Source organism: Miscanthus floridulus, chromosome 18 (genome assembly GCF_019320115.1).
Source record: "Miscanthus floridulus cultivar M001 chromosome 18, ASM1932011v1, whole genome shotgun sequence".
NCBI lineage: Eukaryota > Viridiplantae > Streptophyta > Magnoliopsida > Poales > Poaceae > Miscanthus > Miscanthus floridulus.
This window is the reverse complement of record NC_089597.1, coordinates 129,462,446-129,532,238: the sequence shown is the minus strand read 5'-3', so window position 1 is coordinate 129,532,238 and position 69,793 is coordinate 129,462,446. Positions and strand designations below refer to the sequence as shown.

The following is a 69,793-nucleotide window of genomic DNA, read 5'->3' as shown; positions in this document are numbered from 1 at the left end:
GAACTAATAGAAAGAGTTTCCAGATTTGGCACAACGGAAGGAAGCTTGACACAAGCATAAGAGATGGCACACTCCATGCTCAGTGTTATGTACTTCACATGCAATGATCCTGCAAGTGAGACTTGTACTCGGCCATATGATGAAAAGTGAAAAGTGGAGATATTTGGAGCTTCGATCTCTATCACTTGCAGTTTGTCACATTCACACACACTGAGACAGCTGAGCCGCTTCATAAGAAAAGGTATATTCAGGCAACCTATCTTGTTGCAATAAAGTAAATTCAAGTCCTCCAAAGCAGTGGAATTCAAAAGGAGGCATCCTAACTCATCCCCTGTGATTCGCACCTGATGGAGACTCGAAGTTGTCAGTTTTTTCAAGCAATCAAGTCCAGCAGTGCTACTGAAGGTGCACCAAGAAAGGTGTAGATGCCGAATTGAGTTTCCACTTCCATTAGATAAAAGTGAGGATGGGAAACAGTATTTTGAGTTGTAACGAGGTGGCACTAGGGTGAGTTCTTCAAGCTCTGGGGTAACAACATTCTTGAGCCAACTATTGAGATAACAATGGGTGTCGGCGTTGTAACCAAAGAATTCAGGGCGTGTTTGGTTCATGCCTTCACCTTGCCACAGCTCGCCACGCCTGACTTCCGCTCGTGTTTGGTTCATGCCGAACCTGCGCCGAACTTGCGGCACGCCGCAACTGCCCAGGCGCTCTCCAGTTCATTTGGGATGCCAACACACGCCGCAGTTCGGGCGGCCGATTTCAGCGCCGCAGTTGCGGCACGGCCAAACGTTCGGTGCGGCAGTTTCTGGACACTGTCCAAACGCGCCCTCAATCTTCAGACTCTTCAAGCCAACACCAGAATGTTTTTTCAGGATGTGGTCAACTGTGCTGTTAAAATCCCTTGTTATGTCATCCTTGCCATCCAAGCCCAGTGATGTTTTGCTGAATGTAATGTTGGGACGGCATCTCCAAGAATCTAAAAAGGCACGAGACACAAGGGCAGCACGGGCAGCGTCTCAGAGTGGCATTAGGGAATGAATATGACGCCATATATCCTGCATGCACAAGCACGGGCTAAAAGTTAAATTTTGGTAACGATAAACAAGTTTAGACTGCAGTGGTGATTTATTCACACTATAGGGGCCACACAACCCCACAACTAAAATCAAATAAAACTGACCTCTAACAAAATCCCGTGAAAAAAATGCTACCTCCATCCCTTAATATTTGATGTTGGTTAGTTGAACATCAAAAATCAATGAGGGAGGGGGTATACCTACTACTAATGCCTGCTGCTTAAAACACTGCTCTGCTACCCAGAAACAATATAATGACCTCTAAAAATATTGTCTTATTAGGTTCAAAAAAACAAAATGTGTCTTACAACAACCTGTCAACCTCCTGTTCTCCTACAGGGAAATTTCGGTAACACCCAACCCTCATTGTCTTAGTTCTATCGATCACCAAGGCCAAATGAAGCTGCACCACATGTTATATTTGTCAGACACCTGGGGGCTAATTTGGTCACGAGCACAAAGTTGGAAAAAGTAATGTTGGAGAAACATTAAGCTTGGTGACAGAGAAAGCTGCAGAGGAGCTCGTGTGAACATACTGATGCAGCCACGGCAAATGTGTAGGCTTAGAAAAGGGGAGGGGGTCGCATCAGAGGTTGTCGACAGTGGCTCGATCTGCCACTAAAGAATCCCTTCTAATCCACAGGTAGTTAACTAGTCGTAGCAAAAGAAGCACATCTGATAAGAAAAACTGCAACAAGACGCCTACAGGCTCTACTCCTTATGACATACTAATGGCAGTTTTCTGCTAGAGGGTAAACTGGTAAAGGCTGGACAAAGTAGAGGTGTGATGTAGTATAGCACAGCTAACAAAGATGACATTCATCGGTTCATGAGATTTTACAAGCTAGCACAGATCCACGAGTTTATACAGTTAGAGCAGCCATGGTGATGTTTCTTTACTGCTTCAAATATATCAGTTGATAGTCAAATCCTTGATTCCCCACCCAGTCAACTTAAATGTAGTATAAACACTCATGTATATCCAGTAAAGTTATCCAACATGTTCCACTGTAAAGAAATTGTTTGCAATGCACTAGTGTCCTCTAGTTATCTGCATATATGGCTTCCATTATCAGCATTACCGTACATCTGGGAGGTCTGGTCCTGAATATCTCGTTTTGTTTCCACCTTTTGGACTGCCATTAGCCTTGTGGCTAGATCTCTTCCCATTACCAAATGAAGAAACCAACCCATCTGCAATTAAACACATCTTGGTTATGACAATAAAGGGCGTACCCAGTGCAGAGAGCTCCCGCTCTGTGCGGGGTCTGGGGAAGGGTGTCAGTGGCAAGCCTTACCCTCGCCTGTGCAATGCGAGGAGACCGCGACTCGAACCCGGGACCTTCCGGTCACAGGCGGTAAGACTCTACCGCTTGCACCAGGCCTGCCCTTCATCTTGGTTATGACAATAGAACAAGAAAAGCACACCGATGCATATGCAGGTGCAATTTGTTTGTCAACCAAATGTTGTGCAACTAAACAGGCTTCATAACCCATCACTTGTGTCAGCATATGTATGCGTTCTTGGAAGAGATTACAATGTTTCCCAAGTTTTATCAGTTATGTACAGTCCAAATGAACACTGGAGTGGAGTGCACCAACCAGGGAGATAGTGAACCCTAGCCCCAGCCCCAGCCACCATTGCCCTCCTCCCAATTCCCAGCACCAACCTTATACTGAGCCAAACAAGGTATTGGCATACATGCTACTTTCTCCGCATGGCCACAAATCTAATGCAATGCTTACTCGCTGTAGTGTTTGGTTGGATACTGAAGAGCACTCTATAAAAAGTTACTATTAATACTGGATGCATGTTTTTTTCCCTCTTGAAATCTCCAGGGAACCAAAGTTTCCAATGGAGCCTCCTTGTGGTATTTAGAGTCAAATGAAAACATTAGCTAGCCAGCTTATAGAAGAATATAGAGGAAAGGGGCAGTCTTTCTATGTATCAGCAAAATAATGTTTTGCTGGGCTCGGATATATAGATGTAAAAAAATGTGCTTGGTCTCCTAGTAGGGAAAAAAAAGGAGTCTAACTTTGTATGTGGGGGGGGGGGGGGGGGGGGGGGGGGGGGGGGGGGGGGGCGGTTGGGGGCGGTTGGATTAATTGGAACCATGTCATTACAATTTGTTTGGAGATAGTACGCCACTACAATTCATGCATTTGGAAGCATGCCACTGTAATTTTGGTTTTGTTGAAAATGTGCCGTTACCATTTGAACTATAATGGAAGGAGGGTTTAATAGAGGTGGAGAGGCCTTACTAGGGTCTCGAATCTGGCCAGGCCGCCGACGCCTCTCCCATTACTGCCGCCGCCGCCGAAAGGAAATGAGGTGATTTAGAGCCAGCAGCCCCATGAAAGGACGATGGCTGGGATTGAGACGGCGGGCGGGCCGGCTTCCTGGCTCGCGCGTGCTCAGAATCCTGTCCTCGCCCAGCAAGGCAGCGCGGGTAGATGACGAAGAGTCGAAGACCCCAAAATATTCGTGGGGTGCATATGAGAGGAGAGAGCAGAGCAGCGGGGACGGGAGGTTTCAGGATTTTGCTTGATTTCGTCCCGTAAAACCACCATTAGAGCTGCCCTTAGAAATCAGTCCGGAGACAGTAAATAAGGATTCAAATAGGAGGGCCAGTTTAGTTGCACTTCAAAATGCCAAATTTTTTAAGATTTTCCATCATATCGAATATTTGGATGTATGCATAAAGCATTAAATATAAATAAAAAATAAAACTAATTATACAGTTTAGACGAAATCCACGAAACGAATCTTTTAAGCCTAATTAGACTATGATCGGACACTAATTACTAAATAACAACGAAAAGCTACAGTAGCGTTTTGCTAAAAAATTTGGCATCCAAACTGGCCCTAAATAAAGATCCATATAGCACTTCAGTTTTTTTTTTTTTTTTGGCGATTAATAGCACCTCAGGGTTAGCTCCAGTGGATTCAAACAGGTCATTACCTGTTCAAGTTAAAGAAAACAGCCGTTGGCAGGCCTATTTCCTACCCGTCTGTGCTTATTGAGGTTTTACATCAAACTTGAAATGGTTTAACTTTGAACAAACTAAAACATCACTTATTTTGGGAGGGATGGATTATTTCCGTCCCTTATGCCTTGTGCTTATGAGGTAATCCCAGTCACTTGTCAGTGAAGGAAATACTCGAGCTTGTACATTGAGTTCAGCCTGAAAAAAGGAAACCCGTTTGCTATAATACATTTGCTGACTTTGCAATAACGTTTGAGATAATCGACTTGCTGGTTTCGACGCAACCATTCCAAGCGATGGAGAACAAGCACAAGGATAACGCACAAAACAATTTCAGCTTGCCAGCCGGGCTTCGGCTACACAACCCAAAAAAGGGAAATCCTGGGGTGGTCATGACAGAAAAATGTGCGCATAAGATCAGAAATCCCAGCGGCAACAGCATATACCTTTTTTAACAAAATTTTGTTTGAAGAGAAATTCCATGTAAAGTACACAAGGTCGAAAATGGTGTCAACAAAGATGTTCGACCACGAAACTACAGTTTTCAGCACCTCCTTTCGCATCTATCTTTCTGCAAAAGTCGCTTGTGAAGGGCTACCCTCAAATGCCTCATTCTAGATCCTCAAGGATTAACTAGTCTGGAGAGCCTCAGGTCTGCTTCTTCTTGGATTTGCTTCTCTGCGCAAACGAAGTGCCCTGCAAGGTAAAAGAGGGAAGGCGTGTCAACTCGTCACAGTCTCATTTCATGAAAGAAGTTTACCCCAGTTTAGTGAGCAAGAACATACCTCCAGCCACTCATCCATGTTGGCATCAGTTGTTCCGGTTCCGAGCTCCACCTTGGGTGCCTTCTTTGTTTTCTACAAGATATTAGTTAAAAAAAATGACTGAGCGATATACAAATCAGCGCACACAATGAATTTTGGTATTAATCAGCGCCAAAACAAGTTGATGATAACTAAATACGAAAATTATGCACCACACAGCATTAGTGTATGATTTCAGTCTGTGTAGGGGTGTGTAGTCCACCTCTACAGTAATATTCAACATTACCCCTTCAAGTAAACTTTTGACTATTGAATGTACTGGGATTCAGGTAAATCACAAAGAAACAACCTGAATTACCACCTCACTATGGTTTATTGAATGCTGAACAGCTTATATTTACTGAAGAAAGGTACAGATTACCCTAAGAAATTTAGAATACAGGATTACCTTCGAGAGCTGCTGAACCTGGCCATATGCCCACAATCCAAAGAGACCAAGAAGTGCAATTCCAAGGGTGATGAGGAACACAGACTCAACACTGAGTAAGCCTCCAGCCTCAACGACCTCGACAGTGCCATTGTAGAATACATTCTGGTAAGGGTGCTGGTCGATCTCATACACTATGTAACCAACCAGATCATAGGCTCCAGGCTGCAAGGGCACAAAACATTAGATATTCATGGTAACAGAAACTGATGCATTGAAGGTAAAAGACACATGAATATCGTGAAATGAAATGTTTCAAAGGTAAAAGAAAATTTAACACACCTGCAAGAACTTGCTCACAATGAATTTATAGGGGAAGGTTGCTTGCACAGAAACAGGAACTGATGCATTGAAGAAATTCTGTAGAAAAAATAAAACAGGTGATAAAAAGTTGTTAATATCATTTTAAAAAGTGCCACAGTTAATTCAAAAAAAATGGCCAGATGATGTATATATCAAAAAGTGCCACAGTTACTTCCGCAAGAATAAAAGATGACAAACAATAAGGAGACTAAATTTCTTTCCTAACCTGAACAGTAAGGTTCTGGCCATACATACGATGGTCAAAAGGAAGATGGAGAGTTGAATGAACAGCAACAACATTCAAAGTTGATTCACCTGTAAACACAGTGTAAGCAAAGGATGAAAAGCACACACAGGAATTAGCATGTCAACCAAATAGTGAAGGCGATAAAACCATAAGCCCAGAGTACCCAAAAATGTGTGTGTGTGTGTGGGGGGGGGGGGGGGGGGGGGGGGGGGGGGGGGGGGATGTGGTTAACCTAATATGACCAACTAAAAGTGAAAGTATACAATTAAATTTGGGATGAACAGTATAGAAACATCCATCGAACAAAAATCAAACTGGTCTTTTAAGGGCCAACCATGCCTTGCAATCTATGTTCTCCATTTAGTTCAACAACAACCAAGTTTCTTTCAATAGTGACAACAAACATGACTACACAAAACTAGTAATATACAAACTAGCTGGCCAACATTGAATAACCAAATCAATTTTAGAACCACATGCTACCACAAATGGAAATGAACATGAACCTGCACTGAGTTACTACGCATTAACAAAACAATACATAGAACACATAAGCATGCAGTTAACAAATTCTGCATGAACAAACAGATGTAAGCAAAGCCCAAAGCAGCTACAAAGCCTTTTGGTCTCAATCAAGTTGGGGTAGACTAGAGATGGGACTCAACATGAGCAACCAGCAAAAAGGAAAAGTTGTATAGTATATAAATGGGAATTAATGCCAATTTGCTATAGAAAGAGAAAAGAAAGAAAGAAATGGGAGAGAAAATTATGGTTACCGTCATTTTGCAGACCAACTAGTAATTCAGTTTCTTCACCTGCTGGTACAACTGCAACAAAATAAAAAGGTAGGCATTATTGGTTACTGTGATCATGAGATAGACTATATATAATTAAAGGAACATCACATGCTGCAGGTATTCATGGAGTCCAGTTTAGAGTTTATCGCAAGTGATAAATACAGAGACCATGGTGAATTATAAGATAAATAATGGATGCTACTTGAAAGTATACTCACTTTTGCCAGCATTTTTGGGGAAGACAACTACTGTCTCTACACCAGGAGCAGGGCTTAAAGGTCCATCACTGGAAACCTGTGTATCATCACCCACAATACCTAGATCAGCCCCTTCAACAACCTCAGCTGCAGCAGCATCTTCCTCCGATTCAGCTCTAGCAACTGTGCAAAGGGGAGGAAAGCTCAATTCAGTGCAAAAGACATGGTGAGGAAGGAAGGGTGTATGCGGAGTTGTATCAACTGTGGATATGGTCCATATGGACAACATGAGACATTTGTTAAACAAGATACAGAAGATAAAACACATTCTATTTGCCAATTCAATAGTTTTACCAATCTTGGGTTGAGCAACAGGATAAAGCATACTTGCAGAGACAGTAACTTTTAGCATTAGCAACAATATCCACTTTGAGCTTCAGGCATAATAAGACCATTATTGCAAAAGTGAGTCAATGATAGAACACAAAGAGAGAACTTATCCTAGCTGATTAAAAGACATGTGGTGCAAGCAGTTCATCATGATGAATACTTGAAATTTAAACCCATGCTACTCACTTCAATTGTCTAATGTGAACGGTGACTGCAGCTTCTACTTTCATAAGCATTTGTTAGTCGCATGGGATTACTAAAAGGCACTGATGTTGTACTTTAAAAATTTTACCAACTGAAAAATTACAGTCTGCATGACAGCAATGAAACATTATCGAGAAATTCCGGAAAATTCCAATAACAGCCAATCCTCAGACGATTAGCTAGCAACATGCAAGCACAGATTCACCCATTTGAGGAAGTCAGCATCACATAAACTTCGCCCAAAATTCTGCCAACTAACGCTCCCCAAGACCCCCCAACCCGTCGCATCTAGGACCCCACTCTGTACATCCGACCAACGCGTCCCAAACCCCCTCCAAAACCACCGGTCTAACCCCCAACCGAGCACGCCCAAAGTCCCAATCCGCCGCAGCCCAGCCGAGCCCGATCAGCTCCATTTCCGCGCGCCGGAGAAGCGGCGCGCACAGATCTAGCGCGGAATTCACGACTAGCGGGGCGGATCTGCGTGGCGGGAAGCGAAGGAGGAGAGAAGGGAAGGGATGGGTACCTCGGGCGGTGAAGGGGGAGGCGGCGAGGAGGAAGGCGAGGAGGAGGGCGGTGAGCCAAACCCTAGTCGCCATGGCTGGACGGGCGGCGCAGATCGGATCGGATCGGATCGCGCGTGTCTGTGCTTGCGTTGCGTGCGCGAAGGGATGAGCGTGCGCGGCGCGGGTACAAGTAGTTGGAGTTATAGCAGTAGCAGCCTAGCAGGACAGGAGGAGCCAGTCGCCGGGTGAGCACAACGAGGTCCACGCACGCAGTTGGATTAGGAAGCCGTCGCAGGCAGCTGCTGCCTTTGGTTTTTCCTTCTCGTGTTTTGTTTGGCACCACATTCAGGCACTGTTCAGAACACGGAAAAATGTTCTCCGTTCATGTGCTTTTTTTTTTGGAAAATTATACGAATCCCTATATGAAATTCATGCACGATTTATATAAAATCTTGTGTCCAAACAGGAGATTATGTTCCTAATCATGTAACAAGGCCATACTTGCATAAGAGCATCTCCAGCGCTCCCTCTTTTCTAATCATCTGTAGAGACAGTGATGTCTAAGAGGAGATGAATTAGACAACTTAAAAATCTAACTCTAAATTATAGCCCATTTTTCTAACCATAGCAAAAACTATGCAAAAGATAAACTATCTAAATGTGCAACTACGGTTTGCTAGTTTGTTGCTATCTCTACCGCAAAAGGAGTAAAACAACCCATGTAAATGCGAAAGCTAAAGAGCAAGGTAGAGATATGCAAACTCCCGTCGACAACTTCAGTATTTTTACCAAGGTATCGAGAATCACGCAAGCTTCCCCCTAGTCCTCGTTGGATCCCCTCGCAAGGAATCCCTCACAAGGGCCAAGCTCCCGGTCGGGTAACTCCGTGGATAGCCTCGGGCCTTCTCCACACGTAAGTGGGTCTCCGACGTGCCTTCCGATAAGCCTCTCCCGGATGCTCCCGTCGTCTTCACTATCAAGCTTCCGGTCGAAATGCCGCGAGCCTTGTTCCCTCCGGTACACGGTGGCGCCCACACCACAACCGTGGTTGGTGTGATCTCGTAAGACTACAAACTCCTCCGATGTACAACAATGGTGCGTGCAAGCCCCGAGTGGTAAGAGGTATGCAAACCTCACTAAACACTAAGTATAAACCTAGAGCAAGCGCATAAGTGGTGGCCTAATCAACCTAAGCACTTCGTAAAACACCTACGCTAAATCACATAATAAATCACTAAGCATTATGCAAGTAAAGATCACTAAAATGGTATATCAACACCCTTGATATATTTCATCAGCTCCACCGTACTCAAATGGCCTGTTGGGGGTCTATTTATAAGCCCCACTGAGAAAGTAACTGTTGGGGACGAAATTTCGCTTTTCTGCTACTGTCCGAACGCTGATCACGTCCTGACCGGACGCGTCCGGTCGTCCAGACCGTTGGAGCCGCGATCAACTGATTGGACGCTGCTAGCGTCCGGTCGTATTTTCACCGCTCTGGAACCTCTCTATACTCGACCGGACTCTGCTGTACTGCGTTTTGTCGATCTGCCGCCTGCGTTCGGTCCAGCGTCCGGTCACTACTACTGCCGAGCTTCTTGATCGGGGCGTCCAGTCACTATGCTACCAGCGTTTGGTCTAACGTCCGGTCACTTCTATGAGCTCGTTTCTTCGCGATCTTGCGTACGGTTTGGTTCTATCTTCATGCTTGGACTTTGCTTGATATCTTAGGTCTTCTCTTGTACTTCTAAGGTCTTACTTATGGTGTTGATCATCGGATCATCACGTCGTATTCGTCCAAGTCATGTCTTGCACCCTAATGAACTACAAAACAATCACTTGCAAATTCATTAGTCCAATTTAGTTGTGTTGGTCATCAAACACTAAAATCCAAAGTAAATGGACCTAATGTCCATTTTCCTTACAATCTCCCATTTTTGATGATTGATGATAACACGACCAAAGTAAGCAAATTATAAAAATTTGGAATTTTAAAAACTCTCTACTTGCTAGGATGCAATACAAGGGACAAGGTTATATGATGCTAAAAGATACTACTTGTAAGACTAGAAGATACCACTTAAAAACTTATCTTGCCCTTACAAAAATCCTCATGTGGTATTATAGATTTAAGCCTTGCTTCCAACAAATTCTTCCCATTACATAGGCAATCCATAATCCACTATCCTCCCTTTTCTCGGACCATTACCACTTGTAGATCATTACCACTTATAAATTATTATGATCTAGCTTATAGCTCTACAAATTAATGCTTGCTTTTGATCCTCTAAATTCTCCCCCTTTGAAATCAAACACCGAAAAGGAAGACATTAGTAGCATAAGAGAGGGTCAAACTTTGTGGTCCTTTGTGTGTAGAGTGAAATAGGTCACAAAATTTGACTCTCACATTATATAGATTAAGCTCCCCCTAAATATATGCATACATATGGTAGAAAGCAAGGCATATGCATATTTAGAAAATTATTGCTCAAGAGAATTTAATCTATATAATGCATGGAGAAAGCATATAAATATCAATATGAAATCAACATGATGATATCGGTTTAGAAATACCACATATGGAAACCAATTTGATTTCTACCACTTTGCAATAACTGGTGGATATTTGAAGTATGATGCTTAACTCTGGGGGACTCTATTTTTCTTGCAATGAGACTACTACACACATGATAAGCTTGAAAATGTGTTAGTCTCAAAGCATCCAACTTGTAGAGTAACCTCCTCCTAAATTTATACACACAAGTGTGGGATACTTGTAGAAGACATGCACATTGATTTTAGAATCAATAATACCACTTGAAAGATGACATCTCATGAATGTGAGAATCATTTTCGAAGATGATATTCGAGAGAAATTATCTATAATTTGGACTTCGGCACATATTAGATGAACAATCAAAAGACAAGCTATGTGTTGTGCTCCTAAATAATTTTAAACCATGTAGGTTTGCTTCAAGGGTTAAGAATGAGACCGAGCAAGCCTACCATAAGATATACCTAGTGTATGCATGACAAAAAAATATAAGCATGCAAATGCAAATATAGGTATAAAAAAGTAACTAGATGCTTAAAGATATCAATTTGTAAGAAATACCACTTGTAGAAAATGTAAATTGATATTACTTAAAGAAAATTGAATCTGAAACGACCCTAATTTCCGCGAAGGGAAATCCACAGCGTCGAAGTGTAATAAGATTTTGTAGATCATATTACCTAAATTCCAGTCGAATATCACATCCATACAACGATAATATCAGAGTACAAATAGTGCGGAATTACATAATTTATTACATCGCCGCATTGGCGGAATCAAAAGTAGCATTCATTCAGAACAGCTTGAAGATAAGATCGCCAAACTCGAGCGTAGGCACGAACCTCTCATCCGTCAAACTCCTCGGAGCTATACTCCTCAGCAGAACTTGTGTGCCAAAATTTATCAGTACGATTTGTACTAGCCACTCCCATCCCTATGAGCATTGCTTTGTGGAAATTAGATGCAAGTGGGATATAGTCAAAGGAACCTATAAAGCTAGGGTTTCCTATACAATAGCATATCAAGTAAATAGTAATAGTTTGCCAAGTTTTAACATCATTCCCACACACATTCCACTCTATTCTCTTTTCCGATCTAGGTTTCGATCTTGGGATCAACATACCACCATCTCCATATTATCACCATACCCTACCATTGCTCAGTCGAAAGGCCAACTCCCTCTCGGCACTGTCTCAAGGCCCGTAGCCCCTGGCTACGACTGACACTCTCTCACGTGGGAAGAAGAGAAGGACTCATCTCACTATCTAGTTTAAGCAAAACCCAAGAAAGGTCCATAGCCGACAAGTCGGCACATGTATCGATCGATCAACCATACACTCTGTAGAGGTTTTACATAACCACAAGATCCGCCTTCCTCGCTGACCGTCGTCAACTAGGCTGATTCCGGCTGCTTGCTAGCCTAGGATAATGCCACTCTACCATTCAGCCCTGGTTCACCCCAAGTCAAATCTGGGGTGGCTAAAACTGTGAGTCATGAGCCAGGTCCACAAGGTCTCCATAAAGTCTCGAAAGGGTGTGGGGAAAATCCTCCGCGCCCCGTACCTCCTTACACTGTCCGCTATCAACCTAGCAGTAGTGACAATATCCTACCAAGTAGTCCAGCCGTCCCGCACCATATAGGGCGAGTGGTACATAAGGCTTTCCGGTGAATCTGAGTACTAGTAAGTCCTTAGGGATGACCAAGCCAGAATGTCTCCATTAGGGTTCCCATTCATCGTGCCACCACAGCACCTCCATCCCGGGCTCCACCCGTCATAGGTTCACACCCAGGTCCACCTCATATACCATTTACCCACCACAGGTATCCATTTCCAGGGGTGCCTAGGTAGCATCCCATAGCAAGACTTGCCCCAGGCTCATCGTATACTCCAACTTAGTCGACACAACCCTCACCCTCCACACACCCAAGTCACACACGCAGCACTCTTCCCATAGTCCAGGTAACACCAGTTTCCACCACGCACGTAGTAGAAGCGTAGTAGAAGTGTAAGCAATGAAATATATAGCAGTAAGCATGTGTCTAGCCTAATAGCAGGGTATGCAGGGGTAAGGTTGCATCAAGGTAAAGGCTTTTAAGCAAGCATACTATTATGCAAGTTCTAGCATAATATAATTGTAGCAGTAAAGTAAAGCGATAGCAGTTCTATATTATCCATGCGTAATAGGTGCTACGAGATTGGGTGGGATGTGACACCTTCAGTGTAGTCGTCTCCGTTCTCCTCACGGTACTCATGGTCCTCGTTCGTCAGGTTCTCCTCCGAGTCTGCATTGTTCGCATTGTAGTCGCGTTAGCGACGTCTATAGAAATAGAACAAAGAAGCAAGGGAAATTCAAAAGAGCCAAATGCACTCAAACATGGGTTCATTGCGTAGAGCTTGATTTTAGATGAATTTTGGTCCTAGTTTCGTATTTTTTCAAGATCGTATGAATTAGTTATGAATTTCCGAAGTTTAAATCATTTCTGAAATTGGATAAAGGCTGAATTAATCCTAGGCTGACACATGTCATGCTATGGTTGGTCCATGTGGCTTGTTGACGTCAGCATCACAGTTCTGAACTGACAGGTGGGTCCCAGCTGACGTCAGCATGACGTCATCAATGTCGTCCACACCGACGGGTGGGGCCAAAAGCTTTTGGGTCACTGACAGGTGGGTCCGGTCAAGGTCAACGTCAGTCAATGATGAGTCAACGATCAACCATCACGGTCACTGACATGTGGGCCTGGTCTGCTGACGTCAGCAGCTGATGTCAGCGTGATGTCAGCATGACATCACCTCGGCTGTGCTGGCTTCTGACATATGGGTCCCACGTGACATCATCATGATGTCAGCATCTGACGTGTGGGTCTAGGGTGTTTGTGTCACCGACAGGTGGGGCCAGGTCAACGGTCAGTGTTGACCAGTCAACGGTCAATACGGGCTGGGTCCGAACTGGGCCGGTTGGGCTTCGGGTTGGGCCGGTCTGGGCCGGGTCGAACACGTGGCATGCTGTGACGCGGCCACGTCATGGCCGTGGGCTCTTACTGGGCCGTGGTCCATGGCTGCGGTCTACAATGGACTAAGTGGTGCTAGTCCATGGACCACAGACTGGTCTATGGTGGATCGAGTCCACCCGTCGCCTCCTAGGCGTGGTCCAGGTACTCCGGGTGCACGCGTAGGTGGCCGACGAGGGGGGGGGGTGTTCCCCTATTTTTCCCGCGGCGGTGCTCCTGCTAGCGGCGATCTTCACTGATGAGCCTCTATGGCGAGGCTGGTGTCTGATTGGTGTGGGGAAAAGTTTCCCCGGGCCATGGCGACTGCGTCTGCGGGGTCAAGGTGGCGACCAGAGCTCCCCAAGGTGTTGGCCATGGCGAGCGGTGGCTCGGCAGGGCTCGCTGGTGGCAAGGTCGCGCATGTCGGCTCTTCGATGGCTAGTGCTGGGCAGATGGGGCTTCTATGATTGTCCTGTGGGTGCACGACGAAGGCATCTAGGGCTCAAGCGGAGCTTCGGACTCCTAGGTTGCCGTTTGGGGCTCCAGCGGCCATGGCGACGCGATGTCGATGGCGATGCGCACGCTAGTGCGCTACGGGCTCTGGTGGGGTGTCATGGTGGTCTCGGTGTGCGCGTGGGTGCATGTGTTCCAAGTGGCTGAGGCAAGGCACTGGCCTATGCGCTCCAGGCATGGAGCGCCATGGCCGACGGTGAGGTCCAGCGGCAGAGAGAGACCGGAAGGGGGGAAAAAGCTCACCGTGGGTGGCGTGGAAGACTGGATGGCGATGCCGTGTCGATGCGAGGCCGTGCAGCTCCGGTGTGGCTATGCAGTGCCGTGCCAAGCCACGTCAGTGACAAAGCGCCAGCGCCGTCTTCGGCTTCGACAACCTCCTCCTCCGTGGTGGCTTCGGTGCTTTCTTCCTCTCCTTCCTTCCCCTTCTCCCTCCTCTCTCTTGGTTCCGGTGCACAGCGTATGGCCACCAAATGGCGGCGGGTGATGGATGATTGCTAGGGCTCTAGGGCTGGGGCTTCTTATAGCCAGAGCTTCGAGCTCCACGGCGGACGGCTAAGGATCGCGCCGAGCGCATCGAGCGGCTTACGAGGCGTGGGTGGTTGGCATGGCGTTGGCGTGGGCACTGCGCCAAGGGGGGGCAAGGCCATGGCTCAGGCATGACCCCCTGCCCTGCCCTGCCATTGCTGTCGGGGCTCTGTCGCACGATGGTCGTGCGTGGCGTGGAGAAGAGGAATAGTAGGGCTGACTTGCGAGGTCCAGCAGCAGCGGCAGCGAGCAAAGGCGGGGAGACGCGCGGGCGTGGGCGTCGTGCGGCTGACACGCGGGGTCCAGCAGCAGTGGCTGCAAGCGGAGGCAGGGAGACACGCGGGCGTTGCTGGGCCACAAGCTGGGCCACGCGCGCGCTGGGGCTGGCTGGGCCGAGCGGCTAGGCTGTGAGGCCTTCTTCTCCCTTTCTTCTTTTCTTTTTTTTGTTTTTCATTTCCTTTCCATTGTTTAAATTCAAATTTGGTTTAGATTGCGAATTTAAAACTGAGGTAACTTGTTCATTGGAGTTTAGGGAATTTTGTTTAGTAATAAACTTTATAGAATTGTTAGTCATAACATAAAGCAATGAGAATCCAAATCACAATTTAAGTTAATCATGTATGCAACATCTATTTAATAGAAATTGATAATCATAATCAACATATGATACATTATGCTTATGTATTGACTTAGGTTGGGTTACTTCTAATGCAACTCCTGGTTGGGTTACTTTACATGACACTCATCATCACATGGAGGTTTTGAGAAAAATTTTGTAGTTGGTATTTTTGATGTATGGATTTTTGGGTTGTTACAGAATCTAGTTACCTAACATGGGAAGGAAAATTTGGGTCCATAGTATTCACTAACCCACTTGGCAATGTTTTGTCTATCATGATGCACCCCGTGAAATACACTCATACTTTGCTAAGTCTCCAAATTCCCTGAAGTCCATCGGACTTCTTACTTCCCTTTCGGGATCCAAACCTTCTTGGTACTCTTCATGTTAGAAATGATTTCCTTTAGCACCCAAAAGCGTTTGACCTCATTGTTGACTTGCTTGTTCACCTTGATGGCCACCACCTTGTCATTTTTCTTCTTCTTCAAGAGATAAGGTGTGGAGGCCTTTTTATCCACCTTGTTGGTGTAGGTGTTGGAGAGCTTACTTGTTTGCTTCTTCTCTTTCTTCGTAGCTCCTCCCCCATTCTTCACCTTGCACTCATAGGACTTGTGGCCTTCCTTGTGACACACGTAGCAAACAACAGTTTGTCCTTCATCAAGCTTCTTCACTCCCTTGACGGTGTTATCTTGATGAAGTTGGGCTTGCTTCGCCTTGCCTTTCACTTGAGTCAAGTTCTTGATGAGGCAAGCTACTTCTTGCTTGAGTTGCTCATTCTCCTTTGCAACATCTTGTGTGTATGTATCTATAACAACTTTCTCAACACAAACTTAGTTGCACAAAGATGAGTTTAAACATAAATCATTACAAGAAGTAGAGGCATCCTTTTTAGACATGTTAAAGATAGAACTTTTCTTTTTAGATGTCTTGGTAGGGGTTGTACTAACGGCTTCAAGATTAGCAACTTTATTAGTTAGCTCATCATAATATTTGCACATGGTTTCCATTTTACCAAGCAAACTTTTATAAGCATCTTGTGAGCTAGCTAACTTTTCTTTTAATTTTTCATTTTTCTTTACAAGTTGCTCATCATTGATTGTGCATGCATTTGTTGTTGCACTAGCCTTAAGTTGCTCAATTTTAGTAGATAGTTCAATATTGAGATTAGCAAAGTTCTTATATTATTCAAACAAAGTTTTGTATGCTTCTTCTAAACTATCTAGATTTTCTTTTATTTTTCTGAGCTTCTTTTGTTGACTAGTGCAAACTTTAGCATAATTAAGATTTTGTTGCATAATTTTATCATAAGAAGGCATTTCATCATCACTCTCACTCTCACTAGAGGATGAGCTTTCGTTACCTCGTGCCATAAGGCACATATGAGAAGAGCTTGATGATGAGTGCTTGTGGCCCTACCTCTTGTGATGGTATTTTTCTTCACTTGAAGAATCATCCCATAACCTTATTGATGTGAGGGCTTGGTTCTTGCATGCCTTCTTTTTTGTCTTGGGTGTGGGCTTGTTTGGACAAACTTCCACAAAGTGTCCTAACTCGCCGCATCCATAGCATCCTCTTTTTCTTTGCTCATTTCTTTGATTGGTAAAAATGAGATCTTGGATTTGGATGGGCACACCCTTGACATTGAGCCTTTGGATCATCTTCTCCACCTTGTTGATTAGTTTGATTGATTCTTCATCAAGGTCGGAGGTGGAGGAGGAAGATTGATCATCTTCACTAGAATCTTCATCATCATCATCGTCGTCGTTGTCCTCATCTTCTTCGTCATCTTCACTTGAGGAGCTTGAGCTTGAACTTGTCTCAACTTGTTTGCCCTTCATCTTCTTTTTCTCGCTGCATGCGAGAGCTTTGTCTTTGCTCGATGAAGAGGCTTCATCTTGACCCATCTTATGTGACATTTCAAATGTCACTAACTTGCCAATGACTATGCCCAGGGTCATGGTGCTCAAGTTCTCCATGTTGTGAAGGATGATGATGATGCTTGCATATTTCTTTTATGGTAGCACTGAGATGATCTTCCTCACGATATCCGCATCATCTAGCTTTGTTAATCCTATTGAATGGAGCTCATTGATAATTAGATTCAAACGAGAATACATATCACAAACAAGCTCATCATCATTCATTGTAAAGGAATCATAATTTTATTTAGCTAGACAATGTTTTTGCTCATGGACATTAGATGTGCCGTTATGGAGCTTTTGGAGTTTTAACCAAATTTCATATGCCGTATTTAAAGTGAACACTTGGTTAAACACATCCATGCTAAAAGATTCAAACAAGCAATTCTTAGCTCTAGCATTGAAATGTATTTCTTTTTCTTCACACTTTGTGGGTTTATCGAGATTCTTAATGGATTTCATCCCATCACGAGTGACTCTCCAAACTCTTAAATCAACCGCCTCAAGATAGCAAACCATTCTAGCTTTATAATAGAGGAAGTTAGTGCCGTCAAAGTGTGGAGGCCTAGAGATATCCATCCTAATCACTCTAAATATCGTCGGCTCAACGGCGGTTAAGCCAAAGGTCTAAATTGAGCTAACCGGCTCTGATACCACTTGTAGGGGATCATGATGCCTAAGAGGGGGGGGTGAATTAGGCAACTTAAAAACTAACTCTAAACTATGACCTCTTTTTCTAACCTTAGCAAAAACTATACAAAAGATAAACTATCTAAATGTGCAACTACGGTTTTGCTAGTTTGTTGCTATCTCTACCGCAAAAGGAGTAAAATAATCAATGTAAATGCGGAAGTTAAAGAGCAAGGTAGAGATATGCAAACTCCCATCGACGACTCTGGTATTTTTATCGAGGTATCGAGAAGCACACAAGCTTCCCCCTAGTCCTCGTTGGAGCCCCTCGCAAGGGCCAAGCTCCAGGTTGGGTAACTCCATAGATAGCCTTGGGCCTTCCCCACGCGCAAGTGGGTCTCCGACGTGCCTTCCGGCTAGCCTCTCCCGGATGCTCCCCGCCGTCTTCACTATCAAGCTTCTGGCCGAAATACCGCGGGCCTTGTTTCCTCCGGTACATGGTGGCGGCCACACCACAACCGCGGTTGAAAGGTCCTAATATGGCTAGAGAGGGGGTGAATAGCCTATTTAAAAATCTACAAATCAACTAGAGCAATTTGATTAGTATGATAAATAGCAAAATATAAACTTGCTCTAGCTCTACAAGAGGTTACAAGCCACCTATCCAACAATTCTAGTTGCAATAATTACTAGGCACACAACTTGCAATGTTACTACTCGCTAAGAGCTCTCAATCTTGCTACTCTAAAGAGCTCCACTAGATGAACTTAAAAAAACAAAGCAAGCTCTCAAATCTAATTACACTAAATAGCTTGACACAACTAGTTTGCAAGAATATAAATGAGTGAGTAGGGTGATTATACCACCGTATAGAGGAGTGAACCAATTATAAGATGAATACTAAATCAATCACCGAGAGAATACCAAAGGGCAAGAGACAACCAAATTTTCTCCTGAGGTTCACGTGTTTGTCGGCACGCTAGTCCCCGTTGTGTCGACCAACACTTGGTGGTTCGGTGGCTAAGAGGTGTTGCACGAACCTCATCCACACAATTGGACACTACAAGAACCTACCCACAAGTGAGGTAACTCAATAACACAAGCAATCCACTAGAGTTACCTTTTGGCTCTCTACCGGGGAAGGCACAAGACCCCTCACAATCACCACGATTGGAGCCAAAGACAATCACCAACCTCTTCTCAATGATCCTCGCTGCTCCAAGCCGTCTAGGTGGCGGCAACCACTAACAGTAACAAGTGAATCCTGCAGCGAAACATGAATGCCAAGTGCCTCTAAATGCAATCACTCAAGTAATGCACTTGGATTCTCTCCCAATCTCACAATGATGATGAAACAATGATGGAGATGAGTGAGAGGGCTTTGGCTAAGCTCACAAGGTTGCTATGTCAATGCAAATGGCTAAGAGAGTGAGCTTGAGCCATCCATGGGGTTTAAATAGAAGGGCCCCATGAAATAGAGTCATTGGGCTACTCACTGCACTGAACACAGGCCGACCGGATGCTCTGGTTAGATTGACCAAACGCTGGACCTCAGCGTCCGATCGTGCGATGCACACCACGTGTCCCCTCTCTTCAAATACTGAGCGTCCGATCCCAACGGTTAAGTGATGACTGAACGCGCTACTGCGAAGTGACCGAACGCTGGACCTCAGCGTCCGGTCATTTCCAGTAAGGTTCCATTCATGCAAAATCAGCTCGATCAGACTCACCCAGCGTTCGGTCACTCAATGTCTCTTCTGTGTGCCACCACATCAGCGTATGTCAGCATTGACCGGACGCACCCTGTCAGCGTCCGGTCACTCTTCACGCCAGCGTCCGGTCACAAGACCGAGACGTGTGCTTACTGCTGCTACTGACCAGATGCAGGACCCCAGCATCCAGTCACTGCACTACCAGCGTCCGGTCACTCTGTGAACCCCTATCTTTTCTGTATAAGGCACCGGTGGCACCGTCGGACTGTCCGCACTCTACGGGCGGACACTTCGCCGGTGAAGTTTCCAACCCTTGCTCAAAAGTGCCAACCATCAAGTGTCACTGTAACAAAACCGACCAATTATACGAAATTAAGTAAGAAAATCATCCGCCAGAGCAGACGATTTAGCAAACTTAAGCCCGTATAACCCGGTAGTCCGTGAAATCATGAAGGATTTCAAACTAACTTACATACCAGCCAAGATTATAATAAGTTAAGCGGTCACCATCATATATTACATAAAATTTCGCATCACAGATACATCAGAGTGTAAACATAGTTATTACAAAACAAGTTCGAATAAAAGTAGCGAAAGCCATTTGTTCAAAACCACACACACTCACACGGAGTTCAAAGACAGTGCCAGCTAATGATCATCTCCAACAAAAGCATCAGACAAGACATAAGGAATGACCATGCCCATGGTTCTAAGCATCACCCATCATAGGATAAAGGTAGTTGATATAGTAGCCGTAATACATCTGCCCATCTGCAACAAGTGGGAATAAAACCCTGAGTACAAGAAGGTACTCAGCTAGACTTACCCGACATAACCGAAAATAAGGTGACACCAAGGATTATGAAGGGCTTTATAGTAGGGTAGCTGACTCATTTGCAAAAGAGGCATTTTTATTATTTCAAGAACCTTTCCAAAAGCATTATTATCAAGTTAATTATTATTAACCTATCGACTAGATTTGCACCTATACTAGAGCAAACATGTGATTAAGCAAATAATGATAACCAATGATCATTAACAACTTCCATAATGTCATATTCATTATAACTGTCCAAGTGTTCCATCAACATTACTACGATGAAGTCACTCAAGTCAAGTGCTCACTATCCAGGAGCGATGGCGATTCGAATCGATTCCTAACCAGCTGGTGATTTATTCCTTACACAAACCTCACTCACCCGCTAAAGTGAGATATCGGTCACCGAGTCAACTATCCAGGAATCTCGAGTTTACCAGGAACCACATGTACCCGGGGGCCGATCGACTGCACTTTGGTCTTATCATCTCGCCCCCGTGTCCTACCACACCTGCTCCAGCACAGTATGCTGCGGGCAATCTACTCGACCTGAATAATCTCCCAGCTTCGCGGTCGAAAGGTACTTTATTCGGCCAGCTAAATGTAAGGCATGCGTTCAACATGACTCGAGGCCCAACAACGGTCGGTCCTTAATCGACACAGACGGAAAGCACTACAGTCCAAAACTCTATAAGTCTCCGTCTGGTCTCAACTTCATTTAACACTTAGTTATACCATGACTACATAGTTATCCAAGCAGATCCAGGTAACCACCTATAGCTCATAGGTGACAGGAAATCACTCGACTTCTACCGGTCTAAGCCAGCTAAGCATTGACCCAACTGCGGATACCAGGGTAACAAGGATATAGTATAACAAAGGTAGACAAGGTATAATGCAGCAACGGTTGTAAACAACTCCTAAACATAATGCATCAATGAAAGTAAAGCATTTAATTAATAATTGCAAACCGGGGAGAAAAATGCTCTGGGGCTTGCCTCTCTCGAAGGAGCTCGGGCGGTGATCGGGGCACTCCGGAAGTTCCTCAACGTACTCCTCGTCGGCTTCGGTCACTTCCTACGGCTGCACCTCGAGCTATTCCTTGGGCTCCTCGGGTATGACGACTGGGCTCTCGGTTTATGATCCTGTATGATGCATGTGCGTAAGTGCTTATGCAAAAGTGCATTCGGATGAAATGAACACAAGGGATATGCTTGAATGCAAGGTAGTCAACATCATCCAAGAACATATACTACAAGCATATGTCATCTACTGCATTCTCTTCTACTACTAATATGCTAAGTTAACACATCTCATTAAATACTTCAAAGATACACCAAAGCTTCACTAATTCCTTAAGCATACACAAAGTAACATTTGATTAACCCTAGTTAATAATAATAGGTTTGAATAACAATATCTATTTTTAAAGCTCAGAAAAATCTTAGAAAATTATCATAGCTCAGTACTACCCTAAGTAGTCTACCATCATATTTTTATGGCATTTGGATGAGTGGATTAGCCTACACAAAAATAACAAGCTAGGGCTTGATTTTGAACATGAAAATACTTTGTACTGTGAAAAGTGTCAAACAATAGATGAAATATTTTTTCCATGTTCTACACAACAAATAATCATTGTACAAAAATTATCACATGCATGTTTTATACAAATTTTGCTCTCTAGCCAAAATAACAAAAATCAGCCATTAAAGGCACTTGAACTACACCTCATAATTTTTCTACAGTACATGCATGAAACATATTTTTCCTAGGAAGTACATTATGCAAGAAGAGTAACAAACTTGGAATCATATTTTTCTGATACTTATAGGTTTTACTACATATTTTACAAGATATCAGCAATATCAAGAATTAAATAAAGCTCTACAGAGAAGTATCTCAAAAATGACATGAAATATTTTTATCATGTAGATCTGGTAACAATAAGCACAACAAAATTTGTTTCACCATTTTTGGAGCAATATAACTGGAGATATACATTTTTCAAGCTTTTTAAATCAATTTTTGAATTCATTTTCTTTAATACTGAAATTTCCCCCAACTCAAAATCGCTAGGTGCACCCGGTGCAGTGCACCCAGAGGGGCTACCAGGCGGGACCCAGCAGGTCAACCGACCCCACTGGCCAGTCACCCGGAGGCAGGGGACGGCTTTGACCGACCGGATCTCACCGACGGTGAGGTCGCCGGTGGCGTGGTCGGCACCGTCGGACTCCACAAAACGATGTGCACCCGCTGGTACTACTTGCAAGGCCAGAGGACCACTGAAGCAAGGTGGCCAGCGGCCATGGTGTGCGGCGGTGTTGCATGGCGACGACATGGGCTCGTTCCAGTGCAAGGGTGGCCGGATCGGCGACATTGACTCGCAATCGAGCTCCGCCATTGCGAGGCGGGCATGGTGCGCGCGAAAGGAGGAAGAGAGGGAGGCAGAGCAGGGCTAGCCATGGCGGCGTGCGCTACGGCCGAGCTCTGACGAGCGGCAGCGTGGAGGAAAAATGTGTGATTAGGCCTCACCTCCGGTCGATTCACGTGGCGAGCTAGTCGGTAGCGTGGTGCACGAGGTGGCGGTGCTGCGAGCGAGATGGAGGGTTCAATGGCGAGCTAGGATGGCCGGGCGAGCTGGCTCCGGTGAGGCGCGGCGCATGGTGGCGATGGCGAGCGCGCGCTGCTGCTGTCGCTGCTACCGAGCGAGCGAGAGAGTGGAGCGGGGTGCGCAGCAGGGTCAGCAGAAGAAGGCGAGCGCGTGGAGGTGGAGGCAGGTCGTGGCTGCCACGCGGTGGGCATCATCGGCGCATGGCCGCCACGCAGCGGTCGCGCTCTGGCACTAGTCAGGACGCGGCATGCGCGAGCGAGCTGGCCGGCGCGAAGGCAGGCCGGGCCGGCCTGTGCGACTGGGCCAAAAAGGAGGAGGCGGCCCAGTAAAGTAAAAATTGTGATTTTTCCAATTTATTTTCTATGTTGATTTCATTCAATGCAAATTTTGAGCAATTTCAAAACAGTTTCAAAAGTTGGTGTAAAAATGAAAGCTGTTATATTTTTGAAGATCTACAACTTTGCTTTTATGACCAAAGTCAAATTCCAAATAGATTTTGATTACCAAATTAAACTCAATATTAATTCAAAACCCTAATTTTGAAGAATTGTTTTTAAAGCAAAATTTGGCAATAATTTAAATACAAACTTTGCTCCAAAAATCTGATTTTGAGTTGGATGCCTCGAGGTTCTATTCTTTCCTCTGGAACATGCAAACACTTCTTGAGATGTGATACATGGAAACTGGGAAGACGGTACTCATGGTCTCAGGTAACTCTAACTTATAAGCTACTGGACCTCTTCTTTCCAAGATCTTGTATGGTCCTACGAATCTAGCGGCACGCTTTCTTCAGACTTCAAACCTTTTCTTTTTCATTGGCGTGACCTTCAGATAAACATAATCACCAACTTCAAACACAAGGGGTCTCCTTCTTCTGTCTGCATAACTTTTCTGACGCGATTGGGCCGCCTTCATATTTTGTTGAATAATATGAACTTTCTTCTCGGCTTCTTCTACAAAGTCAATGCCATAATACCTTCTATCTCTAGGCTCGACCTAATTCAATGGTGTTCTACATTTTCTGCCATACAAAGCTTCAAATGGAGCCATCTGGATGCTTTTTTGATAACTATTATTGTAAGCAAACTCAGCTAATGGTAACCATGACTCCCATGATCCCTTAAAAGACAACACACAGGCTCTTAACATATCCTCCAAAACAGCATTCACTCGTTCAGTCTGACCATCTGTCTGAGGATGATAAGCGGTACTACGAATCAAACTAGTTCCTAAGCCTTTGTGTAAATGTTCCCAAAAGTGAGCCATGAACTGTGGCCCTCTATCAGATACTATAGTCTTTGGTATACCATGCAACCTCACAATTTCTGCGATATACTTCTCGGCATATTAAGGTGGTCGATAAGTTGTCTTGACAGGTAAGAAATGAGCGGTCTTAGTAAGACGGTCCACAATCACCCAAATCAAATCATGTCCCTTTTGAGTAGTGGGCAAACCCAAGATAAAATCCATACTTATATCATCCCACTTTCAACTAGGTATGGACAAAGGTTGCAACAAACCAGCATGTTTCATATGAATAGCTTTCACTCTACAACACGTGTCACATCTGGCAACATATGCTGTAACTTCTTTCTTCATTTTGGTCCACCAATAACGAGGTCTTAGTTCTTGATACATCTTACTACTTCCCAGATGGATAGATGCTTAGAAAGGTGAGCTTCATCCATGAGTTTATTCCTAAGCTCTCGATCCTTGGGAACCACAAGACGGTCATCAAACCACAACATGCCCTATTCATCCACTTTAAAGTGCTTTGATGGCTTTTCTTTTATTTTCTCTTTGATGTGGAATATCCCTTTGTCAGTTTTCTGGCCTTCTATTGTCTTACTCTCCAAAAAGCAACTAATCTGAATACTATGTAACACAACAGGATGCATCAGATTGAACCCATCTTCAAGTAATGGCTGCACATTCAAGCAATGCGACTTTCTACTCAAAGCATCTGCCACTACATTGGCCTTTCTAGGATGATATTACACATTCAAGTTGTAATCTTTGATCAATTCCAACCATCTTCGCTGTCTCATATTCAGTTCTGGTTGGGTAAATATGTACTTGAGACTCTTGTGATCTATGAAAATGTTGCACACATTACCAAGTAGATAATGTCTCCAAATTTTTAGGGCATGCACAACTGCAGCAAGTTCAAGATCATGTGTCGGATAGTTGACCTCGTGCTTTCTCAATTAACGTGAGGCATAAGCAATGACTCTTCCTTCTTGCATAAGAACACAGCCCAAACCAGTTTTCGATGCGTCACAAAACATATCAAAGGGTTTCTCAATGTCTGGTTGTGCGAGAACAGGAGCAGTGGTCAACAGCTTCCACAAGGTGTGGAAAGCTGCTTCGCACTCCTCTGTCCACATAAACTTGTGATCTTTCTGTAGCAGACTTGTCATTGGCTTGGCAATCTTCGAGAAGTCTGGTATAAAATGACGATAGTAACCGGCTAATCCTAAGAAACTTCTAATCTCAGGAACTATGGTCGGTGCCTTCCAATCCATAACCTCTTGCACCTTACTTGGATCGACTGAAACTCCATTTTCTGATAGAATGTGACCAAGGAAAGGAACTTTCTTCAATCAGAATTCGCATTTGCTAAACTTAGCATATAGCTTATGATCTCTAAGTCTGTTCAAGACGATTCTCAGATGCTCTTCATAATCCTTCTCGTTCTCAGAGTACACCAAAATGTCATCGATGAACACAACCACGAACTTATCCAATTCTGGCATGAAAACTATATTCATAAAAAACATAAAGTATGCAGGAGCATTTGTCAAGCCAAAGGACATGACAAGATACTCATACAACCCATATCTGATGGAAAATGCAATTTTCGGTATATCTTGTGGCCTAATCTTGATCTGATAATAACCAGATCTCCAATCTATCTTTGAGAACACCTTAGCCTTGGCTAACTGGTCAAACAGAACATCAATATAAGGCAAGGGATACTTATTCTTGATGGTTACAGCGTTAAGTGGCCTATAATCTACGCACATTCTCAAAGTGCCCTCTTTCTTTTTCTTCACAAACAAGGCGGGACATCCCCATTCAGACTTGCTTAGCCGGATAAACCCCCTTTTTCAATAACTCTTCTTGTTGCTTCTTCAGCTCGACTAATTCATCCGGAGGCATCCGATAGGGTCTCCTTGAAATCGGAGCTATTTCAATTCCAAACTCAATATTCCTATCTGGCAGAAGACCAGGTAGCTCATCCGGGAATACATCTAGAAACTCACACACTACTGAAATCTGATGAATAGGAATAACTTCAGTAGCACATGTCATACTTATAAGGTCTGTTCTCCGAGGCAATGGTACTTGGAAAGTTCCCTCACCTAGAGGATCCTTAAGGGTAAGTACCTGACTTCCGATATCTATGACTGCTCCCTAATTCTTCATCCAATTCATCCCTATAATAACATCCAAAACTAGTCCAGGTATAACTATCAAGTTCACTCGAAACTTCCTGCTACCTAATTTAAGGGTTGCCCCTCGAACCATCCGGTTGGTCAAAACATCAGCCCCTGCTGAACTTATACGGTAACCATAACCCAATTCTATACATAGTTGTTCATGTTTCTGTGCAAATGCTTGACTCATAAAAGAATGCGATGATCCAGAATCAAATAGAACAACTATAGGGTTTTCGTTGACAAGAAACTTACCAGCGGTTACGGACTCTCCTTCAGGAATCTCATCCACAGTCGTACTATGCACCCTAGCATTATAAATCTACTGCTTCTTGGGCGGATAAGGACAGAACCTTGAGAAGTGGCCGGGTTGGTCACAATTGTAGCAAGGTCCCCTCACTGTACCAGCAGATCCCACAGCTCCCTTGGAGCTGCCCTGTACCGCAGTTGCGGCTATCTTGTTAGACTGTACTGCCATCTTGTAAGGCTTCTATGGTCCCCTGAAATTTTGACCTCTCTGCTAAGGTGGCCTAAACCTAGCGCCAGGTGCGGATGGATGATAGGGAGGACGACCTCCCACAGGTGCTCTTGTTTGGGATGGACCACCTTCTAGGGCTCTCTTGCGAGTCTTGGCTATGGTGCTGGCGTTGTTGTTCTTTTCCTGCTTCAGACAATTGCTGATGAAGTCATTGAATCTGGCATGGTTGTTGGTACCCACAGGTTTCATCATCTTTGGATTGAGTCCCCTCTTAAAACTGGCGATTCTCTTAGCATCGGTGTCAACCATGTCGGGAGCATAACGACATAAGTTGTTGAAGGCATGCAAATATTGCGTCACGGTCTTGGTGCCCTAATTCAATGCCAAAAACTCTCCCAACTTCATCTCGGTCAGCCCAGGTGGAATATAAACTCCACGGAAGGCCTCAGCGAACTCTCTCCATAAAATCTGAGTATTTGGAGGGAAGGTTGTGCGATGGTGCTTCCACCACATTCCCGCTGGTCCTTGCAACTGATGTGCAGCATACTCAGTTTTCAATACCTCAGTCATCCTCAACACACGGAATTTATCTTCCATAGTGTTGATCTATTCCTCAGCATCAAGGGGTTCCATTGCTTCCTTGAATATTGGCGGTCTGGTGTCCATAAAATCTTTGAAGCTACTATATTGGTTCACCCCAATGCCACCACCCTGATTGTTATCGCGCTGAACGTTGTTAGCGATGGTACACAGAAAATCCTCCATGTTCTTCTGGGATTGTTCCGTGTTGCGCTAACTTCCGAGCAACTATGCGAGGAACACCTCTAGGGTAAACGGGGGAGGAGGTGGCAAATGCGGCTCATGGGGAGGCTCATTGTTGTTGCCGTGGTTTCCACCACCACCACCGGTCCCCGCATCATTAGCATCGGTCTCAGCGGCCTCATACGTGGTACGACGAGTGTTTGTCATCTACATATTTTAGCAACATGTAATGATTGAGTGAAGCTATAATAATTGTGAGTGAATGAAAAATTATGCCAAACTGAATTTACTGGAGAGAATAAATTCATACAATAAAACAGAGGCACAATAATCGCATCCCAATTAAAACAACATCACTAATTAAATTACTTCAAAAGCAAACATCGCGTCCATACAACCAAATTGCCAGCATACATACACTGGACTTTTATGCGTTCAGATATCGCATTACTAGCCAAGTTCCAATCACATGCCAAGTCTCAGAAGTTCGAAGCAAGATACATTAGGTTACATGCCAACAAAAGAAAGGTCATCACGACAGGACCTAAACACTAGCGTAAGGCAACTAGCCTACTCCTCAGGGCCGTCATCAGGATCGGAGACGTCACCATCGCCCCTAGGTGAAACTACAGGCTTGTCCTCGTTGTCGTCATCGATGTCCATGCCAGCGGTGTCTAGAGGAGCATATGGGCCAACCCCATTGTAGAGCACGTGAAACTCCTCATGCAGGTTGACGTTGTACTCCTCTAGCTCATCGACCCTCTGTAGTAGAAGGTCCCTCTCGTCCCAGGCTTCATTCTTCTCCTGAACCAACTATCCAATCATGCGGTCTACATTGTTGTTGGCTTGAGTCAACGTATGCACCCACTGCATAGCTCTATCCCCTCTCTCAACCGCCTGGTTTCACTGTAAGTTCATATCAGCCAACTGCTCCTACAAACTAGCTATAGCACGTGCCTGCTTCTTCTTCTGCTTTCCTACCTTGAGCTTATCATGACTACGTAAGCCAGTCAAAGTCTAGTAGGTACTCTCAAGACCCTCATACGCTCTGATGGCGGCGAATATAGCACTCATAGCATGGTTGTCGCTAGCCTATCCCTCAGCTGGACCTCTAACCAAGACACTTCCCTGAGGCTGAACCCAAATAGCATCACGAGGATCATCCCAAGGAAAGGTGCCAGCTAGAGCTGCTGCAAGCTCACTAGGGAATCTACTCATGATATCCCTAATGACATGGAAAGCTGCTCCCTCTACACCCTCAATAGGAGTGTGACCCTCAAACTCCAAGTGCCAACCATCCCAATCTGGAGCATCACCAAGGGCAGGAACGGTAATCTCTACCACTGCAAGTCCATCCTCTGCTAACTGGCTCTCATTCCAAGAGTACACTGGCTCTTGACCCTCTGGGTACCCCACATCATGGAGCACTCTCCAAAGCAAGGTCGGCATGCCAAACTCGCTCAAGAAGGTGTTCATGGTGCGGTGCTCCCTTAGGGCCAACAGACGTCGAGGTGCTCTTCCTCCGGTGGACTTACGGGCGGTCTGCTTCGTGCGGGCCATCTGTAGCAAAAGTTCTTTTATTACTCCGTGGAAACATATTTTAGGTAATACAACTTTTATCAAAATGAGATAATCAATTTATAAGGGGAGGAATGCACAACATGAATGAAATGCACAAGTAATATGATGTATGTACGTGTCGTACGTTCTCACAAACTTATGAAATAAATAATTTCTAGCGACGAATTCGGTGGCATACAAACGATCTCTCAAATACGTAGCTAATACGTTCTACATGATAACATTGTTATGTACCTGTAGAAGATTCATTTCAGCCCCATTCCCAATGAATGCATAAAAGCAGTAAATTTTTATCTACACGCTCTACACGAATCCCCAGATATGTGTACAACGGTAGTAACTACCCGAACCATCGTCCTATTGATGGCATCGCCTCAATAGACGGAATACATATACATGAGATACCATTGTAAAACATGCGTAGAACATGTAATTACTCCAGCATCATATAAGCATTCACCCTAGATCGACGGTGTATCCGATCATGCTCTCACAACTCACACTTACCAAGGCATAGAGGCAAATGATCCATACATTACCACTCAAACAAGTGGCACTCATACAATAGCACGCCGTATGAGCAACGAAAGATAAATATGATGCAAGAACCCTAAGTCAGTACTTAATTAAGCCACCTAGAGTTCTTAACTGGGCATAAAGGATATGACCACTGGCACACTTTTTAGTTTGGAAATCATATTTTTCAAATACCTTTTTGTTTTAAATACACTTGTGAACAGTAACACGCTAAACCATGCTCTGATGCTAGCTGTAATAGAACCGACCAATTATATGAAATTAAGTAAGAAAATCATCCGTCAGAGCAGACGATTTAGCAAACTTAAGCCCGTATAACCCGGTAGTCCATAAAATCATGAAGGATTTTAAACTAACTTACATACCAGCCAAGATCGTAATAAGTTAAGCGGTCACCATCACATATTACATAAAATTTTGCATCACAGATATATCAGAGTTTAAACATAGTTATTACAAAACGAGTTCGAATAAAAGTAGCGGAAGCCATTTGTTCAAAACCACACACACTCACATGGAGTTCAAACACAGTGCCAGCTAATGATCATCTCTAACAAAAGCATCAGATGAGACGTAAGGAATGACCATGCCCATGGTCCTAAGCATCACCCATCGTAGGATAAAGGCAGTTGATACAGTAGCCGTAATACATCTGCCCATCTGCAATAAGTGGGAATAAAACCCTGAGTACGAGAAGGTACTCAGCTAGACTTACCCGACATAACCGAAAATAAGGTGACACCAAAGATTATGAAGGGCTTTATAGTAGGGTAGCTGACTCATTTGCAAAAAGAGGCATTTTTATTATTTCAAGAACCTTTCCAAAAGCATTATTGTCAAGTTAATTATTATTAACCTATCGACTAGATTTGCACCTATACTAGAGCAAACATGTGATTAAGCAAATAATGATAACCAATGATCATTAACAACTTCCATAATGTCATATTCATTATAACTGTCCAAGTGTTCCATCAACATTACTACGATGAAGTCACTCAAGTCAAGTGCTCACTATCCAGGAGCGATGGCGATTCGAATCGATTCCTAACCAGCTGGTGATTTATTCCTTACACAAATCTCACTCACCCGCTAAAGTGAGGTATCGGTCACTGAGTCAACTATCCAGGAATCTCGAGTTTGCCAGGAACCACATGTACCCGGGGGCCGATCGACTGCACTTTGGTCTTATCATCTCGCCCCCATGTCCTACCACACCTGCTCTGGCATAGTGCGCTGCGGACAATCTACTCGGCCCGAATAATCTCCCAGCTTCACAGTCGAAAGGTACTTTATTTGGCCAGCTAAATATAAGGCATGCGTTCAACATGACTCAAGGCCCAACAACGGTCGGTCCTTAATCGACACAGACGGAAAGCACTACAGTCCAAAACTCTGTAAGTCTCTGTCCGGTCTCAACTTCATTTAACACTTAGTTATACCATGACTACATAGTTATCCAAGCAGATCCCGGTAACCACCTATAGCTCGTAGGTGACAGGAAATCACCCGACTTCTACCGGTCTAAGCCATCTAAGCATTGACCCGACTGCGGATACCAGGGTAACAAGGATATAGTATAACAAAGGTAGACAAGGTATAATGCAGCAACGGTTGCAAACAACTCCTAAACATAATGCATCAATTAAAGTAAAGCATTTAATTAATAATTGCAAACCGGGGAGAAAAATGCTCCGGGGCTTGCCTCTCTCGAAGGAGCTCGGGCGATGATCAGGGCACTGCAGAAGTTCCTCAACGTACTCCTCGTCAGCTTCGGTCACTTCCTATGGCTGCACCTCGAGCTATTCCTCGGGCTCCTCGGGTATGACGACTGGGCTCTTGGTTTGTGGTCCTGTATGATGCATGTGCGTAAGTGCTTATGCAAAAGTGCATCGGATGAAATGAACACAAGGGATATGCTTGAATGCAAGGTAGTCAACATCATCCAAGAATATATACTACAAGCACATGTCATCTATTGTATTCTCTTATACTACTAATATGCTAAGTTAACACATCTCATTAAATGCTTCAAAGATACACCAAAGCTTCACTAATTCCTTAAGCATACACAAAGTAACATTTGATTAACCCTAGTTAACAATAATAGGTTTGAATAACAATATCTATTTTTAAAGCTTAGAAAAATCTTATAAAATTACCATAGCTCAGTACTACCCTAAGTAGTCTACCATTAGATTTTTATGGCATTTGGATGAGTGGATTAGCCTACACAAAAATAACAACCTAGGGCTTGATTTTGAACATGAAAATACTTTGTACTGTGAAAAGTGTCAAACAATAGATGACATATTTTTCCCATGTTCTACACAACAAATAATCACTGTACAAAAATTATCACATACATGTTTTATACAAATTTTGCTCTCTAGCAAAAATAACAAAAATCAGCCATTAAAGGCACTTGAACTACACCTCATAATTTTTCTACAGTACATGCATGACACATATTTTTCCTAGGAAGTACATTACACAAGAAGAGTAACAAACTTGGAATCATATTTTTTTGATACTTATAGGTTTTACTACATATTTTATAAGATATCAGCAATATCAAGAATTAAATAAAGCTCTGCAGAAAAGTATCTCAAAAATGACATGAAATATTTTTATCATGTAGATCTGGTAACAATAAGCACAACAAAATTTGTTTCACCATTTTTGGAGCAATATAACTGGAGATATACATTTTCAAGCTTTTTAAATCAATTTATGAATTCATTTTCTTTAATACTGAAATTTCCCCCAACTCAAAATCGCTAGGTGCACCCGGTGCAGTGCACCCAGAGGGGCTGCCAGGCGGGACCCAGCGGGTCAACCGACCCCCCTGGCCAGTCACCCGGAGGTAGGGGACGGCTTTGACCGGCCGGATCTCACCGGCGGCGTGGTCGGCACTGTTGGACTCCACAAAACGATGTGCACCCGCTGGTACTACTTGCAAGGCCAGAGGACCATCGGAGCAAGGTGGCCGGTAGCCATGGTGCGCGGCGGCGCTGCATGGCGGCGGCGCGGGCTCGTTCCAGCGCAAGGGTGGCCGGATCGGCGACATTGACTCGCAACCGAGCTCCGCCATTGCGAGGCGGGCACGGTGCACGCGAAAGGAGGAAGAGAGGGAGGCGGAGCAGGGCTAGCCATGGTGGCGTGCGCTGCGGCCGAGCTCCAGTGAGCGGCAGCGCGGAGGAAAAACGCGTGATTGGTACTCACCTCCGGTCAATTCGCGTGGCGAGCTGGTCGGCAGCGTGGTGCGCGAGGTGGCGGTGCTGCGGGCGAGATAGAGGGTTCAACGACGAGCTAGGACGGCCGGGCGAGCTGGCTCCAGCGAGGCGCGGCGCGCGGTGGCGATGGTGGGCGCGCGCTGCTGCTGTCGCTGCTACCGAGCGAGCGAGAGAGTGGAGCGGGGTGCGCAGCGGGGTCAGCAGAAGAAGGCGAGCGCGTGGAGGCAGAGGTAGGTCATGGCTGTCGCGCGGCGGGCGTCGCCGGCGCATGGCCGCCACGCGGCGGTCGCGCTCTGGCGCTGGTCGGGGCGCGGCGCACGCGAGCGAGCTGGCCGGCGTGGAGGCAGGCTGGGCCGGCCTATGCGGCTGGGCCGAAAAGGAGGAGGTGGCCCAGTAAAGTAAAAATTGTGATTTTTCCTACTTATTTTCTATGTTGATTTCATTCTATGCAAATTTTGAGCAATTTCAAAGCAGTTTCAAAAGTTGGTGTAAAAATGAAAGTTGTTACATTTTTCAAGATCTACAACTTTGCTTTTATGACCAAAGTCAAATTCCAAATAGATTTTGATTACCAAATTAAACTCAATATTAATTCAAAACCCTAATTTTGAAGAATTATTTTTAAAGCAAAATTTGGCAATAATTTAAATACAAACTTTGCTCCAAAAATTACGCTAAATAATTCTAGATGATCTACAATGATAGCCAAACATGTTTTACTAACCGAGCAAGCATAATTAGGGCAAAAACAACTCTAAACAAGTGTATGCAACATTCATGTTTCACGAGCATGTTTCATACGTTTCCAAGCAGGGTTTCAGTTATTATTTACATGATTAGGCATGTATGATTAGGATGCTTGATGATGCATAATATGCATGATTTGCAGTGCCTAAATGCTGGCATAACATCGGGGTGTTACAATCACCAAGTGCATATGTGTTAGCATATATTCACAAATACTTTCAAGGGTGTTAACACTCCACTAGATTCTAAATGCATATGCAATGAGTTAGAGCATCTAGTGGCACTTTGATAACCGTATTTCAATACGAGTTTCACCCCTCTTAATAGTACGGCTATCTAACCTAAATGTGATCACACTCGCTAAGTGTCTTGATCACCGAAACAAAATGGCTCCTACTATTTATACCTTTGCCTTGAGCCTTTTGTTTTTCTCTTTCTTCTTTTCCAAGTTTAAGCATTTGATCATCACCATGCCATCACCATCGTCATGATCTTCGCCATTGCTTCATCACTTGGAGTAGTGCTACCTATCTCATAATCACTTTGATAAATTAGGTTAGCACTCAGGGTTTCATCAATTAACCAAAACTAAACTAGAGCTTTCAGCGGTTGGCGTGATCTCGCAAGACTACAAGCCCCTCCGATGTACAACAATGGTGCGCACAAGCACCGAGTAGTAAGAGGTATGCAAATCTCACTAAACACTAGGTCTAAATCTAGAGCAAGCGCATAAGCGGTGGTCTAATCAAACTAAGCACTTCGCAAAGCACCTACGCTAATCACCTAATGAATCACTAAGCACTATGCAAGTGGATATCACTAAAATGGTGTATCAACACCCTTGATATGTTTTCTCAGCTCCACCGTACTCAAATGGCCGGTTGAGGGGTCTATTTATAAGCCCCACTGAGAAAGTAACCGTTGGGGACGAAATCCCGCTTTTCTGCTACTGACTGGACGCTGATCACGTCCTGACCGGACGCGTCCGGTCGTCCCGACCGTTGGAGCCGCGATCAACTAATTGGACGTTGCCAGCGTCCGGTCGTATTTTTGCCGCTCTGGAACCTCTCTGTACTCGACCGGACTCTGTTGTCCTGCGTCCGGTCGATCTGTGCTACTAGCGTCCGGTCCAGCGTCCGGTCACTTCGGTGAGCTCGTTTCTTCGCGATCTTGCGTATGGCTTGGTTCCTATCTTCATGCTTAGACTTTGCTTGATATCTTGGGTCTTCTCTTGTGCTTCTAATGTCTTGCTTATGGTGTTGATCATCGGATCATCACGTCGCCTTCGTCTAAGTCACATCTTGCACTCTATTAAACTACAAAACAATCACTTGCAAATTCATTAGTCCAATTTGGTTGTGTTGGTCATCAAACACCAAAATCTAAAATAAATGGGCCAAAGGTCCATTTTTCTTACATCCTCAATGAGAAAAAAAACTGTTATTTTGGAGATCTTGTCGCTCCAGCAGTTCTCCAAACCCAACCTCAATGAAAAATTTGTTTTCTTAGCCTCTTAAATCATAGCCTCTCACCCCTCAGCCCTCAAATAAAGGGGGAGACCTCTCCTCCCCAAATCCACTATTTTTCTCATTGGGGATTGTATTTTCTCGTTCTGCTGAAGAGAAGACCTTCAAAAACTCAAAACATGTTTTGTATCTCCCCCAATAACTAGTTTTTTGGTTGAAATTTTCTCCAACTGCTGGAGATGCTCAGGTTATTGAGAGAAAAGTTATACTCCCTTCAAGACCGTCATTTTTGAAATGAATCTCATTCTAAAACAACAGTCTTGTTTGGACAGAGAGTGTAGATTGTAGTGAGAAGAAAAAAAAAATACGTCGTTAGCTCCAAGTTCCAGCTTATTTTCCATGTAAATAAACAATTTTTAAGTTGTAGCACGCAAACCCTGAGCAAGCCAGGAGAAATGGAGGATAAAGCAAGACCCAGAGCTCTGTGACCAACTGGATTGTTTACAGTACTTTCCAGGGTGGTTCAACAGCATTGCACTCTCTTCAGAATGTAACTCGATAACTCACATTCTCAACAAGTATTGCTCAAAGGGTGTAGCCTAATGTCGCACATAATATATAGTGATACAGGAGAACACAGAATGCCTAAATTTCAACCTCACTATAGTTACTGCCAGAAATTAGTTTAGCCCAATCCACCATAGCAATTCTCACCCAAAAAAAAAAACAGCGGCTCAGCTTCACTGCGGCATGTCCACCAATATCATCTTTAGCGTCGTCGTTCACAGCACCCTGGTTAAAATTGTAGCCGGCTAAGGCAAAGCACAATGATACTCGCAGTCAGGTTGCGAAATTAAGACACGTGTGCACATGGCATCCGGTATTCTACACACCTTGTTGATCATGAAAAAAAAATGTTAGAGTTACAGTTCAGCAGAGCAGCACACCTAAAGAAACAATTGTTTGCACCAAGAATTACAGCCATGGAACTCAGGCCTCGGCATGAGTTGTATCCCATGGCATCTCTTCTTTCTTTCTTTCTTCTTTCTCTATCACAACAATCAACAATGTAACTGTAATTTGTAAGGTACATCAGTTGGGCGAGGGTAGCCGCCTCAGGCCCATCGCCTGCTAGTTGTGGTGATTCAGTGCCATAAACTTGCACTGCTCACTCATCGCCTGGAGCTGCGCCTCCTTCTTGTCAAGCATAGTGCGTAGCCTCACATTCTCCTCCATCACTTTATGGACTTCAGTTTCTTTCTGAGCTTTCTCGCTCTCAAGCTGGTTAGTCTTGGCAACTAATCTGTTCACAAGGACAAGGAACTCAATTTCAGAATAAGTACAGTTAAAGAGTTAAAATTTTGGTGCTATGTAGCAGAATATAAACAGGACTTGCCTGCCAACTGCTAAACAGACTTGACTTGGTAAAGTAAAAACTAACAGTTTGGAAGACAAGCCAAAGTACCAAAGCATGCTCTCCGTTATATCTAGAAATGTGTTCATGCACATGCAGCAATATCATGGACCTTGCTTTCATGAGGTTGAGAGGAGCATTTCACCAGACTTCTCTGGAGAATTTATGACCACAACAAACTGACTAAACCTGTATAAAAAAAAGGGCGTACCCAGTGCAGAGAGCTCCCGCTCTGTGCGGGGTCTGGGGAAGGGTGTGAGTGGCAAGCCTTACCCTCGCCTGTGCAATGCGAGGAGACCGTGACTCGAACCCGGGACCTTCCGGTCACAGGCGGTAAGACTCTACCGCTTGCACCAGGCCCGCCCTTCTAAACCTGTATCAAGAACCAAAAACAAACAAGAAAAAGAAGAAAATAGACAGAAGACAATGAAGAAGCATATGATCTTTTTCTTTCTTATCCCCTAGAATGTGACTTCTAATTTTCTTTTCAACTCTCATATACACTTTCTCAACTAGATGACCAGTTCTGCAAGTGTTTTGCAGGAAGCTTATTAAATGTAAGATCAGAAACTGAAATCTATCAGGTTCAGAAAGCAGTAGTTTTGTATTGCATCCAGATGCAGACCAGTAAAAGCAGGTTGTTAGACTATCATTCGAATTTGTATGCCTTTAGGTGTGCATCTTCTTGATCCTTGAACCAGTACATTTTGGAAATGTGGAGAAATCCTGTTACGATAAAAGAGAATGTGGAGCAATAAGAACTGGATGTGCTACCACATTACCTTATATACACCATATTTTCTAGGTGCTGACAATCAGATCGAAGAGTATCAATTTTATTCAAAGATTCAATGATAGTTAACCGGACCCAGTGCAAGCAGCAACATTTAGCTAAATCCCACAAAACAAAATAGCATCAGAAATTATTAACCATGGAGAAAATGATGAACATGTGTGATGCTGAGAAGCCAGCTGAAGACGTTTTGAGTTTTATGCCCATAAAGTATAGACAATGAGATATTTGCTACTTAGCAAATAATAGGGCATTGGGGCAAAGTTGCTAACATAAGAAAGCCCTCTTGGCAGCTGGAAGAACTCATGTCAAACATAGATTATAAGACAAAAAGAATTAGATACCAATTTATCATTGTGAATGTGGAAAAAACTACAGCTCATGCAGTGTCATTGCGTGTTCTCCTAAACTTCATCAGGCCTACAAAACCATCCTGTGTGGCAGTTGCCTCATACCCAATTTTTATAATGGCAATGTTTCCAGAATTTTATGTAATGAAAGAGTAGACACTTTTTTTTTTTGAAAATTAGTAGACACTTCATTGTTGAAACTCTACCTAATGAAAAATGAGACTAAATAATATTAAGGCATCCAACCAGACCGTTTCTTCATATTCTAGATTGTTCTTCCCCAGTAAATTGGAACTTTGGCAATGCACTCATAAAAAGAACAATAACTAACACAGCTTAACGGTTGCAAAATTACCTGTCAAAGAGTTTCTCCATCGTTTCAAATTGCTTTTCTGATGAGAGAAGAGTTTCTCTGACACTAACCAGAGTGCTAACATAAGTTCTCAGGGACTCGAAATCCTGCTTTACCCGACTAAGCTCCTGCTCATTTTCAGCAGCGCGCTGTCTCTGCCGAGTGGTCTCCAGCACCATATCCTCAACCCTTTGCCTCATCTCATTCAACATCCCATTCGTACCCACCGCAAACTTCTCCATCTCCTCAACTTTGGCAGACATAGTCTCGACCTGCAGCGTCTTCCTCCTGATCTCTTCCAACCCCATCCTCACCTTCTCTTTCTCGTTAGCTGCTTCGGACTCGGCCACAATCACCCTCTTCACAAGCGACTCCATCACATCAGTCACAACGCGGATGGATTTGAGAATGTCATCCACATCCACATCACCCCCGGCGGCATCGCCGTGCACAGGAGCAGCACCACCCTCCGCCGCCACCGTCCCATCACCGGAACCTCCCCCGCAAGGCGCAGGCTCGGCGCTGCCCTTGGGCCAGTCCGCCAGCGGCACCCCGTGCCGGTCGACGTACCCGACGCCCTCCTGCTGCCTGATCCCGCAGGAGGTGTGCGCGAGGTGCGGTATCGCCATGATCCTCGCCTTGGACTTGAGGTACGCCAGCAGCGTGGCGATGGTCTTCACCCTGCGGCACAGGTGGTCGAGCTCCCTCCGGGAGTCGCCCTCGGAGCACCGCATCCCGACCTTCACCTCCACGAGCCGCTCTCGCAGCGCGTCCACCTGGGACTGCTGCTGCCGCAGCTCCTCCCGCCATTCGCACTCCCCGGCCGGGACATCGCTCCGATCGGGAGCGGCGGGCTGCTCCATGGATTTGCCCCCTCCTGGAAATGAGGGGGAAACAGACGCGAACGCGCTTGGAATCAAATCGAGAGCATAAACGGATCTGCGCGCGACGAATTCGACCCGGCGAGCGTGAATTCGAGCGGGGAACGGGAGGGATTCATCAGGGGGGCCGTACCTTCCGAAAGGAGGCGTGAGCACGCGGTCGCCGGCGGCGGCGGCGGATCGGGTGGGCGCCGGCGCCGCTGCGGCGGCCTGTGGTGTGCGTTCGCTTTCTTCGCGCTGGGGCTCAGCGGCTTCGCGACGCTACACGCTAGTTGCTCCTCGTCGTTATCAGCTCATCGCCTTCCCCCTTCCTCCACCCACCCTGATTGGGTTTTGCGCTTCCTTGTTCCTTCTCTTTTCTCTTCTTTCTTCTCTGTGGAGGAAAATTCAGTTTGCTCTTCATTGGTCCTCTCCTCTTCGATTAGGAGGTACCTACGTCACTCTCTGGGCCCTTGTGGGCCTGATTTTTTTTAGCACTCCTTGTGGGCCTGATGATGATGATATTTAGTGATGGGCTTCTGTGGACACATTCATGGGTTTTGCCTGAAAATTATAGGGCCTCCTTCAAAGCCATCCAAAATCTTCAGGAAATTGTGTCCACGGGGAAAAAAAATCAAAAAATTATTACACAATTATTACTCTCTTTATCCCCTCAAAAAAACTTATTACTCTCTTTTAGTCCAGTTTATAACATCTGGTATGCTCTCGTTGTCCTTCCAAATATCCTACTGAAACTTGTGTGACTTTTTGACTTGCTAGCTTTGGGAAAATACATCAACACTATGTATTCAAATAAATGCGCTATCAAGTCATGTTTTGTGGATACTAGAATTGAATTAAACTAGTCTAATGCGGTGTAGATATACGGCCTGTTCGCTGGTTGGTTTTTTGGCTGGTTTGGGCTGGCTGGTGCTGGTTTATTGTGAGAGGAAAACACTGTTGGCTGGCTGGTTTGGGCTGGTTGAAACCAACAAGCGAACAGACTGATTGGTGGGTAACTTGTTTGGCTTAGAACAAAATTAAAGTGTACTATAATTTAGATTTACGGTAAATTTTGCCAAAATGTGAAACATTAACAACGAACCATTTGCTTTTACGTACTCACCTAGTTTTTTAAGTATATGGGACTTGAATAAGTTAATTATTTAGTTTTTGAACTAATTACTTCATTCTAAGCACCATATAGGTTTAGAAGCGGAGGGAGTAATCGGTTGGACAACAAAAGTTAATCCTAGAGGCGACCCTGTTTGGAATTGCTTGTTTACACATTATGCTACTCCCTCTTTTCCAAATTATAAAGTCACTTTGATTTTTTAGGTACATCGAATTTGCTAACATATATTATGTTTAGATATGTAGCAAATTCGATGTATCGCCAAAAAAGTCAAACCAACTTATAGTTTGGAACGGTGGGAGTACTTTTTAAGATATTGACAATGTCAAACATGTTGCTTCTGAGATGACTTAAAATCTAGAGCTTTTCCCAAAATGAAATATGAGGTAATAAGATAGAGAAATGAAATGTTAGGCAACCTTTTGCAAGGGGAGCCAAGATCCGGCCATGTAAGCCAGCGTGGGAGATGTGGAGGAGAAAAGCCAATATGCCATATGGTTAGTTTTTCTGGATCGAGCTTCTTCAATAAGTGGGTGTTGCCAAAAGTTGGCGGAAAACTAGTTCCTCTTAAAATTTAAGCCATTTCAAACTGAGTCTCCATAGTTTTTATATATTCTGGTAACAGTTGGCGTCCGAATATCCTGAACAAACCGTAAAGAGTTGCTAAATCACATGCGTCTAATTTTTACTTTCTTTTCAGGCGATGAACATCGTCCACCTAATCTAAATCCATTGATCACTAGTCATCCTCGTTCTTAAGACCGAACACCCTTCTCTCTTGCTATTAGTTCATCTTCACTTTGAGGCACCTATAGGATAGGAAATGTGCTATAATAAAAAACAAAACAAAAAAAGCTGTACTCCCGTGTCACTGTGGGCCCTAGCCAATCTCAACCGCGCGTAGTTTGACGGTGAATCGTCTCGTTTAGGTGTCAAGATTCGTGCTTGTGCGTAACTGCAAGTCTGCAACTGCAAGGTGGCCCCTGGTGTTGCCATGCACCCAAAAAAAGGAACCGCAAGCAAAGCAACTGATCTGTGATCGATCGAGGAGACGGTCATGGCCAGCCTCTAACTCCCCACCACCTCACACCAACCGACGCCATTGCCGGCGGCACGGGCACGTCCTGCCCGCCCGCGCGCAAAGTTGGTTACCCGGCCACACGCGCGCACGTACGTGGCGGCTACCCATTCGTTCCCGGCGCGCGTGGATGGTCGGTTGATGCAGCCTAGGGGATCGTGCCCGGCCGCGGATGGCCGTTGTTGTCCTCCTTCCTGTCGTCGTCGTCTCTCTCGCGGTCGCGCCGCGCCTCTGAATAATCGGCGATCTGGTGGTGGCGGGAAGAGCTCCGCGGCGGGCGACCAATAATGGCGCGGCGGCTGCTGCGGCTGCAGCGTGCGGTGCTGCTGCTGGCTCCTGGTCCTGACGCTGCTGGCGCTCGCGGTCACGGCCGCAGTCGTGTTCGCCCGCTACAAGGACGGCGGCAATGTCTTCCCCATCCCCGGCGTGCCGGACCCCAAGTACGCCGAGGCCCTCACCGTGGCGCTCCGCTTCTTCCAAGTCCAGAAATGTACGTGCCAATCAATGCCGATGCCATCCTCCGTCGACCTCATCGAATCTCTGCATCCTCTAATGTCTTGATCGATCGATGAACCAGCCGGGAAGCTGGTGAACAACGCGATCCCGTGGCGAGGGGACTCGGCGCTGCGCGACGGCGAGGAGGCCAAGCTGGACCTGTCCAAGGGCATGTACGACGCGGGCGACCACGTCAAGTTCGGGTTCACGCTGGCGTTCACCGGCACCATGCTGTCGTGGTCCGTCCTCGAGTACGGCGACGCCATGCGCGCCGCCCAGCAGCGCGACGCCGCCATGGATGCGTTGGGCTGGATCATGGAGTTCCTCGTCAACGCGCACCCCTCCGACGACGTGCTCTACATCCAGGTGATTGATGATCATGATCTTGCATGCATCTCATCCTTGATCGTTGATCCCCCTCCTACAGTCCTGATCACGTCCAGGGGAATAATCGATCCTTGATCTGCCCTCCGCCGGCCCTGTCGTCATTTTTTTTATGAGTGATCAGGTGGGCGACCCGAAATCGGACCACAAGTGCTGGGAGCGGCCGGAGACGATGTTGGAGAAGAGGCCGCTGACGAAGATCACCGCGAAATCCCCCGGCAGCGACGTGGCCGCGGAGACGGCGGCGGCCATGGCCGCGGCGTCGCTGGTGTACAAGCCGGCCAACGCGACGTACGCGTCGACGCTCCTGGACCACGCCGAGCGGCTGTTCGCGTTCGCCGACAAGCACCGGGGCTCCTACACGCGCACGTTCCCGGAGCTCAGCGCCTACTACAACTCCACGACGTACCAGGACGAGCTCCTGTGGGCCGCCAGCTGGCTGTACCACGCCACCGGCAACCACAGCTACCTGCGCTACGCCACCGGTAAGAACGCCGACGAGTTCGCCGACCTGGGCAATCCCAGGTACTTCAGCTGGGACGACAAACGCGCCGGCACCGAGGTAGACAAATCTTGTTTATTGTAACTTCCTTTTCTTTTTATGACATGATGAATTAAAGAACGTTCATTCTGATTTAAAAATCTTTGCAACATTTTGGCTTGAACGAACGAACTGCAGGTTCTCTTGTCAAGGGTGAGGTTCTTCGCCGCAGATGGATCTGATGCCGGACAAGACGAGGTGCTTGGGTCGTACAAGGACACTGCCGAAGCCGTCATGTGCATTCTCCTACCGGAGTCGAACACGGCCGCTTTCAGAACAGAAGGTAACTGAAATGTGCAGAGCACATGGTGATTTTGGTTGGTAAATTTTGTAGATTTGACAGCTGAAGCAACCGTGCAACCTTGCAGGGGGGTTGCTGTACGTGGCGGAGTGGAACTCCCTGCAGCACCCGGTGGCGTCGGCGTTCCTCGCCAACGTCTACAGCAACTACATGGCGACGTCGGGGAAGTCGGAGCTGACCTGCAGCGGCAAGAGCTTCACAGCGCTGGACCTGCGCAAGTTCGCCAAGTCGCAGGCGGACTACGTCCTCGGCGACAACCCCATGAAGCTGAGCTACCTCGTCGGCTTCGGCGACAGCTACCCACAGCGGGTGCACCACCGCGGCGCGTCCATCCCGGCCGACGTCGACACAGGCTGCGACGGCCAGGAGTGGCTCAAGTCGCCTGACCCCAACCCGAACGTCGCCACCGGCGCGCTGGTCGGCGGGCCGTTCAAGAACGACTCGTTCGTCGACGACAGGGAGAACGTGCAGCAGAACGAGCCGACCACGTACAACAGCGCGCTCGTCGTCGGCCTCCTCTCCGGCCTCCTCTCCACCGCCCCCGTGGCCAAGTCGCTCTCTTGATCCGGCCTGCTGTGCTCGCTTGGATTGGGTTCCTTTTCTAACTGACCGACTCTGCTGTGAATGTGAATGTGAATGTGATCCGACTTCGACTGATGATGTGTGGCTTTAACTTGTTCTTCTGCTAACACTCTCACGGTGTAACTGGTCAGCACAACACGCCAAAGAAGCGGTTGGTTGAGCCAGCCCGGGTTCGAGTCACAGCACCAACTTCTTAAGATGAAAATCAGGGGGACGTCCCTCCCCTGGTCAAATCTTTTTTAACTTGTTCTTCTGACTAAGCAGCCAGCAGTCACTGCTAATTAACTACTATGGAAGTGTTGATGTCAAACTGTTCAATGAATGTTAAGTGTTAGGGTCTGGTGTTAGCATGGAAGGATTCAGAGATCTTCATAAGAAAGGATAGAAATTACAGACTTGAACATTTGCTTATGTAGACCAACCTCTGTGCTGTGATCTGACTACAACTGATGGAGTATAGCATTGTTCTTTGGATCAAAACAGTCAGCAGTGACTACTAATTATAGATGCTTTGGAAGTGTTGATGCCACGCGATGAATGAGTGTTAGGTTGTGTTAGCATGGAAGAATTCAGAGATTGGCATTAGAGATAATGGAAATCACTAGAAATTACATTGTCCATTTCCTGCCCATAATGGGCTTTTGAACTCAAATTCTGTTCTGAGAATTTTTGTCTTCATTAGAAGAACGCCAGCAGAATGGAAGATGGCTTCTTGATCTCAGTCTCAGCTTCTCAAACTCAATAGAAGAGCATACCGAAATGAATTGCTTGCCTATACAACACCAAACAGGTTTGCACAGATAAACCAGGAATTCAGCAATGTCATGCCTCCAAGAACTGCGCATCTAAAATTCACATTGCCAGCAAAAGATCCAAACTTTGGCTCCAAAATTCGCGTCCTCTTCTTCCTCAATCTATCCATATTATCTTATTGTCGCTAGCTCTACCTAGTGTACTCCGCCGCTCGGAAGTGACTCGACACCGACACTCTGGAGCCGTCACGGCGAGCCGCCGAACACGGCAGTGGGCGGCAGCGGCGGGGCGTCGAGCTGGTAGAGGCCGAGCGAGGGGCCGACGAAGCGGAACAGGACCCAGGCGCCGACCATGATGAAGATGGAGGCGTAGGCGAACTTGTTGAGCCAGAAGAGCAGGCCCTTCTCCCCGACGTACAGCTCCGCGGCCTTCTCGCCCACGCTCATCTCCTCCCACTCCTTACGCCTCTCCTTCTTCTTCGGCGCAGGAGATGACGACGACGCGGCGGGCTTCCTCTTGGGCGCCACCACCACCTCCGGCGGTGGGGAGTCCAGCTGGACCCGGCGGGCCTGGTTCCTCGCCTTGAGGCGGTCCTTGACGCCGGCGGGCTTGGCAGTGGCAGCGGCCGGCGGTGACGTCCCGGTGGCAGTATCCGCAGCGGGGGTGGGTTCGCCGGAGCTGCCGCCGGATGCGGCGTTGCGGATGGAGACGAGGCGGCGGCGAGGGTGGAGGAGATGGGGCTTGGAAGGGCGGTGGAGGAGGAGTGGGAGAGGGGAGGGGAGGAGGAGGTGCTTCATGGCGGAGATCGTCGTGGTCACTGGCCTCTGCAAGTCTGGAGTTGGCGCCGTTTGTTGATGGGGTTTGGGTGGCTACGACGGCAGCCGCCACTGGATGGATCATGGATCATAGACGATTAGACGGTGATTTTAAAGGCAATAAAATAGAGTCTAGACATAACCATACGTTTTATGCAGTTTCAATATATGAATTTTTTTACACCATAGAATTAAGATTCAACAACTTTCATTATTTTTCTATCTCCAGCCTCCACAGATCACAGATCATATTTTTTTTTCTATGGAAGGATAAATCACAGATCCGCCGCCGCCGCTACCATGGCCGACGTCGGCGCGGGGAGGCGCCGCCACCGCCACTGCCATGGCTGGCGACGTGTGCGCGGCGGGAGGAAGGGATAGGGGCCGCTGCACCATAGGTGCGCCCACCACTGGGCGCTCGGCCACAGCAGCGCGCGGCAGCGTCGGACAGCGGCCACCGCGGCGCCGCATCGGGAGACGGAGAGGGAGAGAGATGCGCGCGGAGGGAGGGGAAGAGAAGAGACCGCAAGGACTCACCCGCGCAGGGATAGAGGGGAGGGGGCCGCCGGTGCACCGGCGGGGACGACTATTGCGGGAGCAGTGGCGTCGCGGGAGGCGTGGCCGCGCCTCATGAGAGACCGAGAGGGAGAGGACGGGAGAGAGAGATATAAAAATCCATGTGATTTTTCGTGCTAAAACACATGTGTGTTGTATAGCATTCTGATAAAAGATCTTCGTGCTTTTGTGTCTAGACTCTAAGATTTAAAACGGTGTATAGCATTAGGGCACTTCCAATATAGAAATCATCCTAGTTTCTATGGATATTAATCATACTGCCACCTAAACGTTTTGCTGACATGGCAAGGTAGTTAATGAAGAGAGAGAATAAAAATTATAGAAATTGGGTCTAAGTTAGAAACCATGTCTACACGAGAACCAGGACACGAAGGGGTGTGATTTGTAGAGAATGAAGAGAGAATGTACGTGAAAATTGTTCTGTAGAAACTATTCATTAGGATAATGATTTCTATAGGAAGTGTCTATAAAAATTAATAGATATAGAAACTACATATAGTTTCTAGCATCGGAACGGTCCTTACCATGCAAATTTCTTATGCTGCGGCTGCGAGAATTTAGAGATAATTTTAATTGGATAGGAGATTGTTGAAACAAAGGTGAGTAGCCAGTGAACTCTCTTGAGGGCTTATGACAACCTTCGGAATTTCTCTTGATAAACACATGTTGTACATGCTTCGATTTGTTTTCGATGATCAATCTCGTTATACGTGATATGTGATCTACGATAAGAAACAATGATGGATATCATAAAATAAAAATAAATGAACAATCACCGTATGGCCAGGTGGGATGAGCAAATAACAGAGAAGGCGCCTTTAAGTAACCCAATGTCATAACGGAGACTGCACTAACCCTATGGCCAACCATATGAATTATGAAGCCTATTCAACCTAACATCGAAAGCAAGTGGGAACGAAGGTGTTAATGAGCTAAAGTGGTGACCGTTTGAGCGAGTGACTTAGTGTAAGTTCATCAGGCATCAGCAAAAATATTTGTGCGGCATGAAAGGGACAATGATACACAATAGAAGGGAGAGGATGAAGAGAGTCCGCATGTGACTGCTAGTTGCTTCTTGATTCATACTCCAGTTCGCATATACTGTCTGGACAACTGAAGTGGAAACGTGCGAGAGGAAGTGCAAGAGACGATTGTGCATTTAGTTTCATGTCAGCTGTTCGGCCGGACTTTAGCTGTGAGGTTCACGGGGCACCGTAAAGTTCAGTAGACTTTAGTGCCACTATTCTAACTTTTTTGCGTCCTCTATACCACTGCCGTCAATTTAGACTCTAACGTCGTCAAACTACAGGTGTGAAAAGTCGAAAATACATTTATGTTTAAATATGTCATTAATTTTTTTTGAGCATTTTAACGACTTCAAATGAAAAAACTCAAAACTAGAAAATTATATATCTCGTCGAAATCTATAATTTTTATATAAAAATTATCTTTATTTAATTTCACAAAAAATATAATTTAATATGATTAATATATCTTAGAAAAATCATTTTTTTACAGAATTAAATAAAAATAATTTTTATATGCAATAACGCCTCTGCCGTGAGTTTCACTTCAACTGACCAGATGGTTTGCTGCACCGGATGACGATCGTACGGACAGGATATACCCTGACGAAAGTGACGAATAGTCATTGACGAGTCAAAGGAGGGATGCCGGCTGCGAATGCGGATGTGTGAATCCAACGAGGAAGATCCTCCGTAAAGCGAAAGCAAAACCAAACAAACAAGCTAGAGCCAAGGCGCGGCGTGCTTCCGCTCCGACCTGCCCGCCCCTGTCGGAGACCCTCGCCGCCGCCTCTGCCAGCCGCCACCCCGGGCGTTGGATCGCCTCCTCTCGACCCGCGCCCGGCGAATCCAGCCGGACCCGCATTGGGGTTGGGGCCCCTTCGAGGCGATCCGGCTGTGGTGGGGGTTTGGCAGGCAGGGAGCTCGAGGTTGAGGGGACGGGGGGACCCTGATCCTTCTTTTCGTTCGGATTTCGCTTTCCCCCGTGGGGTCTCGGTTGCCCTGACCCGGAGGGGGAGGAGGACATGGATTTGGCGTCGGTCAACGAGGAGCTGGCCGAGATCGACGGCCAGATCGGCGACATCCTCCGCGCATTGCAGTAAGCTCACACCATTTGGCTTGCTGCGATTGAGCTTGCTCTAGCTTGCTTGTGCCGCCCACGCATGGTCGCCAGATCTCAGTTTGCTTGCTGCGGTTTCGGTAGTGGGGCACTAGTTTGGAGACCCGATTGTTGACCTGTAGGGTGGAAGAAAAAGAAAAAAAAAAACTTGCGGGTTCTACTACTTGATCTGTGTAGAAATGGTAGCATATATGATGTGATTGACTGATGCTTTGCTTGATTTGTCTGCAGAAATGGGTTCCAGAAGCTGGAGAAGATCAAGGATGCCAACCGCCGCAGCAGGCAGCTTGAAGAGCTTACTGACAAGATGCGAGATTGCAAGAGGTTGCTCAATCTCTTATTCTCTTCCATTCCCTTTCTGTACTACTCTATATATAGCTTTTAGCATCGTCCCCTTCATAAAACAGTGGTCGGAAGGCTAAATGCAAGTAATGCTGATGGAATGAGTACATAAGTTGCATTGTGGTGCTGCTTACCTCACACTAACATCAATATAGTTTTTTCTCCATAAAAGTCATTTCTGTATCTCTTGACAAATATATTGCGTTGTGTATACCTTGTTCCACTGTTTCCGCTGCTCATGGCTACTTGCAGTCTCTGTATTTAGAATCGCATTAACGGGGCCAAACATTTGTTTTTAGGAAAAATGGAGACTTATACGAGTAATTTCAAAAAAGCTGACATTTTGCTCTTTTTATTTATGTGTGATTATCCAGACTCATCAAAGATTTCGAGCGAGTTAGCAAAGATGAGGCTGGGCATACTGATCCGACGACAGCAAAAATGTTGCATGATAGGAAGCAGTCAATGGTACTATTGCCAAAACCTGATTTCATGATAGATGTCATATGTGTGGATCATTTCCTAACTAGAATATCTTGTTTTGCAGATCAAAGAATTGAACTCCTACGTTGCTCTTAAGAAACAGTGAGTTTTGACCTGTCTCAGTACACTGTATTCTTGCCATGTATCCAACTTCAGCTTATGCATTGCATCCGTAACAAATTGAACTCGTGCCACTAAATTATGCATCAGATTTATCTTTTTCAATGCATTTACAGTTTTCTGTAACATATCATGTTACCTACTGAAAATATCACTTGGGCTGCAGACAGGCAAGTGAAAACAAGAGAATTGATCTTTTTGATGGGCCAAGTGTTGAAGATGGCTTTGGTGAAGAAAATGTCCAGTTAGCATCAAGTAAGTGGCGACATCACATCCCCTATAAGTTTGCTCATGTGAATATGTGATTGTATGATCTCTTTCAGGTTCACAAGCTAGGAATATATTAGGCAAACTTATTTCCTTTTGGTTGTTATGTTTACCTATTGAAACCTTTGCAAGAAACAAGCCTCTTATACCACAGGCATGGATTTATACAACTCTTCAGATAACTGAGCAGTTTCTTTTTCTCAGATATGACAAACCAGCAGTTAATGGATCAAGGCAATCAACTTATGGATGAAACTGATCAAGCTATTGCACGATCTAAGCAGGTTAATACTTATTTATGACCTGCATCTGAGCTTATAGCATCATTTTCCTAGGAACAGCTATTGATCTTGTTTAACGAGTTGAAAAATCTGTGTTCAGAAAGAGCTTTTGCATCACACATGATCCTTTTAAGATCTTTGTTTCTCATTATGCTGCTAAGATGCTGACATTGCCGTGTTGCCCCCTCTTCATCTTCCCTTTCCCTTTTTCCCTTTCCTTTTTTTTCGGTTGAAGACGAGGAATATTTTTGGCCGCAGCTGTTTTGTGTATAGATATAGATAAGTTATTTTCCTCCTCTCGAGTCTTGATGCTTTGTGCTAAGTTTGGAATTGAATCCACTGCCGAAGACCTCAATATTTATATTCCTCAATGATCCTAGCTTCCACGAACAATTTGTTGTTGACTCTCAAGTCTTCCCACAAATTGCTGTGCTCATGCCCTCTCAGCGGCAGTGTATTCACACTTCATTGCTTCTTGATGCTGATACAACAACAACAACAACAAAGCCTTTAAGTCCCAAACAAGTTGGGGTAGGCTACTTCTTGATGCTGATCTGTTGTCTATTTTGTAGACTGTCCAAGAAACCATCAATGTGGGCACAGAGACTGCAGCTGCTCTGAAAGCACAGGTATGTTTCTTTTCTTATTTCCAGAAGGAGCCAATTGTTCTATTATGCTGTCCAATCAGGAATGCAAAGGCAATTTTGGGCTATTTCTTCTTCACCAGACAGAACAAATGAGCAGAGTTGTTAATGAGCTGGATTCCATCCATTTCTCCATCAAAAAGGCATCTCAATTGGTGAAAGAAATCGGTAGACAGGTAAATTCATCTCACAGTTTCTTTAGTTTATTAGCAAACTCTATTCTTATATATTATCAATTCTTTTAAAATAGGTTGCAACTGATCGATGCATCATGGCCATGCTTTTTCTCATTGTTGCTGGAGTCATAGCTATAATAATTGTTAAGGTGAGTGCTTACCTTCTTCAGAGATTTGCTTACTCATCAATGATCTATCCAATATTGTGATGAGATTCAGTTAAAATGGCTTGGAAATCCTACACTTAGCCCCCTTTACATGATTTTACCACTCTGTCGTTTTTGGCCTTTTGGTTTGATGTGAAGTTTACAGAACTGTGGAAAATGAATTCGTCCTCAAAGGGCACTTTGTTCTTGTGGAGGCCTTTTGGTTTGATGTGAAGTTTACAGAACTCAGTCGAAAATTTGTCCTCAAAGGGCAATGTTGTTCTTGTGGGAGATGAAGTGGGCAAAATAGTTGCTCATAGTTGTCACCACTTTGCTCTGACTGAAATACACTAGTTAAGAAATTTAGAGACAACGGGGCTAGCGTGTCAAACCGTGCACCAGCATCTTTCTTTCTTCTATGTGCATAAAAATCATGCATACACTAGTTCAGGAACCTTAGACACCTTATTTGAAAATAGAAGAGAAGAAGAAAAAGGAACCTTGTACACCACGAGTGAGGAGATACGGTATCGCATAAACCCCTGGGTAGATATGGCATTGTCAGTAGTTTGCCATCCAGAAGTCAAATAGCCCATAAAGACAGGCGACAAAAAAAAAAAAAAAAAAAACGTATAGGATTTTCAGGCTTGTTTGGTTATTATTATGGCTGTTGACGAATGCTGTCCATCCTGTTCCGTTGCCAGATTGTGAACCCACACAACAAGGACATCCGCGACATCCCTGGGCTGGCACCACCCGTCAGCAGGCGGCTGTTGCGATAGAGGACAGGTGAATTCCATACTTCGTGTAAAAATCGATGAGGCTCCTTGGCAGGCCCATCTGTATCTACATCTTGTAAAACGCTGCTCCAGTCACGTGTCATATTGTTGTAACTCTATCGCATGGGATCCATTCCTCGGCTACACAGTGCGTGTATCATCTTCTAGCTGGTCTTCCTGTTTTGCAAAACCCAGCTCTGCACCGTGTTCTGTTTGAACCATGACATGTGTACACAAGCTATCGATGATCACAGAGTGAGAATAGTAACCACAACATACATACGGATCATCATACAATACATACTTTCCGCAACTTTTGAAATGCAGATATTTATTTACTTGAAGCATACTTTTTTTGACGCTATGTATGTGTAACTGAGATTAGTGACGTAGTTGGTCTCAAGAGCTGCTCAAGAGTTTGATTGAGGTGCCTTTTCAATTCCCTTTCTTTCTTCCCGGCAAAAATTCTTCCCCTTATGGTTGTGCCCCCTTTCCATGTGAAAAGCATGCTTTTTTTTTTTATTTTGATTACGATGTCAAAAGCATGCGCTGAGCCGCCGACCAAGTCACTTCTATGCGAAAAGCTTTCTAGACGTGTATAAGTAATCTTTCAGGATCGTGGCATGACCTCCAGTTTTGGTTGGCAGCACCTGGCAAATTCTTGGTCATACACACAGTGTTGGACAATGAGTAATGCATAGTAAGTTGTAAGGTGAGAACTGAGAAGGTGGTACTAGTACACACAAGAATAGTGTAAACAGAGCTGTGAAGCCAAGACCTGTGTGTATTAGCGTCTGTTCATCAATAAACACAGGTCAATATAATATGTCGGCTCAATCATGACACCTTACTGCAAGGACTCGGGAGTGTTCTTTCACCGTGTGAATCTGAGAACAAGGACGGCAGGGGTCGCTCCTCTTTCTCCGTCTCTGACCGCTTTTTACTTGCTGATGATGACAGTAAGCGCACCCAGCACCACTAATCTAATCTAATCTAATCTAATCTTCTTGTCACTAAACAAGATTTGTTATCTCACGCTCGCGCTGTCACGCAGCTTTGAGACGAGACGATGATTGTGTTTTGTGTTGCTGGTTCTGGTACGAACTCATCAGTTTTACGTTTACCTGACCACTTGCTGTGGATTCTGAATGTGACACGTCTGGCTAGTGGTCCACCTGATCCGGTGGGCTGCATTGGATTGTATGCCGGGAGCCGGGCCCACCGTGTTTGAACCGGCCAAGGATGAGGCGAGCTCCCGAGTCAAACACCGGAGACTGGGCGAACCACGAGCATGGACCTTTTGCTCGCAACTTGCACGGGAGGTCCAATCTATGCTAGAGTCAAACGGATAAAATTGTTCACCGGAGACTGTGTGGAATTGGAAGAGCAAGCAAGCATGCACAACTGAAATTCTAATGAATGTGACACGTCTGGCAAGTGGTCCCATGGTTGACTTACCTCATCCGGTGATCGAATTATACTTTCAGCCATCAGCCAAGCAAGGGCCTGTTTAGATGTCGAAATTTTTGACAAAATGATACTGTAGCAGTTTCGTTGTTATTTGGCAATTAGAGTCCAATCATAGTCTAATTAGGCTTAAAAGATTCGTCTCGTGAATTTCGTCTAAACTGTGTAATTAGTTTTATTTTTTATTTATATTTAATATTTCATGCATTCGTCTAAAGATTCGATGTGACGAAAAATCTTAAAAAATTTAACATTTTGAGAGGGACTAAACGGTACCCAAATGCTTGTGCGGGCGCAACCACGAGCATGGATGGACCGTACCTTTGGTTGCAACTTGCACGGGAGTAGAGTAGGTGCTAGGGCTACGGCGAAGTCTCACCTTGCACGGGGAGACTCTCAACGACGGAGTAGCGATTTTTTCTAGGACGTGACCTCAGTACTGGTAGGGTTATGTTGAACAACGAACGGTGGGACCCAGGGGCTGGGGCATGAACAAGAACAAGCTTGTCCTGTCCACGTTTCCTCTTGGGTCAACCAGCGGTGACTGTGCTGCCGCCGAGGTCAGCAGCGGCGTCAGCGAGTGGGTGTCGTCCCGTCCGGTTGGAAGGGGTCGTCGTCGGTGACTTAACGTGGTGTTTGGATCAGCGACTGAAATTTACGAGGTGTGGCGGAAAAATATTACATATGATACTAATAAAAAAATAAATTATATAATCCGTCAGTATTTTACGAGATGAATTTTTTAAACCTAATTAATCCGTCGGCATCACATATTTACTGTAGCACTATATTATCAAATCATAAACTAATTAGGTTTAAAAGATTCATCTCACAAATTAGTCGTAAACTATGTAATTAATTTTGTAATTAATCTATATTTAATACTCTATGCATGTGTCTAAACATTCAATAGGACAACGACTAAAATTTAAGAGAGGCGACCAAACACCGCCTTAGTCGTACACATTTCGCATCGACATCGAGTACTGTATACTCCAGTGATCCTAGCTATCGCTCGCTCTGTTCTTTGGAATTTGAAAGAAAACACAGGTTCTCAGCCACCGTCTTTTAAGTGTGACATTGCAGACAGATAGACACATAGACCCAAAGAAAACCATTGTTCGCACACAGCTTCCACCCTGTTCCGTTCCTTGTACAAGGCGTCTAGCACGCTTACCACCGCTCCCTGCGCCCAGAAAAATGATACGTACTGTGTTAAAACAAAGGATACATATCGTTTGTTTTTTTAGTTTATCTGGATTTATAAAATATACTGCATCCATCCCAAACACAAGTCGGCTTATAAAGTTGTTGTAAGTAAAAACAATTTTAGGTTTGGCCAAATTTATCAAAAATAATACCAATGTTTATCCCACAATTTTGTGTTCTTAGGTAGACCGTGAGCTATATTTTCACAATACACTTGTGTTGATGCCATGTATGTTAGTGTTCTTTTCATGTAAAGTTGATTAAGATTGTTCGACTTAGGACAACTTCACAAATTGATTTGTTTTAAGACGAAGGAAGTATTATTGACATTTGTATATCTAAACATATTTATCATTAAATTATATATTCCTCTATTAGTCTAAGATATTTATCTAAGAATATATCCAATAGTACCTATATGTATACACTCTTCGTTCCAAAAGTGAAATAGAATTCTCGCTTACCAAGAAGCTAAATAGATCAAATGTCTATAAAAATATAATACTATTTATGGTACGTAATAATATGTTAGATTAGTCATATAATATTATATATCATAACAAATATATATTATAAACTTGTTGACACTATCTTTTGTAAACCCAGTCAATTCTGATATTGTTCGAATCTTCAGAAATCGAATTTTTCATTCGTACTGAGACCGAGAGTATTTGGTTGAACTTTAAAAAAAATAATCTGATGAGACGGGAGCAGGTGGCATCAGAATTCAGAAGGGCGGTTGCTGAGGCACGAGCCTTTTGGGCCTGGGGAACGTGGGCGTTGGGGGTGGACAGGTGGCCGGTGGCGCGCGCCAACATCTCGCTCCTAGCCTCCTTGCCTCCTCTCCTCCCTTGTTGACTCCCTCCGCGCACGAGTCCGTCCTCAGCCCTCACAGCACGTACTGCCGTCGCCGTCACCCTATTTTTACCAGCACCAGTGCCACCACGTGTGTGCGTGCTCGCTCATTTCCTTGCACCTGCCGCGGCGGGCCTCTTTCTTGTTTCTTCCCGTCCGGACCAACCCTCCTCCCCTCTCAGCTCTCACCAGTCACCTCCCGGGCCGCCGCTTCCTTCCCTCACTTGCCCTCTCCAGTCTCCATCCTCTCTTTTCTCCACACCACACTTGTTCGTCGTCTTTCCTCTCCACGGTCGGGTCAGTCCGTCGAAGATTACGCGCGCGAGGCTCGTCAATTCCCCCCCCCCCCCAACCAATTCCAATCCCAATCGGGTACACTACAGCGACGCGCCTGCCAATTCTTCTTCCAACAAATCCGTTCCGCGTGCCTCCCTCCTCCGCCCCAAGATTCTCCGGCAGGCTCGTCAGCTCGCGCTGCAGTGCACGGCCCGGCCGCCGGCCGGCCTCGTCGTCGGATGGGGTGCTTCGCCTTCAAGAGCGGCCGCAAGAGCAGCGGCGGGTCCAGAGCTCAGCAGCACCCGCGGCCCGGCGCCCAGACGCCACCGGCCAAGTCGGCCCCGGCGGCGTCCTCCTCCTCCTCTTCCTCCTCCTCCGGCGGCGTGCACAGCAAGACCAAGGCGTCGGCGGCGTCGTCCTCCTCCTCTTCCTCCTCCTCCGGCGGCGTGCACAGCAAGACCAAGGCGTCGGCGGCGTCCACGCCCACGCGGACCATCCAGGAGCTGTCGGAGGAGCGGGGCGCGCAGCGGCTCCGGGTGTTCGACCTCGACGAGCTCGGCAGCGCCACCAACGGCTTCAGCCGCGCGCTCAAGCTCGGCGAGGGCGGCTTCGGCTCCGTCTACCGCGCCTTCTTCCGCTCCGCCGCCGGCGCCCGCGTCGTGCTCGCCGTCAAGCGCCTCAACCAGCGCAGCCTCCAGGTCTGCTTGCTGCCTGCTTCCTTCCTTTGCATCTCCTGCAAGTCTGCATTATTTGGGCTTGTATTTCTCGTGCCATGTCAAAGGTTGTTCATCAGAAAGCGCGAATTTTTCTGTTGCGGATCAATCGGAGTTCTTAATCACACTTACCAAAGCAGCAAATTTGTGGATTCCCTACAAATTTACAGAGTAATTTGCACTTTAGCATTTCAAAGATAATTGGCAGTTTCATCAGATTTTTCATTCTCCAAGAGATGTATAGTATTATATATTGGTTGAAATTTCTCAGGACCTCCTGTCCACAAGATGGCCAAACTCCGTGGATTTGTCATTTCTGGTGTATGAACGTTACAATATTTTACTAAAATCATTATTTTTTGGTGGGTGCACAAACAGCCGAGATGTGCCAGCGTTAAGACTTTGCCCCCTGATTTGGATCTAGACCTAAAATCAAACTCGGAAGGTTGTTGGTTTGCAGTGAAGCCAATAGATAACTTGAGCTTCATGACAATCTCAAACACATAAATATTTGCCTGGATAGCTTCAAAGAGAATATTGGTCCAACCAACCGGACAAGGACATCCACACATGTCATTTTCAATGGGAATCGTAGATTGGGCCATGTGAATATTAGTATAAGTCAACCTATGATCAGCGTCATGCTATAAACAATGCTCCAAGTCTGATCACACTCCCACCAATAATTAAATACAAGGACACAGAGAATTTCCTGAACGTTTCAATTAGATAAAAGTATATGAAAACAGTTCATGAGTTTCTTTTAAATAATCTGATTTCAGGGGCACAAGCAGTGGCTGGCTGAAGTCCAATTCCTAGGTGTTCTTGAACACCCGAACCTTGTAAAGCTGATCGGCTACTGCGCGGTGGATTCAGAAGCAAGCAAGCACAGGCTGCTGGTCTACGAGTTCATGCCCAACAAGAGCTTGGACGACCACCTGTTCAACCGAGCCCATCCTCCCCTTTCATGGAGACTGAGGCTGCAGATCATGATCGGTGCCGCACGGGGTCTGGATTACCTCCATGAAGGAGTACCAGAAGTTCAGGTCTCTTTCTGGACCAACAATATGCATTTTCTGAAACTCTGAAGCATAAACTGATTCATTCAGTTGCAGTCTGCACGACAGGATATATACATTCTTTGAAACTCTGAACTGAACCACACTAAAACCATGCACGCAGCCTTTTTAGATGAATTTGCCTGCAAATTTTCTGAAGAATACAGAGACTGTAATAAGTGGTCAATATCTGATCCAGTCTTTTGGTGTGGCAGGTGATCTACAGGGATTTCAAAGCGTCCAACATCCTTCTGGACGCCGAATTCAGGCCAAAACTGTCGGATTTTGGCCTGGCAAGAGAGGGTCCAACCGAAGGGAAAACACACGTCTCCACCGCGGTGCGTTCACCGCCGTCCACGGCCACCGTGTCTCTTCTTGCATTGCCATTGCATTGCGTGCTCGCATCTGAAGCTCTCAACTGACTGGCTGTGATGGCTCAGGTGGTGGGGACGCACGGGTACGCTGCGCCGGACTACATCGAGACGGGGCACCTGACGGTGAAGAGCGACGTGTGGAGCTTCGGCGTGGTGCTGTACGAGATCCTGACGGGGCGGCGGTCCCTGGAGCGCAGCCGCCCCACGGAGGAGCAGAAGCTGCTGGGGTGGGTGCAGCAGCACCCGCCGGACAGCGCCGGGTTCCGGGCCATCATGGACCCGCGGCTGGGCGGGCGGTACCCGCTGGCCGCCGCGCGCGAGGTGGCCAGGCTCGCCGACCGCTGCCTCGGCAAGAACCCCAAGGAGCGGCCGGCGATGAGGGACGTCGTCGAGGAGCTCGAGCGGGTGCTGCAGATGGAGCCGCCACCGCTGCCGGCCGCCGACAAAAAGAAAGGAGGCGACGGCAGACTGCCGGCGAAGAGGTGACGAGGCGGCGGTGTTGCCGGAATACGTCTCCGGCTCCGGTTGTGTTCCAAATTCCGAAGTTTGTATGTATAGGAGGTATATACAGCAGGAGAAACGAACAATTTTCTGAACAGGCTATACTACATGTGAAGAACGATGGTGAATTTGTGATTTCAATACGCAAATGAAAATTCAGCAAGAATTCTCATAGCCAACGTGTGTTGCAGACGTGCATGAAGAGTGGTATGAGTCTGGTGTGTGCTAACTGTTACTCCCTAGTCAATTTTTCAAAACCAACTTCTGGACTTATCTTAAATCAATTTTTAAAACTTATAAACAATGCTAATATGTATAACACACAATTAGTATAGTTAGATACAATGTTAAATATATTTTCATATTATATTATTTGCTATGATAGATGTTAGTATCTTTTATATAAAATTAATCAAACTTAAAAAGTTTGATTTAGGAAAACTCATTAGGTACTCTCTCATCTCGAGAGGAAAGGAAAAATGGTAACGGAGTGTTAGTGCCATTTCATGTACTCTCTTCGTTCAATTATAAATCTAATCCTTTCAAAAAAAAAATCTAATTTTGGTTTTGTAGATATATAATTTTTACTATATACAACAACAACAACAATATAACCTTTTAGTTCCAAGCAAGTTGGGGTAGGCTAGAGTTGAAACCCACCAAGAGCTCCAAGTCACGGTTCAGGCACTTCAACAGCTGCTTTATAAGTACTCCTATTCAAACATAGATCTCTAAGTATATCCCAAGCTTTCAAATATCTTTTTATTGCCTCCCCCCATATCAATTTCGGTCTTCCTCTACCTCTCCTCGTATTATTAGCTCGGCTTAGGACTCCACAGTACACTGGTGCCTCTGAAGGTCTCCTTTGGACATGATCAAACCACCTCAACCGATGTTGGACAAGCTTTTCTTCAATTGGTGCTAACTCTAGGCGATCACGTATATCATCGTTCCGAACTCGCTCTATTCTTGTGTGACCACAAATCCATCGCAACATATACATTTCGAGAGAATTCCTTATTTGACATTGGGAAAATGAGCCGTTCCTTTTTTGGCCCTGAAATTTTTTTCGTTCCTTATTTGACACTCACTTGAACTTTCATCCCTAATATGACACTACCGTCCGATCCGTTAGCTTCTTCCGTCAGAGAGCCTGGGGCGCGCTGTCAGATATTTTGATTAGGACAAAATTGGCCTCCGTCGACTCTCCCGTGCGTGCGGTTCCCAGTCCTCGCTCCCGTGCGTCCTCTCTCCCGTGCGTCTGTCCCAGGCTGGATCCGGCGGCGAGCGGCGAGATTCCTGGCGGTGGCCGGCCGTCGGCGGCGAGATGGAAGGAGATCCGGCGGGGGAGGATGTGGATCCGGCCGGCGGCTCCCTCGGGCGGGGCTTGGCGGCGGCGGCGAGGTCCCCCGGGCGGCGCGCGCAGGCGGCTACGGCGAGCCCCCCCCCCCCCCCGGCGGGTTGCGCAGGCAGCGCCGGCCGCGAGCTCCCCCCGGCGGGTTGCGCAGGCGGCTGCGGCAAGCCCCCCCAGCGGCGCGCGCAGGCAACGGCGGCGAGCCCCCCCCCCCCCCCGGTGGGTTGCGCAGGCAGCGGCGGCCACGAGTTCCCCCCGGCGGGTTGCGCAGGCAGCGCCGGCCACGAGCTCCCCTCGGCGGGTTGCGCAGGCGGCTGCGGCAAGCCCCCCCCCCCCCCAGCGGCGCGCGCAGGCAGCGGCGGCCACGAGCTCCCCTGGCCTGGTTGCAGATGCGGCGGCGAGCTGGGGTGAGCTGATACGCGGACTCTTGTGTGCATGCCTCTGTTTACCTCTTCTCTTTGATTTGCACAATGCTTTATTAGTTTCAGCATTGCTATTTTGCATTTCGTTCAGCTCATGGGCTGTAGAATTCTGTTCCAAGTGGATCAATATCATTATCTCCTCTTGTGCTATAGGAAATATTGTTCTGCTTATCTGTCATGAGAGACGCTAGTGATGACTGCTTTTAGAACTCTGAATTCTGAGAATGGTGCCAGGCAGGCAGTCTCCCCCCCCTAAAAGAAACCGTCTCTCCTTTTTTTCGACTTAAAATCAAAATATGATCTGCATTTTCTTTTTGCAAATAGAACACATATATATTGTTGCCACTATCGAAATATGATCTGCATTTTCCTTTTGCAAATAGAACACATATATATTGTTGCCATTCTGGCTTGCTGATCCAATGAGTTCAACATATTCTAGTACTTCGATTTTTGCTTCAGCCACACCTTTTCTTTTGAAACAGAATTTATGTCCAAAGTACCTATTTGCACACTGCTTTTCATTCTTGTGTGTGCACACTAGTAATGGGTGCTTTTAGAACTCTGAAAGTCTGGGAATGGTGCTAGCCAGGCAAGGTGGTCTTTCTTAAAATACAAAAAAGGTGTCCCATCTTTTGCAACTATGGATCTCTAAGAAATTGCCACTTAATATGCCTTTCCTTTTTCATAGCTAGAACATATATATGTTGGAAAAATCATATGGCACCCAGGGGGGCTGGCGCCATCGTTAGCTAAAAGACTAGAATACCATGTTAGAATGTTTCAAAAGTCATCATAAAAATCATGTATGTCAGTTAGCTTGCTGATTCGAAGAGTGGAATGCATTATATCACTGGATAGAATCTTTGCTTCTACCCAGGGGGGCTGGCGCCCTCTGTTGTTTCGTTGGTTCATTATTTATATTCTTTTGATCAAAAAAATAAATATATTTCCGGCCAATTGATGGATGGATTATTCAATTCGTGATATCTGAAAGTCTGAGAACGTTGCTCGCCAGCATATATAAGCACGCTCATTGACTTGTATTCAAAATCCAGGCAGCACGCTCGGGCGGGATTTAGGGGGCCATGGAGGGTCTGATAATGCTGGCACAAAGCCAGACGGGCTCCTTGAAGGGTGAGTGCTAGCCTTCGATTCATCTAAGCAGTGCAAAAGTGATGTGCAAGTAGCAGTGTTGATTCCTTAGATTGTTCTTTTCATTTGCAGGATGGATCCAAATTCAACATATTTGCTAGAAATTAGACTGTTTGGCAACAAAAAGAAAGTTAGAAAGGATTTTAGGTGTTTCTGTTTTGATATGACTATTGATTCAGATTTGACAAACTATAAGGATTTACTTGAAGAGATTGTAGAGAAGTACCCGCCAGGTTATTTGGAAGTAGCTCATCTTCAGTATTGTGACCATGATATGAAAGAATTCCCTGAAGTTCATTCTGACCAAGATTTGTTGTCTATGTTTGAGAAAAATTCAAAGACAAAGGTTGTCGACATGTTCATTTCTTACTGTGATCCCTCTGAACCATTTGAGCCCATCAAAGAGTGGCATAGTGATGTGCAAAAGTAGGCTGCAGCCAAGAATGTTGCAGAAGATGAGGATATGTACCTTTGCAACCCAATACCAGAGAATGAGCATGTAGGTGTTGATGATGAGGTCATGTACTTAGAGAAGATACCTTGTGAAGATACAAATATGGCTATGATTGTGCATAAGGATCAGGACAAAGAAAAGGTTGAGAGTGAGGATGAGGATGAGGATGAGGATGAGGATGAGGATGAGGATGAATTGGAGATTGAGTCAGGGACTGAATTAGAGGATGACCAAGAGTTGGTAGGACATGAGGCAGAACATATTCCAAACAGGGAATATAATAAAGAAGACCCTCCAATGGTAGTTGGCTCAACATATCCTAGCATGGCAGAGTTTAAGATTGCATTATCTCAGCATGCAATCAAACGTGAATTTGAGTATAACACAGAGAAGAGTGCACCATCTAGGTTCAGGGCCTATTGTTCAAGGCGGGAGGAAGATAATTGCCCATGGAGACTACAACAGATGATATGTGCACTTGCCCTGATAGCGTAGTAGTGATAGATCATCACACAATAAATGGGAAGATCAGATTTAAAAGTTTTTTCTTTGCCTTGAAACCATGCATTGATGGGTTCATAAGTGGTTGTAGGCCATACTTAGCAATAGATAGCACTTTCCTGACAGGCAAGTTTAAGGGGCAGTTAGCTAGTGCTTCAGCTGTTGATGGCCACAATTGGTTATTTCCTGTTTGCTTTGGAGTTTTTGATTCTGAAACAAATGATAATTGGAAATGGTTCATGGAGAGAGTTAGAGAGGCCATAGGATCACCAAGGGGTTTAACCATATGCACTGATGCTGGCCAAGCAGTGATGTCAGGGGTAGGTGATGTGTTCCCAGAGGCAGAACATAGGGAATGTATGTTTCACTTGGTGTCCAATTTTAAGAAAAAATTTCATGGCAAGGTTTTTGATGACCACCTTTGGGCAGCAGCATACTCATGGAACCCATATTTGTTTGAGAAACATTGGGCTGCAATGGAGGCAGCAAAGCCAAGTGCTACTAATTACCTTAGGAAGTGGCACACTAGGCTGTGGACAAGGAGTCAGTTCTCAACCATTTCCAAGGTTGATTATGTAACCAACAACTTGGCTGAGTCCTTCAACAATTGGATTAAGCACCACAAGTCCTTGAACTTGGATGACTTAATGGACAAATTAAGGCAAATGCTTATGATCAAGTGAACCAAAGGAGAAAAATAGCAATGAAGTTAGATGGCTGGATTCTGCCCCCACATAATTAAGAAACTGAAAGAAATGAGTAGAGAATTAAACTTGGAGGTGCTTGAATGCTCAGAAGTTGCTGAAGTTACAGCATTGGGGGGTACTGGCTTTAGGTTTGTTGTCAACTTGCAAGATAAGACATGTTCATGTAGACAGTGGCAAGTTTCTGGCATTCCTTGCAAACATGCAGTAGCATTTATCACATCACTTCACAATGCTCCTCTAGAGAAGTATGTAGACATGTATTACTCTATTGACAAGTTTAGAGCAGCATATCAGCACTTAATCCCTGCTATGACTGACAAACGCCAGTGGCCTAAATCTACACATGGATTTTTTATGCATCCACCTCTATTGAAAGCAACTGCTGGTAGGCCAAAAACTGAGAGGTACAAAGGCTGTAGTGAGAATAAGAGGAAAAAAGGCCAGCACCAGTGCCCTATTTGTACAGGCTATGGCCATCATTGGCACAACTGCAAGAAAGGTAATCCAGAGGACATTGCTGCTATGATGGCTGTGAGGTACTATACATGCTAACTACTTTATTGTTGATTGCATTTTCCTTTTGGCATAATATAGATTGTAACTACTTTCTTCTTTATCATGTAGAGGACCACCTAAGAAGAAGGCAAAGAAAACCAAAATAGCAGAGTCATCCATTGTGCCTTTGGACAATGAAGCACCAGCAACTTCTATGTCTTTTCCACCAAGGTTAGCTCATGATTTTGTCTCACTTTTTCCCACAACAACCTGCAAGTTTTGAAGCACTTTACTTTTGCCATGTTAGCCAAAATTTGGAGACAAGTACAAAGAGTAAGGATAACCAAGTCATTTCTAGTATTGGAGCATCAACAAGCGCGGAGATTACATCCAAGAAAAAGGCAAATAAGGGCAAATCTAGTTCTGGAGCATCAAAAAGGTAATGAGACGCAGTTCATGATATAACTACTGTACTTCTGTATCTCGTTGAACATTCTTCGTGGGGTTTTCTAACTCAATAAGTGAAGGTTGAGCGTAACACTTTTCAACCTGGCAAAATTGACGGAATATTTCATGCACTGTCATGCTAAAAGAGAATGATCATTCACAATATTACTGAAATCTGGATTTTCTTGGCCTCATTTGATATGGTATTCATGCCAGTAGAATGATTTGTTCTCAGCTCCCTGTCTCCCTGATGGAGCTACTAGTTTGCCATTGTCAATAGTGTAACAGTCTTCTACACCAGATGTCTGGTGCTACATATACAACCCTTTCTGGCAAATCTAGTTCTGCCGTTACTTTGTTGCTACTGTTACTTGTTGTCTCTTGTTCAAATCTAGTTCTGCCATACACAGGTCAATATCAGATTCAAATGAACCTGTGCCTACTGCTGCTCCAGTCAAGGCAAAGAGAAAAAAGAAAAAGGAGCCTACTAAAAAGAAAACCACCATTCCTATGCTGCCACTTGACAACCCTGCAATGGGCACAAGAAGCAAAAAGGTCGATCCTGATAGCCATGCAATGAGCACAAGAAGCAAAAGGAGGAGGCTCAGCCTATGATCCTCATGTATCTGTGAATTTGGACTCCGCTTTGTGTGTGAACTTGCATGTATCCGTGAACCTTTGTGTGTGAACTTGCATGTGAATTTGGACTCCTATGAACTTGCATGTATATGTGAACCGTTTTGTGTTTGAAGTTAATGTGGTGCTGGTCTGTGAACTTGCTATATCATGTGTCATCATCATGCTGTGTAAATGTTGAAAAAATAGTTGTTAGAAATCATAAAGCATGCAGCTGCATGCCGGATTGCTGGTCCTGAGATCGATCGAGTTTGTGTTGCTGCAACTGCAAGCAGGCATGGAATGAAAAAGAGAAAAAAGGGAAAAGGCCAGAGGTCACAGGACATGATCTACCATCCTATCGGCCGACTGGTTAGCTCAGCAAAAACATGTTGACAAAAAAAAGAGCAGCCAGCGGCCAGATATGCCTCTGCATGCGCCCAGCGCCTGTGCCTCTGCATGCGCCCAGCGCCCGTGCCTCTGCATGCGCCCAGCGCCCGCTGCATGCATGCGCCAGCACCAGGGGCAAAAAGGTCTTTTTAAACACCACTTAACGCGGTTAGCTGATAGAGTTGACTGCGGTGTCATATTAAGGATGAAAATGTAAGTGAGTGTCAAATAAGGAACGAAGAAAATTTTAGGGTCAAGAAAGGAATGGTTCATTTTCCCAGTGTCAAATAAGGAATTCTCTCATATATTTCTGCAACACTCAGATGTTGAACATGTCGAATCTTTGTAGTCCAACATTCTGCTCCGTACAACATAGCTGGTCTAATCGTCGTTCTATATAACTTGCCTTTTAGCTTTTGTTGTACCCTATTGTCATAGAGAATGCCAGAAGCTTGTCGCCACTTTGATCCACCCTGTTTTGATTCTATGGCTAACGTCCGCATCAATATCTCAATCCCTCTGTAGCATCGATCCCAGATACCGAAAGGTATCCTTCTTAGGCACTACTCGACCTTCCAAACTCACATTTTCCTCCTCCTGTACAACTCCGCCAAAGTCGTATCTCATGTATTCGGCTTTAGTTCTGCTCAATCTAAAACCTTTAGACTCAATGGTCTGCCGCCATAACTCTAGTTTCATATTTACTCCCGCCTGGCTTTCGTCCACTAACACTACATCATCAGCGAACAACATACACCAAAGGATATCCCCTTGTATGTTTCTGGTAACCTCATCCATTATCAAGGCAAAGAGATACGGGCTTAAGGCTGACCCTTAATGAAGTCTAATTTTAATCGGGAAGTAATATGTGTTACCATCGTTTGTTCGAACACTAGTCACAACATTGTTGTACATGTCCTTGATAAGGGTCACATACTTTGATATGACTTTATGTTTGTCCAAAGACCACCACATAACATTTCTTGGTATCTTGTCATAAGCCTTCTCCAAGCCAATAAAAACTAAGTGGAGGTCCTTCTTCTGCTCTCTAAACCGCTCCATAACCTGTCTTATTAAGAAGATTCCTTCTGTGGTTGATCTTCCGGGCATGAAACTAAATTGGTTTATTGATATCTGCGTCGTTCCTCGCAGGCGCTGCTAGATGACTCTCTCCCATAACTTCATAGTGTGGCTCATCAATTTAATTCCCACTCCTCAGGCATCTTGTTCGATCAAAAGATATTGCAGAACATCTTGGTTAGCCATATTATAGCTATATCCCCGAGACATCTCCACACCTTGATTGGGATACCATCAGAGCCCATCGCTTTGTCCCTTTTTATCCTTTTCAAAGCTTCTCTGACCTCCGATTCTTGAATCATTCGCACAAAGCGCCTATTAGTGTCATCAAACGAGTCGTCCAGCTGAACGGTGGTGTTCTCGTTCTCACCATTCAACAATTTATCAAAATACTCATGCCATCTATGTCTGATCTCATGCTCCTTCACCAAGAGCTGCTCCCTCTCATCCTTTATGCACTTGACTTGGTTGAAGTCCCTTATCTTCTTATCGCGAGCTCTAGCCATCCTATAAATGTCCTTCTCTCCTTTCTTCATACTCAAACGTTGGTAAATGTCCTCATAGGCCGCCCCTTTGCCTCACTCACCGCTCGTTTTGTAGTCTTCTTTGCCACCTTGTACTTCTCTATGTTGTTTGCACACCTATCATGATACAAGCGCTTATAGCACTCCTTTTTCTTAATAGCCTTTTGCACATCTTTATTCCACCACCAAGTGTCTTTCGAGTCGCATCTGCTCCCTTTGGTCACTCTAAGTACCTCTGAAGCAACCTTTCGAACGCATGTTGCCATCTTCTCCCACATGCTATTTGCATCGCCTTCATCATTCCAAGGGCCCTCTTCAATGACCTTTTCCTTAAAGACCTTTGATGCATCCCCTTCTAATTTCCACCACTTCGTTCTAGCAACCCTAGCTTGTTTGTTCCCATGAGCTTGCACTAGAAAGTGGAAGTTAGCCACCACCACCTTGTGTTGAGCGATTACACATTCTCCAGGTATCACCTTATAGTCCACGCATGTTCGTTTATCCCTTCTTCTTGTAAGGACAAAGTCGATTTGACTAGAGTACTGGCCGCTACTAAAGGTCACTAAATAGGACTGTCTCTTATGGAAGAAAGTGTTAGCTATCATCAGATCAAAAGCTATGGCGAAGTCTAAGACTTCCTCTCCGTCCTAGTTTCTACTACCATATCCGAAACGCCCATGAACCGCCTCGAAACCTGCACTTGATGTACCTACATGGCCATTAAGATCACCTCCTATAAAGAGCTTCTCGCTACTAGGGACAGCTCTAACCAAGCGATCTAAGTCTTCCCAGAAAAACCGTTTAGCACTCTCATCATGGCCTACTTGGGGGGCATACTCACTAATTACGTTTAAGATCATATCACTAATGATAAATTTAACTAAGATGATCCTATCCCCTTGCCTTCTCACCTCCATCACACCATCCTTGAGGCTATTATCAATCAAAACTCCTACTCCATTTTTATTTGAAGTTGTCCCTGTGTACCAGAGCTTGATGCCAGTATTGTCCACCTCCTTCACCTTCTGCCCCTTCCATTTAGTCTCTTGGACGCATAAAATATTTACACGCCTCCTAACCACTGTGTCCATTAACTCTCTTAACTTACCTGTAAGGGACCCTACATTCCAGCTATCTAAATTGGTCGGTTCTGCTATATGCTTCCTTCCTTGATGCTTCTGATAACCCCAACATTATCACACGTCAATCAAAAATCTCGCAGAACCAAGTCACTGGCGAGTGCAAGACCTTCTTTGCATGCTATTGCTTCCACTGTGTCGGGTTCCATGCGACCCTCTCAAACCACAGTCGTGGCCCCAAGAATCACCCAACCGTGTCCTGAGCAACAGCCGCCACAACAATGACTCCTGAATTTTTGGCCAAGGCTGCCTCAACATTGATCTTCATCAATCCTGCTGACGGAGGGATCCACCTAGCCGGACTTCTCTGAACTTCAGGTCGCACCCTTCTTTGTGTCTTTGCGTACTGAAGGTCGGCCACAAAATTGGTAACAAACTGATGAGTCGAGAGCGGGCTTTGATAAATGTTTTCATGCACAACTTTCCTCCTCGCATACCAGATTGCCCATAGAGTAACAATCACCCCAATTAGGTCCTCATGTCGCAGGGACTTTGTCACTGCGGCCAGCCAACCCTTCGCATCTTGTTCCTCAATTTGGCAAAGGTATTCAGTGATCACTTCTTTCTCCAGAGCCCATACACAGTGTGCCATATTACATTCGAGAAGCGAGTGCTTCCATGAGTCCTCGGCTCCACATATTTGGCATGCAATATTTTCCACCATGTTCCCGTGATGGAGAACGTCCTTTAATGGGAGAGAGCACCTGGCTAGTCTCCACTGGAAAACCCGTACTTTGGAGGGAACCTTTATTCCCCATAATGTAGACCACTCCTTCTCAGCAGCCAGTATGTCTGAGGCACCCACATTCCCGACCAGATACTTACGGTGTGCAAGCATCCTATATGCTGATCGAACCGAGAAAACGCCACGCTTTTCAAAGTGCCAAGCCCAAAAATCTTCTTGATGCCTTGTGCTGAGAGGGATGCTCGTGATCACATCCACATCAATCAGTGTAAAAAACTCCATTAACTTCTCATGATCCCAAGTTGCCATCGTCGGATCAACGAGTTCACTAACAAGTTGAGGGAGGTTCACCCGGCTGCTTGGCACCGGCCTCCTTAACCCTGACGTAGGCAGCCAATCCATTGTCCACACATTAGTTGATTCACCTGTGCCTATCCGCCGTATTAGTCCCTCTTTAAGGACATCATGTCCTTCAACAATTGACCACCAAATACGGGAAGGAGACGAACCAATCACTGCTGCAAGGAACTCTTTGTCTGGGAAATAGATAGCTTTTAGGACCCAAGCACTCAAAGAACTGCCATCCTGCAATATCCGCCATGCTTGTTTCGCTATGAGTGCTAGGTTAAACAGTTCCATATCTCAGAAGCCAAGACCACCAAAATATTTCGGTTGGGTCATGTCATCCCAGGCCATAGCAGGGTGTCTGGTTCCTCCTACTAAAATTTAGTCCCTGTCACATCGGATGTTTTGATACTAATTTGGAGTATTAAACGTAGACTAATTACAAAACTAGTTGCATAGATTGAGACTAATTTATGAGATGAATCTATTAATCCTAATTAGGATCATATTTAGTCTTTCTAATTAGTATCAAAATACCTGATGTGATATCTACTAAACTTTAGTCCCTTGATCCAAACACCCTCGATCCCAATCTATGAAAAGGCCAGTAAAAAGCCCAAAGGCTCAGCCCAACCATTGATCCTAGTCACGTCTCTATCCCATGGGCCGTGGGCTCGGCCTAGAACTGCAACTCCGCAAGCCCTCGTCGGCCGCCGCCGCCTGCACCTCCCCAGTCTGTTGCTACCTTGCCGGCGAAGATCGTTTCGTGCCGGCACCGGCAGGCGGCAGCCTTCCTCCAATCCTCCGTCCCTCTCCCTCCCCAACCATCGCCGCCTTCGGTCACCTCGTCTTCCCCAACTACACCTCGCGGTGGCACTGCAAAACGGAGGTGAGCTCGCTCGGCCTTTCTATCTCGGATCTCCTATGCACCTTACTGAGCAGAGAGCCGTGTGAATTTGTGGACCGCGCAGCTAGCGGTTGACCCTGACTCCCATCTCTCCCGATTCGCAGCGGGCGATGCAGGCGAAGAAGCTGACCCTGCTGCAGACGGTGGCAGCTGCGGGAGTCTTCTCCGCCGTCTCCTTCTGGTACCACACAATCTCCCCTCCTGAAGATTCTCGTTGGTTCGGAGCATTCTAGATCTCCCATGCCATGCCTCTTGTGCTGCAGGTATGGCTTCATGTTTGGAAGGGAGTCCGCGCGGCGCGAGCTTGGTGGCATCATAGACGACCTCCGCAGCAACAAGCCCACCACGATCTCTGCCGCTTCCTCGGAACCCGATGCTCATTCCAAGCCATAGTGGGGTATGGTATTTTGTTCCTCCTTTGCCGTACTAAATCTTGTGGTCAGCCTTGTCTTGTGGATCCTGCTAGGCTGTAGATGGAATAACTAGCCTTGGAGATACCAGACTTTTTCCTTCTTCCATAATGTGTATACGGCTTGAACACCAGTTTTTAGACTGAAAAAACAAGTTAAACCTGCCACAAAAGACAAGGAAGAAAAACAAGTTAAAAATGCCCTTGATTGGTTAAGGGGATGGGATATTAATGCATTTTTCGTATTAGTGTGCCTCGTTGTTTGTTTTCGCTAACATGTGCCAATGAGGACACAGCATTTCATATTACTCTTTCTGACGAACATGCTTGTTTTAATATCAAATCATGTCTAGATACTTAGATAGTCTAGTGAGGTCCCAGGAAACTAATCTCTGGCTGGCCCATTGCCCTGTTTTGAAGCCATGGCAGGCAGGATTCACTGCCACATTGCCTATTCAGAACCAATCAGTTATGGTTGGTGATGGGTTGGAACCTGGTGTTTGCCATCAAGCAATATATAATCTCACACTGATTCTAGCTAATAGTTTGGTAGAATTTTCAAGGACCGAGGTGGGCAGGAGCTGAGGCAACTGGCAGTAACGATTACATTGTTCTTTATCTTGCACCAAAAAGCTAGACTTTATGAACAATGTCGCATACATGAAAAATTGAATCTGGCAGGACATTATTGTTAGTGCAAGCGCGGGAATAATGGGAGGCTTTGGAGCCATGGGGGTAAGATCAAGCCCTCAAGCTTATAAACAACATGTACGGTAGCCAAAGAACTAAGGTAGT

At 45.5% G+C, this 69,793-nt stretch overlaps 7 protein-coding genes and 1 pseudogene across 9 annotated transcripts in view; 4 read left to right on the top strand and 4 right to left on the bottom strand.

The window, feature by feature from the left end:
- LOC136522906 (putative F-box/FBD/LRR-repeat protein At5g56810) overlaps positions 1-3,685 on the bottom strand; it is a 4,477-nt pseudogene extending 792 nt beyond the window's left edge.
- A 786-nt stretch (positions 3,686-4,471) lies between these two features.
- On the bottom strand, positions 4,472-8,161 carry LOC136520781 (translocon-associated protein subunit alpha-like). The gene is made up of 8 exons (XM_066514432.1): positions 7,983-8,161; positions 6,884-7,045; positions 6,645-6,695; positions 5,848-5,936; positions 5,601-5,678; positions 5,280-5,483; positions 4,853-4,924; positions 4,472-4,763 (listed from the first exon to the last, which is right to left on the bottom strand). Exons 1-8 carry the CDS (start codon positions 8,053-8,055, stop codon positions 4,716-4,718), a joined length of 777 nt encoding a protein of 258 aa, XP_066370529.1. The 5' UTR covers positions 8,056-8,161; the 3' UTR covers positions 4,472-4,715.
- A 27,794-nt stretch (positions 8,162-35,955) lies between these two features.
- LOC136520214 (uncharacterized) lies at positions 35,956-39,268 on the bottom strand. 3 transcript variants are annotated; one of them, XR_010775188.1, is made up of 4 exons: positions 39,028-39,268; positions 38,017-38,890; positions 36,892-37,244; positions 36,426-36,707 (listed from the first exon to the last, which is right to left on the bottom strand). XR_010775188.1 is itself a non-coding variant. In XM_066513660.1 (3 exons), exons 2-3 carry the CDS (start codon positions 38,874-38,876, stop codon positions 36,236-36,238), a joined length of 1,032 nt encoding a protein of 343 aa, XP_066369757.1. In that variant the 5' UTR covers positions 38,877-38,890; positions 39,028-39,268; the 3' UTR covers positions 35,956-36,235. The 3 variants fall into 3 exon arrangements, 2 of the variants coding, with proteins under 2 accessions (XP_066369757.1, XP_066369758.1); XM_066513660.1 differs by lacking the exons at positions 36,426-36,707; positions 36,892-37,244 and adding an exon at positions 35,956-36,407; XM_066513661.1 differs by having other exon boundaries at positions 36,423-37,244.
- Positions 39,269-41,105: 1,837 nt separating this feature from the next.
- Positions 41,106-43,464, top strand: LOC136524811 (endoglucanase 18-like). Its single transcript, XM_066518054.1, has 5 exons — positions 41,106-41,576; positions 41,664-41,947; positions 42,090-42,527; positions 42,645-42,789; positions 42,875-43,464. The coding sequence occupies exons 2-5, from the start codon at positions 41,753-41,755 to the stop codon at positions 43,369-43,371; spliced, it is 1,275 nt and encodes a 424-aa protein (XP_066374151.1). The 5' UTR covers positions 41,106-41,576; positions 41,664-41,752; the 3' UTR covers positions 43,372-43,464.
- A 502-nt stretch (positions 43,465-43,966) lies between these two features.
- On the bottom strand, positions 43,967-45,017 carry LOC136524813 (uncharacterized). The gene has a single exon (XM_066518056.1). The coding sequence runs from the start codon at positions 44,937-44,939 to the stop codon at positions 44,388-44,390; it is 552 nt and encodes a 183-aa protein (XP_066374153.1). The 5' UTR covers positions 44,940-45,017; the 3' UTR covers positions 43,967-44,387.
- A 2,204-nt stretch (positions 45,018-47,221) lies between these two features.
- Positions 47,222-51,239, top strand: LOC136524812 (novel plant SNARE 11-like). The gene is made up of 10 exons (XM_066518055.1): positions 47,222-47,657; positions 47,910-48,002; positions 48,395-48,488; positions 48,568-48,605; positions 48,790-48,878; positions 49,095-49,174; positions 49,744-49,800; positions 49,899-49,991; positions 50,066-50,140; positions 50,842-51,239. The coding sequence occupies exons 1-10, from the start codon at positions 47,584-47,586 to the stop codon at positions 50,917-50,919; spliced, it is 771 nt and encodes a 256-aa protein (XP_066374152.1). The 5' UTR covers positions 47,222-47,583; the 3' UTR covers positions 50,920-51,239.
- Positions 51,240-54,477: 3,238 nt separating this feature from the next.
- On the top strand, positions 54,478-57,543 carry LOC136524809 (probable serine/threonine-protein kinase PBL19). The gene is made up of 4 exons (XM_066518053.1): positions 54,478-55,421; positions 56,219-56,482; positions 56,710-56,832; positions 56,935-57,543. Exons 1-4 carry the CDS (start codon positions 54,963-54,965, stop codon positions 57,352-57,354), a joined length of 1,266 nt encoding a protein of 421 aa, XP_066374150.1. The 5' UTR covers positions 54,478-54,962; the 3' UTR covers positions 57,355-57,543.
- A 10,797-nt stretch (positions 57,544-68,340) lies between these two features.
- Positions 68,341-69,793, top strand: part of LOC136523070 (uncharacterized) — a 1,953-nt gene continuing 500 nt past the window's right edge. Inside the window, exons 1-3 of the mRNA XM_066516847.1 lie at positions 68,341-68,571; positions 68,694-68,770; positions 68,853-68,986. Coding sequence (XP_066372944.1) covers positions 68,344-68,571; positions 68,694-68,770; positions 68,853-68,982 — 435 coding nt within the window. The 5' untranslated portion in view covers positions 68,341-68,343 and the 3' untranslated portion in view covers positions 68,983-68,986. The remainder of the gene's footprint in view (positions 68,572-68,693; positions 68,771-68,852; positions 68,987-69,793) is intronic.

Excerpts from the sequence above, each read along its gene's own strand:
- LOC136524811 (XM_066518054.1), top strand. The coding sequence starts at position 41,753 with ATGTACGACGCGGGCGACCACGTCAAGTTCGGGTTCACGCTGGCGTTC. Across the intron at positions 41,948-42,089 it reads ACGACGTGCTCTACATCCAG|GTGGGCGACCCGAAATCGGA; the intron begins GTGATTGATGAT and ends ATGAGTGATCAG. Across the intron at positions 42,790-42,874 it reads GGCCGCTTTCAGAACAGAAG|GGGGGTTGCTGTACGTGGCG; the intron begins GTAACTGAAATG and ends GCAACCTTGCAG.
- LOC136524813 (XM_066518056.1), bottom strand. The coding sequence starts at position 44,939 with ATGAAGCACCTCCTCCTCCCCTCCCCTCTCCCACTCCTCCTCCACCGC.
- LOC136524809 (XM_066518053.1), top strand. The coding sequence starts at position 54,963 with ATGGGGTGCTTCGCCTTCAAGAGCGGCCGCAAGAGCAGCGGCGGGTCC. Across the intron at positions 55,422-56,218 it reads TCAACCAGCGCAGCCTCCAG|GGGCACAAGCAGTGGCTGGC; the intron begins GTCTGCTTGCTG and ends ATCTGATTTCAG. Across the intron at positions 56,833-56,934 it reads AAACACACGTCTCCACCGCG|GTGGTGGGGACGCACGGGTA; the intron begins GTGCGTTCACCG and ends GTGATGGCTCAG.
- LOC136524812 (XM_066518055.1), top strand. The coding sequence starts at position 47,584 with ATGGATTTGGCGTCGGTCAACGAGGAGCTGGCCGAGATCGACGGCCAG. Across the intron at positions 48,003-48,394 it reads AAGATGCGAGATTGCAAGAG|ACTCATCAAAGATTTCGAGC; the intron begins GTTGCTCAATCT and ends GTGATTATCCAG. Across the intron at positions 49,175-49,743 it reads CTATTGCACGATCTAAGCAG|ACTGTCCAAGAAACCATCAA; the intron begins GTTAATACTTAT and ends TCTATTTTGTAG.
- LOC136520781 (XM_066514432.1), bottom strand. The coding sequence starts at position 8,055 with ATGGCGACTAGGGTTTGGCTCACCGCCCTCCTCCTCGCCTTCCTCCTC. Across the intron at positions 4,925-5,279 it reads AGGTTCAGCAGCTCTCGAAG|AAAACAAAGAAGGCACCCAA; the intron begins GTAATCCTGTAT and ends AATATCTTGTAG. Across the intron at positions 4,764-4,852 it reads ACATGGATGAGTGGCTGGAG|GGCACTTCGTTTGCGCAGAG; the intron begins GTATGTTCTTGC and ends TTTACCTTGCAG.
- LOC136520214 (XM_066513660.1), bottom strand. The coding sequence starts at position 38,876 with ATGGAGCAGCCCGCCGCTCCCGATCGGAGCGATGTCCCGGCCGGGGAG. Across the intron at positions 36,408-38,016 it reads ATGGAGAAACTCTTTGACAG|ATTAGTTGCCAAGACTAACC; the intron begins GTAATTTTGCAA and ends CCTTGTGAACAG.